This window comes from Molossus molossus, unplaced genomic scaffold, assembly GCF_014108415.1.
Source record: "Molossus molossus isolate mMolMol1 unplaced genomic scaffold, mMolMol1.p scaffold_m16_p_4, whole genome shotgun sequence".
NCBI lineage: Eukaryota > Metazoa > Chordata > Mammalia > Chiroptera > Molossidae > Molossus > Molossus molossus.
The window spans coordinates 101,383,344-101,447,772 of record NW_023425377.1 but is presented as its reverse complement, the minus strand read 5'-3'; the positions used below and the strand labels follow the sequence as shown (position 1 = coordinate 101,447,772).

At 41.4% G+C, this 64,429-nt stretch overlaps 6 protein-coding genes and 1 non-coding gene across 7 annotated transcripts; 3 read left to right on the top strand and 4 right to left on the bottom strand.

Moving 5' to 3' along the window:
* The first annotated feature begins 1,410 nt into the window (after positions 1-1,410).
* On the top strand, positions 1,411-1,570 carry LOC118616731. Its single transcript, XR_004956698.1, has one exon. It is a non-coding gene; the product is annotated as a U1 spliceosomal RNA (small nuclear RNA).
* Positions 1,571-4,071: 2,501 nt separating this feature from the next.
* On the bottom strand, positions 4,072-5,825 carry LOC118615947 (putative tripartite motif-containing protein 75). The gene has a single exon (XM_036241259.1). The coding sequence runs from the start codon at positions 5,572-5,574 to the stop codon at positions 4,162-4,164; it is 1,413 nt and encodes a 470-aa protein (XP_036097152.1). The 5' UTR covers positions 5,575-5,825; the 3' UTR covers positions 4,072-4,161.
* A 1,423-nt stretch (positions 5,826-7,248) lies between these two features.
* LOC118615896 (60S ribosomal protein L6-like) lies at positions 7,249-8,171 on the bottom strand. The gene has a single exon (XM_036241173.1). It carries the CDS (start codon positions 8,169-8,171, stop codon positions 7,287-7,289), a length of 885 nt encoding a protein of 294 aa, XP_036097066.1. The 3' UTR covers positions 7,249-7,286.
* An 8,753-nt stretch (positions 8,172-16,924) lies between these two features.
* LOC118643488 (tripartite motif-containing protein 60-like) lies at positions 16,925-18,295 on the top strand. The gene has a single exon (XM_036281601.1). It carries the CDS (start codon positions 16,925-16,927, stop codon positions 18,293-18,295), a length of 1,371 nt encoding a protein of 456 aa, XP_036137494.1.
* Positions 18,296-27,897: 9,602 nt separating this feature from the next.
* LOC118643970 (putative tripartite motif-containing protein 75) lies at positions 27,898-29,310 on the top strand. The gene has a single exon (XM_036282275.1). It carries the CDS (start codon positions 27,898-27,900, stop codon positions 29,308-29,310), a length of 1,413 nt encoding a protein of 470 aa, XP_036138168.1.
* A 4,059-nt stretch (positions 29,311-33,369) lies between these two features.
* Positions 33,370-34,791, bottom strand: LOC118616527 (tripartite motif-containing protein 60-like). The gene has a single exon (XM_036242113.1). It carries the CDS (start codon positions 34,789-34,791, stop codon positions 33,370-33,372), a length of 1,422 nt encoding a protein of 473 aa, XP_036098006.1.
* A 27,733-nt stretch (positions 34,792-62,524) lies between these two features.
* Positions 62,525-64,041, bottom strand: APELA (apelin receptor early endogenous ligand). Its single transcript, XM_036281711.1, has 2 exons — positions 63,966-64,041; positions 62,525-62,613 (listed from the first exon to the last, which is right to left on the bottom strand). The coding sequence occupies exons 1-2, from the start codon at positions 64,039-64,041 to the stop codon at positions 62,525-62,527; spliced, it is 165 nt and encodes a 54-aa protein (XP_036137604.1).
* Positions 64,042-64,429: the final 388 nt, after the last annotated feature.

The window sequence follows — 64,429 nt, the reverse complement described above, 5'->3', positions numbered from 1 at the left end:
GTTCTTTTCCCTCAAAAGATGAGCAGTGGTTTTGGTTTTTGCCTTGAACGTCCTTCACTGCTGGGTAGACTTGGTGTGGGAGGTGCAGGGCCTTGTGGTGTGAGCTGGGCTCTGGCGGACACTGGTTCTGTTCCTCCCTCTCAGGCAGCACAGCACTCCTCCTCATCCTGTGCACCCAGCATTCCTTCCCGGAGCCCAGCAGGCTGTACCCCGACCTCATCCTGGCCCTGCTGGCCCTGGAACGGCTCTGCTCCCTGACGTGTCTGCTCATCTACACAGGTGAGGAATACAAGCAGGCTGCTCTCACCAAGACCCGCTTGCAGCCAGCCCCTTATCTTGGCAACAGGGAAGTTCTCCAAGATTTTACATGTAGCCCGGAACCCGCTGAGCACCGAGATCTCTCGTTGACATGCAGACTTCTCTCATTTCAAACCAGTAGGAAGATAGCAGAGAGTCTCCTTTCTAAATTTGTGTCATCCACGAGTATTTTGTCAACTAAAGTGAGGCCTTTCCATTAGAAAACAAAACAAAACAAGACAAAACTAAAGTCCACAAATGGCCCTGGCTGGTTTGGCTTAGCGGTAGAGTGTTGACTTGCCGGTTCGATTCCAGGCAAGGACTTTAGCACAAAGCCTGCCTGCTGGGTTATTTATGAAAAAAAAAACAAATTTTTTTTATCCTCACCCAAGGACATTTTTGCATTAATCATCAGATAGAGCGGGAAGGAGGAATAGAGAGAAACATCGATGTGAGAGAGACACATCGACTTGTTGCCACAGGACCCCATCGAGGTCCGGAGACAAATGCACAACCAAGGTATGTGCTCTTAGCGGGAACCGAACCAGGGACTCTGTGGTCCGCGAGCCAACGCTCTAACCGCTTGGCCAAACCAGCCAGGGCTTTATGAAAGATCCTGACAGAAAGTTAACACTGAGGGTATGCTTTTATAAGGATATTCTTGAGACATAAATTATATTCTTTTTTCTGATACATAGAAATCTAAAGTGATTAAGTTGTTATATTAAGACTGACTCTGGGAGGTTTATTTTTCTATTGTATGTACTTTGTATAAACTTTAAATTTATATAAGATTAAAAAAAGAGTTAACAGTGTGAGGACAAATGGTGTTGTAGCTGAAAACATTTTTGTGTTCATGTGAATCCAGTATAATGTATAGTTGAATCCTGTAGTAAATAATAATGTGGATAGGTAGTATTCTTCAGCTAACCTGCTTAAAGATACATCACTAAAATGAAAGATATTGTTATTGGTAAATACTGGTAGATTACAGGCCAAATAATTGAAAAACAAAACAAAAAGGTTATTACAAAATAAAGCATGAATACCATTCATATGAACTGTAAAAGAAAATACCAATATTCCTAAGTATGTACCAGTAACTAAAAAGTAAAGCCCATCATAAAATGAGATACCATGATCATGAGGTGTGTTCCCGGGGCGAGGCTTATCCATCGCACTCCGATGTGCTCACCCCTGAGATTCCCCAAACATAGAAAACCCAGTTGCATAATTTGTGGTAGTGGGAAAGGGGTTCATGCTCTCCCCCGGGGGGGAGTATGAAGGGGAAAAGTTTTTGAAAAATAAGAGTGTAGCCCTGGCCAGATAGCTCATTGGTTGGAGTGGCATCCTGATGCTAAGTTTACTGGTTCTATCACCAGTCAGAGCACATACTAGAAAATCAGTCAATGAATGCATTTTCATATGAATGCAAACAAGTGGAACAAGAAATCCATGTTTCTCTTTCTCTTCCTTCTTCTTTCTCTCTCTAAAATCAATAAATAGCCCTGGCTGGTTTGGCTCAGCGGTTGGAGCGTTGGCCTGTGGACCAGAGTGTCCTGGGTTCGGTTGCCGCTAGGGGCACGTACCAAAAAATAAAATAAAATAAATAAGCACTGGCCCATGAGGGTCAGTTGTTGAGCATTGTCCTATGCACTGAAAGGTTTCCGGTTGAATTCCCTGTCAGGGCACATGCCCAGGTTTCAGGGTTGATCCCCAGTAGGAGGTAGGCAGGAGGCAGCCAATCAATGTTCCACTCTCACGTTGATGTTTCTCTTTCTTTCTCCCTCAAAAAATCAATAACAAAATCCTAAAAAACAAAATTAAATCACCCTGGCTAGTTTGGAATAGTGGTTAGAGCGTTGGCCCAAGGACCAAAGAGTCTCGGGTTCAATTTTGGTCAAGGGAATATACCTCAGTCACAGTTTGGACCCTGATCCTGGTCAGGGTTGTGTAGGAGGCAACCAATCAATGTGTGTCTCTCTCATAATGACTGCCCCCCCGATCTGAAAATCAATGCAAAATTATCCTCCAGTGAGGATTTTTTTATTATTATTAATTAAAAAAGGAAACCTTCACCGTGGGATTGCAAGTTGGTGCAAATACTATGGAAAACAGTATAGGGGTTACTGCCCCCCCCAATTAAATCAGTCAATAAATTTTTGTTAATACTCACCTGAGGATATTTTTTCCATGGATTTTGTTTTTTAGAGAGGAATAAAGGGAGTGAGGGAGATAGAGAAACATTGATATGAAAGAGACACTTTGATTGGTTGTCTCCTGAAAGAGTCCGGACAAGGCCTGGGAAAGCTGAAACCCAGGTCATGCCCTTGAACCCGAGATTCTTTAGTGCCCAGGCCAACACTGTAATCACTGAGTCAGGCCAGTCAGAGCAATAAATAAAAATTTTTTTAAAGAATATACACTTTATTGGTTGTAAAGATATGTATGTGGCCAACCTATCAAGAAAATCAAGGGAATTAATAGTTAAGAAACTGGATGTTCCTTAAGGGTGCAGAAAAAGAGGGTGAAATAGAATGAAGGTGTCCACTGGGGCCTCTGAACCACTGTGCAATTTTGTATTTTTTTTTCTATTGATATATTTTTGCTATGTTTCTCTCTCCCCCAATTTTGTATTTCTTAACCTAAGTGTTTTGAATATAGTTATTCATTTTACTAATCTCCTTTAAATTGTATGTATATGTTTAATCTACTATTATTTTTCCTTGCAGTTCTAAAGGTCTCACATTTATTACTGAATCAACCTACTACTGTGGAAAAGAAATCATTCTTCCAATAATTTCCCAACTAAAATGCCCCACTGTCCCGACAGCAGTGATCTTTTCAGTGGTTCGAGGATGCAGGAAACTGCATGCAGCATAAATATGCAAACCTTCTCATGTGTGATTCCAAACCCAGGTTGGCTCTACCCCAAACCCCACCCCACCCCCACCCCCCGTGGAGTTGTACCTGATTGTGTTACCAGGTTTCACTCAAGTCCCTTGGAAAAAAGGGCCGATTCTGCCTTTGTTCCTTGGCCAGGAACCTCTTAGTCCTGAAAGTCTTGTGATTATGGCAAACAAGAATCAACCTTACACACCATGATGACGGAGAAAGAGAGCTTTAATCCATTTTTATATGCACTGCTTTTCGTAACATGATAATATATACACCATACTCAAAAACAAAATAAGCATATATGTAAATCAGAAATGGGATAGAAATACATTTAAATGTTAGAACCAGTGGCAGCCAGTTAACCCAGGGAAGACCTGGAGTCAGAAATCTCCCCAGTAGTGGCAAGGAAATGGGAATCTGCTGACTGAACTGTTCAAATTTATTGCAGTTGTGAAAGTACAATTTATATACATCATTGTTAGATGTCTGGTAACAATTTACAGATAACGTCCACATCTGTTAGGTCCCACAACATCTCTGCTGATCTTGACACAAAATTTTTAAAAATAGGAAAATAAGAAAAAAATGTCCTCACGTATGTTAAGTCAAATAAACATTAAATATTTTTTCCTTGGTGCTAGATTCACCGATTTTTTTTTTTTTTTATATCCTCACCCGAGGACATTTTTCCATTTTTTGTTCAGATAGAGTGGGAGGGAGAGAGAGAGAGAAACATCGATGTGAAGGGACACATCGAGTGGCTGCCACCCACACAACCAACCAGGGCCCAGGACAAACTGCAACCGAGGTACGTGCCCTTAGTGGGAACCGAACCTGGGTCTCTCTGGACCCCAGGCCGACGCTCCAACCGCTGAGCCAAACCGGCCAGGGCAGATTCACTGATTTTTGTACAAAATTTTACCTAATGTCCATAAATCACAGGAAGAAAATGAAGCAAGTCACAATTCATCCTTTGTAATCTCTTACAGCACAGATTGTAAGAGGTTTAGGATCATAGCTGATATAGAAGTAAGGCTTTAGCACTTCAGAAAACGCATCCATGAATGAATGGATGTGAGACCTGTCATTCAAACTGTAAAACGAAACCTGACCCAACTCACAGTCCAGATAGATACCAATCCCTCTGGGCTTTTCCTTGAGCTCAAGGACGACAGGAACAGACCCTTCTGCGACATAATCACCATCCCGCAGCTGAATCGTCCAGCATCTGTTCTGTCTTGGTGGGGGCTGCTTTCTCTCCTTGGGGAGGGAGGCTTCACAAACCCCCACGGCCCACTCAGGCTTGTCATCCACCTGGACCTCCCAGTAATGTCGGCCACAGTCAAACCCTTCAGAGCCCAGGACAACTGGGTCAACTGCAAAGCCCTTTGGATTTCGAGGAACTCTTTGCTTTTTCATCACAAATGTCACAGACTTTTTATCCTCAGACACAAGCAGATAAGGATGTGCTGTCTCGGGATCCAGAGTAACTTCTTCTCTAAACTTCTGTATAATTTTCTGCAGAGCCGAATACTGTGGAGGAAGGCTGCACCCTTCTCTCTTTAAGCGGACCCAGTAGACAGCCGGGGGTCTCAGGCTTTCACAACTGTGGAGGACACTCTTGACATCCATCAGCAATTTCACATCTGACATCACACTCTTCTCCGCCACCTCCTGGAGGAGACCTTTGAGGGTGGAAATGTGGTCTGAAAATGCAGTGGTGCTCACAGTGAGTTTCTGTTGAATGTCCTTCTCTTCCTCAAATAGCCTTGAGAGAACTTCCTCTCGCTCACGATCGATCGATTGTGTCAGGTGCTGAAATTCAGAGGCTAACTTCGATCTCCGGTTTTCCACCTTCTCTCTCAGTTCTAACAGATTCCTGTCCTGGGTGGCTACTAGTTTCTGAACATCTGCCATCCGCCTCTTGAGGGGCTCGAGGTAACTGCGGAGCCTTTCCCTGTGATGAGCGGCAGCCTCCTCCATGGGCCTCACCTGGTGGCCCTGGTGGGCAGGGGGCTCAGTGCACAGGGGACACAACACCTCTAGGTCCTCCTCACAGAAGAGGGTCAGGACCTGGTTGTGCTTCTCACACAAGCGCCTCACTTGCTGATGCTTCTTTTTGCTCCTGGTGATCTGGGAGAGCTTGGCAATGTCGACCATCCTTCCCAGCTGGGTGTTGCTCCTTAAGTGCCTGTCCTGGCACGGGTGACGGCACACAGGGCAAGGGATCCTGATGTGTAGATGTGCCCAGGACTGCTGGATGCAGGGGCGGCAGAAGTTGTGCCCGCATTGGATGGTGACAGGGTCTCTCAGGTCATCCAGACAGATGGGACAGTTGACCTCTGCCCAGAGTCCTTCCAGAGCTGCAGCTGCCGCCATTGGTCCCTGAATGAAGGACTGCACTGAGGTGGGCTTTCTTCAGGGAGCTGGGCTCTGTGAGATGTCCCCACTGAGAAGCAGGGGCACCCTCAGATCTCACTGACCTTCCTGTCCTGAGTGATGCATTCCTGTGAGACCGTGGCCGCAGGTGTCAGAACCGCTCCAGTCACCGCCTTCAGCCGATCAGAGTAGTTGAATCCAAGCTCAGAAATAGTCTTGGTCAGAAAGCAGACATGGTTCTGAAACACATACTCATTTCTGAGGATGAGAAAATATTGTTGCATGTAAAAAAGACTACCATGTGTTGCGAGGTCCCGCCCACTGCCACACCTGAAGCTGCCACTTGATTCCTCTCCACCATCAGAACCCACTAAACCCACGTCATCTACAAGGATGCTGTATGAGACTGTGGCAAGTGTATGGATTTGGGACTAGATCACCTGTACCTGAGTCAGCTTCCAGGCTTAGTGACCTACCATCTGGGAAACCTGGGGAAAGTCACATATTTTTATCTTTAAGAGAATCTGGCAAACAAGAATAAAAATCACAACTCTAATCATTTCAATCTTGTGAAAAACCTGAGGAAAAAATGTGGTACTATTTGGTTTATACAGGTTATTTCTGATATCACTGAATTCATAATGCATCAAAGTTTACTTGTTTCTTTAAGCTTCTCAACTGTAGGTTACATCCAACTATATCCAGACAAGTAGATGGGATTTGGATGAGATTGGATTACCTGTGTAATGACTAAACCCTGCCCCAGTCTGGGTATTACATTAAAACTGGGCTGTGTTGGGTAACCTACTTAAACACTCAAGAGTGCCTGTAAGCAAGCCGATGGCTGGATTTAGGAAGAGCAAATCCATACAGGATTTAAGGACTAGCACAGGAGGGCTCCCAGGCTCTGATCTCTCCACACCCGGCCTGTCAACAACCCGCCCTGAGACATCCCTCAGACCAGAACCTCTCATTCCCGTACGTCAGGTTGGGATCATGGTTTCTGTATTTAGCAGGCGTTTGGATGACTTCAGACAAGACTCACTAAGGGACCTGTACCATAATAAAAGCCTGTGTCATAATAACCTGACCCAGGTTAGGATTCCTATGGGAAGGGAGGTCAAGGCCCTGCAAGCACATGGGCTCAGGAAGCCAAGGCTCCTGCCTCCTGCACCCACACCACCCCTCTCAGCTCACCTGAAACCAAGTGCTGTGGGTGCATCTATGAGGGGTCTCTGAGGACACCTGCCATCACTTTCTCACACACAGATACTTACATTTCCAACCTCTCAAGGGTCAGATCTGAGTGCAGTATTTATACTTTTATTGAGCATTTTGGTGACTTAGGACAACGCTTGAGGAGGGTCCATGAAACCATAATAAACCTCATACTTTTTTTTTTTTTTTTTTTATCCTCACCGGAGGACATTTTTCCACTTTTTTGTTAAGATAGAGTAGAAGGGAGAAAGAGGAAGAGAGAGAGAAACATCGATGTGAAAGGGACACATCAACTGGCTGCCACCCGCACGACCAACCAGGGCCGGGGACAAACTGCAACCGAAGTACGTGCCCTTGGTGGGAACCGAACCCGGGTCTCTCTGGACCGCAGGCCGGCGCTCTAACCGCTGAGCCAAACCGGTCAGGGCTAAACCTCATACTTTTTTTTTTTTTAACAATAGATCAGTTATTTAATTAGGTTCTTTGTAAGAAATTTAGAACACCATTTTGTGAGGATAAAGCCCATTTGTGAGAGCAAACACAGAGCGTAGGTAGCCCTGCAGCTGAGGAACAGCTTTGATTTTTGGCAGAATTTGCGAGTCCACGGCTTTCTGGTCAACCTTGCGCTGCTCTGTAATCTCGTATTTCTCTTTCTCTGTGTCGAAGATCTCACCCTCCTGGTGCCTGGGCTTGCGTAGCTTCTTCTTCTTAAAGTAAGCATCAGTGAGATATTTGGGGATTTTCACACCACTGATATCAATTTTGGTGGAGGTGGCAATGACAAATTTCTGGTGTGTTCTACGCAGAGGAACTCGATTAAGGGACAGAGGTCCAGTCACAAGTAGCAAGCCACTGCTCAGCTGCTTCAGGAAAATCACCCTCTTGCCTCTGGGGCTCCCAGTGAGGACGATCAGAATGGTCCCAGGAGTGATGCTGGTCCGCAATTTTCTCACGTGCTGACTGAAGGGTTTCTCGCCCTGGCTCAGCAGCTTCCGAGGCACATCTTCAGTAGGATAATATCTAGGCATTTTGCGAAGTTTAACCACTCGGGTACCACCATTCTTGTCTCCACCAACTGGTTTTGTGACAGTAGCAAGAACTTTCTCCTTTTTCTTTTCAATCCTGGATTTAGCTGCGGAATACTTCCTCTTGTACATGGCCTTTCGGGAATACATAGCCGACCGGGAATACCTGCCAATTCCTCTGACTAGGACAGGGTTTCGGCTGCAGTGGGGCTTCCCCTTCTTAGGCGTCTTGGCCTTGAGGTTACCCTTCTTAACCTTGCCACCAGCATCAGCCTTCTGAGCTCCAGGTTTCTTCTCCTTAGAATCAGGTTTCTTCTCCTTAGTATCCAGCTTCTCAGGTTTTTCCCCAGCCATCTTGCAAGATGGGAAAAACTAAACCTCATACTTTTTAAAGTAAGTTAAACCCGGCCCTGGCAGGGCACAGTGAGGGAAGTGTGGCAAAGCTGACTTGTCTAGAGAGAGTCTAACTGAAAATTGGACTTATGGAAGCAGGGTGCGCACTTTTCAAACATTCTGAGGTATTGCAGCATCCTGGGTAATCCCAAACCCAAAGTGCTCTTTACAGCTGCTCTAAGTGCAAAAGCCGATAAAACTCCAATGTCATCCCTGTGATTTGTCTGGAGCTTCTTATAGATCAAGTCATCTCCTTATCAGCTCATGCACTGAGCCTCCACTCAACAGGCTTCATTTTTATTTATTATGTACATTCATTTATTTTTTTTTTTACGGATGTTTCTCCTTTTTTCCCCTCGACTCCCCTCCCCCACCCAAGCATTGTTGTCTATGTCCATTGGTTAGGTATACATGCACATAAGTTCTTTGTTTTATCTCATCCATCCCTCCCACCCCCCTCCTCTGAGATCTGTCAGTCTGGACCATATCAGCAAACTTTAAGTGCTCACTTAATAACTTAATCATTAGAATCCTGGAGCACAGAGACAACAGCCAGCATCCAACTCAGCACCCGACCATCCAGGGAGAAGAGACATTCCAGAGCAATGCAGATTTTGCCCTGTTAGTGTGGATGACGGACCATTTTATTCAGGAGAGAGGATAAGGCTTTTCTTCAGGAACACCAATTCCTGTTTTCCAGACCTGTGCACTGAAGAGTGTGTGGCACCATCTGCTGGAAAATGTTTGAACAATCAAAGTGACATATATGGTTATAAAACCTCACATAGGTCAAAAATTATACAGGGCTATTGGTCCTCTAGTAGCCACTGCAGCCCACGTCCAAGGTCACGCAGCTGTAATGTTTCTGGCTCTTGGCCAACCCTGGAAGTGGTCTGCGTACATAGATTCATATGTCCACCCCCTCCCTTTAACTACAAATGAGGGGACATATGTTCTACAACTTCCCTCACCACTTTTGCTCAATTAACATATGCTCTTAGAAATTTTCCTATACCAGTACAAATATTTCACTCTTTTGGGTTTGATTTGAGCAAAAACATGAATGGAAAACATTATATTTAAGGTGGAAAAGAATGTCTTTAAATAACCAGTAGGCTCTCCCTGTCCCGTGTGGCTCAGTTGGTGGGGCATCATCCTGTGCATTTGCAGGTTTGATTCCTGGTCAGGGTACATGCCTGAGTTGCTGCTCAATTCCCAGTAGGGGGCCTGCAGGAATCAACCCAGCTATGTTTTTATCTCTTTCTAAGATCAATAAAAACATTTTTTTAAAAAGAACCAATAGGCTGTATTTTCTGCTGGATAAATGTTTCCTCTGGTATTTTTCCCCCTCTGGCCAGTTTGGCTCAGCTGTTAGAACATTGGCACGCTGACCAGAGAGACTTGGGTTCATTTCCTGCTAAGGGCACATACCTTGCTTGCAGTTTTTCCCCGGCCCCAGTTGGGATTGTGTGGGTGGCAGCCAGTGCATATGTCTATCTCACATCGATGTTTCTCTCTCTCTCTTCCTCTCTCTCTCCCTCCCGCTTTATCTGAAGATAAATCCACTTCATTTTCAAATAAAAGCTACCATTTACTGAATACTTGACTCTATCTGAGACAGTGTGCTCTATGGTTTTTTTTTTTAATCCTCACCCAAGGACATTTTTTCATTTTTTTTTTTTTAATCCTCACCCGAGGACATTTTTCCATTTTTTGTACAGATAGAGTGGGAGGGAGAGAGAGGAAGAGAGAGAGAGGGAAACATCGATGTGAAGGGGACACATCGAGTGGCTGCCACCCGCACGACCAACCAGGGCCGGGGACAAACTGCAACCGAGGTACGTGCCCTTAGCGGGAACCGAACCCGGGTCTCTCCGGACCGCAGGCCGACGCTCTAACCGCTGAGCCAAACCGGCCAAGGCTCATTTTTTGTTCAGATAGAGCGGGAGGGAGAGAAAGGAAGAGAGAGAGAGAGAGACATCGACGTGAAAGGTACACATTGAGTAGCTCCCACCCGCACGACACAACCAGGGCCGGGGACTCACATGATCTGGCTCACATTTTAAAAGGCTCACTCTTTGCCCAGCCGGTGTGGCTCAGTGGTTGAGCATCCACCTGTGAACTAGGAGGTCGCTGGTTCAATTCCTGGTCAGGGCACATGCCCAGTTGTGGGCCAGATTCCCAGTGGGGGGCATGCAGGAGGTGGCCAATCAATGTTCTCTCTCTATTTCCCTCTCCTTTTCTCTCTCTCTAAAATCAATAAACAAACAAACAAACTGCCCTGTCTGTGGCTGGGTTGATTGGACATTATCCCAGGCACTGAGATGTTGCAGGTTTGAATCCTGGTTAGGACACATGCCAGGTTTTCTATCTCAATCCCTGGTAGGGGGTGTGCAGGAGGCAGCAGATCTGTGTGTTGCTCTCCCATTAATGATTCTACGTCTCCCTCTCCTTTCCTCTCTCTCTAAAAATCAACAAAAATATTATAAAAACAACAAAAAGAACAAACAAATAAATTACATCTCATGCCTGTTAAAGGAAAAATTCTGATACATTCCACCCAGATAAGCCTGCTTTCATACCTGTTTGGCACTGCCCAGTCAGAACCCTGTAACAGAATGAAATGCTTCCTCTCTCTAATGGCCGGCGGGGTAATAGCTCCTGCTATAGATATGGTAACTAACCAGAGGAATTAGCAACCCCCTTGTATGCAGAACTGCCGACTGTTTTTCAAAAATTTACAGGTGTCTCCATAACTGGACTCGGATCAGCAGCGGGGGCAGTAGGGTCAACAGCCCAAAGGGAAACGAGGGACCGAGAAATGTCCGACTCTTCCTTGGATCCCTTTCCACTCCTCCCTGCCCAGGGCCTGCACCCACACCTCTCCCCGCTTCCCTTCCCTGACGATAAAGGGGCCTGGATTCCAGACCCTCCTAAAACGGATTTGAGAATTCGTTCTCCCATCTCCTCGATCAAGACATCTGTCCTTGCTCCAAACTCTTATCTATGGAATATTTGGCCTATTTATTCATTTTTAACATGAAACCCTTCAGAATTTGGTGTCACCCTTGCGCAGGGGCCAGGGCGATGTTCTCTGTATTGTTCCGTTCAGGAGATGTGCTGCCCAAGCCAGACTGGCCTCTATGGGCACCACCTTGGGCCTGTAACAGCCCCCTCACGTCCCTCCTGCACCCCGACAGTGCCCCCCATCTGCAGCCCTGGCCGGTTGGCTCGGCGGTTAGAGCGTCCGCCCAGGGACCGGAGAGACCCGGGTTCAGTGCCGCTGAAGGACGGACCTCGGACCTTGGTTGCAGTTTGTCCCCAGCCGTGTGGGTGCGACCACTCATGTCTCTCTCTCTCTTCCCCCCTCTCTGCCTCCTGCGCCACCTGAAGACAGATGCCCAGGGGCGAGGATAAATAAACAGAAACAAGTCCCGGCTCCTGCCTGGGCAGGGAAAGCAGCGAGGCTGCGGGGAGCTTGTCCGCGGCCTGGGACCCACAGAAGGTTTGTGACCAGAACAGGACACAGGGCGGTTCTGGAAGCACCGCCTCGGAGGGGGAAGGTATGAAGACAACCCCGAAAACAGGCTGAGGCTCTTAGGCGATTTCATTTGAGAAAAACAAAATGAAGAATTTTCTAAATAGTCAACGGATTCAGAACCCAGATCCCCGAAGGACTAGAGGGGAGACTCAGCGCAGGTGAAAGGAGGAGACTCAGAAGATGCCACCGGAGAGACAGGGGGTGTCATCAGGCCAGTGACCTCCGCACGGGCCACAGGGTGATAACGCCACGCCGGCCACACCCTGACTTTAATGGGGACCGGAAACGGGGGCTGTGCTGTGTCCTTTGACCTGGAAGGGGAAGCCCCCCCCCCCTTTGAGAGGCAGGAAGGAGCCGGCAGCGCCCCCCAGGCCCTGAGGACCCAGCCCCCTCGGGCCTCAGCTCAGAGCCAAGGCCGAGGCCAGAGCCAGGTGAGCGCCGCCGGCCGGGAGCGGGACTCGGGAAGGACCAGGCCCGGGGCTGGGGCTGGACGGAGCGGGGACACGACGCGGGGCTGCGGCCGCGCGGGGCCTCCTCAGGTGGGGGAGGCGGTGGCGGGAAGGCCGGGCAGAGCGGCCTGGGCAGCGGGAGGGCCGGCGTGCTCCCGGGCTTCGGAACAGCTTTTCCGGGGGCAGAGGGGGTGCTGGGTGGGGACGGAGGGGACGGTCCTACCAGGTGCCCAGGGGACCTGACACTGTCGTGCCCGGACCACAGCGGGAGGAGCGGCGGGCAGGTCCCGGGGCGCCTGGGGGACCTGCTGTGTGCCAGGCCCTCTGCTCCTGGCTGTTCCTTTGCTTTCTCCTCGTCCCCCCTGTTTGAGGTGTTATGTGTGTGATGACTTCATTGAAGATTACACATCTACCGCTATTTTAGCAGGTACAGATGTTCCCTTTCTACTGCCACAAACTGGGGGGTTTGTTTTGGGTTGCAAGGACTTCAGAGTGAATTTATACATTAAATGTTTTTTGAGCCCTGGCCGGTTTGGCTCAGCGGTTAGAGCATTGGCCTGTGGTCCTGAGAGACCCGGGTTCGGTTCCCGCTAAGGGCACGTACCTCGGTTGCAGTTTGTCCCCGGCCCTGGTTGGTTGTGCGGGTGGCGACCACTCGATGTGTCCCTTTCACATCGATGTTTCTCTCTCTCTCTCTCTTCCTCTCTCTCCCTCCCACTCTACCTAAACAAAAAATGAAAAAAAAAAATGTCCTCGGGTGAGGATGATTAAATGTTTTTTGACAGTGTTGAGAAAAATCAGCAGGCCAGCAATTAAACCACCTGAATAAGGACGATGCACCAACTAGCAAACCTCCAGCGAGCAGCAGACACTGACAGGGTGAATTTGAAATCATCTACCTAGAGACAGAGTCACACCCACAGCACCTGTTCCCACAAGACTGGCCCCACTGCAGAAGCCAATCCAAAGTCCAGGTTGTTACCTGTACTTCTGATCCACTCGCTATAAATCACAGGTCCCCACGACGCCCTCCTTGGGTTCCATTAATTTGCTAGTGGGGCTCAGGGAACTCAAGAATTGACTTAGGTTGACCACCTTATTATAAAGGATACAGATGACAAGCCAGATGAGGTACAAAGAGAGGGAGGGATCTGGAGATGTGTTGAGGCCAGGAGCTTCTGTCCCTGGGGAACTGGAGTGTGCCACCCTCCTGGCATTCGGACATGTTCCCCAACACAGAAACTCTTCAAATCTCCTGTTTTCACAGAACTTAATCTCTAGCCCCCACCTGCCTTCTCAGAATTCGGTGGGTGAGGATGACAGTTCTCACCTTCTCATCAATCGGTCTTTCTGGTGACCAGGCTACTGTGTGTCCATCTTACCCCATGCTGTCGCATCACTGGTGTAAACCCAGATGTACTCAAAGGTACTCTTAATAACTACTAAAATATACTCCTATCACTCAGGAAATTTTAAGGGTTTTGGAAGCTCTGTGCCAGGAATTAGGGAAAAGACCAAGTATATTTCTTGTTATACCACAGAGGAGAAATGGAACTACTATGCAGAAATTCTTAAGTTCTTTGCCACACATATTCTTATTGTTTAAAACCAGAGGTTCCAAGAAGTTTATTTAAATTTATGTTTATGCTGACACCATACTGAACCAGAAGGTGAGTGTGATTTTTTTTCCCCCACAGATCCCTGTATGAATAGGGGATCAAGGAACCCATCCCCCTGCCCTGGCCGGTTTGGCTCAGTGGTTAGAGCGTCGGCCTGTGGTCCTGAGAGACCCGGGTTCGGTTCCCGCTAAGGGCGCGTACCTCGGTTGCAGTTTGTCCCCGGCCCTGGTCGGTTGTGCGGGTGGCAGCCACTCGATGTGTTCCTTTCACGTCGATGTTTCTCTCTCTCTCTCTCTCTCTGTTCCTCTCTCTCCCTCCCACTCTACCTGAACAAAAAAATGGAAAAATGTCCTCTAGTGAGGAAAAAAATAAAAAAGGAACCCATCCCCAATGACACAGGTAGTCTGAGATCAGATTTGGAATCCAAACCACATTACATAGAAACAGATGAAAGTTTAATGCCTTCGTTGTCTTTTTCTCAGTCTCAATTTATTGCAGTGTGGAAGATTTGGTGTTTGTGGATGGGAAGTGGGAACACAGAAGAAGATGATGGATTTACAGTGGAAGAGAAAAGGGGCCAGTTTGAAACAACTGTGAGGAAGAAACGGGATAGAATGGATCTGAGAGCTTTGAGATGAAGGGAAAGAGGTTTAAAGAAGGGAGTAGGAGAAACTGTCTAGAATAGAACTGAGAATCACAGAAATATAATTAAGCAAAATTTTTTTTTTTTTTTTTTTAATCCTCACCCGAGGACATTTTTCCATTTTTTGTTCAGGTAGAGTGGGAGGGAGAGAGAGGAACAGAGAGAGAGAGAGAGAAATATCGATGTGAAAGGAACACATCGAGTGGCTGCCACTCACACAACCGACCAGGGCCGGGGACAAACTGCAACCAAGGTCTGTCAGGACCGCAGGCCGACGCTCTAACCGCTTAGCCAAACCGGCCAGGGCTAATTAAGCAAAATTTTTAAAATCAAAGACTATTTTAGGTATCCATAAAAGGAGGGAATATATTATAATGAACCCATATATGAAGAATCTAGGTCCTATAATTATACATTTTTGCCACTCCTCACTATAGTCCCACCAACTTTTTGCCATTTTTGTGAAACAAATCCAAAGACATCATAGGATTTTTTTTTTTATTCTCACCCGAGGATATTTTTTTTTTCCATTTTTTTGTTTGTTTGTTTGTTTCGTTAAGGTAGAGTGGGAGGGAGAGAGAGGGAGAGGGAGAGAGAGAGAGAGAGCGAGAGAGAGAGAGAAACATCGATGTGAAAGGGACACATCGAGTGGCTGCCACCCGCACAACCAACCAGGGCTGGGGACAAACCACAACCAAGGTACATGCCCTTAGCGGGAACCGAACCCAGGTCTCCCAGGACCGCAGGCTGATGCTCTAACTGCTGAACCAAACCAGCCAGGGCAGACATCATAGGATTTTACTTGTAAACTTTTCACTATATATTTCTAAAAGAGACTTAATTACAAACTTCATTATCTCAACCTAGCGTAATTGTCATTTATTTTGTTTACCCTCAGATATCCAACTTCCAAATTAAATTTTGATCAAGTATTTCAAGATGAATTGAAATTAGGTTTATATATTGTAATTGGTTAATAAAATATGTTCTTTACATGTACTTTAATTTCTGCATGCTTCCTTCATGGGTTGTTTATTTCCTTTTTGCATTTGTGTCAAAAAACATGGTTTAATTTTCAGTAGAGTTTATCACCGTCTAGATTATACTGATTGCTTAGTCAGTGTATTACTAATGGTTTATCAGAGAAACAGAGCCAATAGTAAGTATCTAGAAAGACATTTATTAAAAGGTATTGGCTCACAAGGTTATGGAGCCTGAGATGTCCCATGATCTGCAGTCTGCAAGCAGGAGACCCAGGAAAGATGGTGGTGTAGTTGGAAGGCCTGAGAGTCTGAGAACAGATGGTACAGATTCCAGTCTGGGTCTGAAGGGCAGAGTGTCCAGGATAGGAGGTGGATGTGTTAGATTATTCCATGCGTAAGAGAATGAATTCAACATTCCCCTAGTTTTTGTTCTCTTCAGACCCTCAGTGGTTTGCATGATGCCCACTGATGTTGGGGAGGGCCATCTGCTTTGCTCATCTACTGATTTAAATACTAATCCCTCCCAGAAATCTCCCCACAATCACACCCAGACTAGTGTTTCACCAGTGATCTGGGCATCCAGTGGCCCAATGAAGTTGACAGGTAAAATTAACCAGGTTGTCCTACACATATCTCTCTATGCCTTATAGTTCCTGTAAGTAGGTGGTTGGAACTCTGTTTGATGACATTTCACTTCATTTTTCTGACAAAACTTCTTCACAGATGGTATTATGTAATCCCTTCAACAGTTCATGATATCTGTCACTATTTTGTGATAGTTGAGGCCACTGACAAATTTACCAAGAACAATTAATTCATTTGGCGTTGCAAAATAGATTGTTGTCTTCATTGCTAACTCCTCATTAATATTGTCATGGTAAATAATTTGGTTTACCTGAGGTACTTTTTTTTTTTTTTTTTTAATCCTCATCCGAGGACATTTTTTCATTTCTTGTTCAGATAGAGTGGGAGAGAGAGAGAGAAACATCTACGTGAAAGGGATACACTGAGTGGTTGTCACCCACACGACCCAACCAGGGCAGGGGACATTCTGCAACCGAAGTATGTGCCCTAAGTGGGAACCAAATCAAGGTCTCCTTGGACCGCAGGCGGACACTCTAACCGATGAACCAAACCAGCCAGGGCTGGAGGTTCTTTTCATACAAGGATGGAAGGATTAATTGCTGATTGAACTGTTCTTTAAATGACAATATTGTTCTGTCCACAGAAACCACATAGGACTTGGATTGTGCTGGTTATTTTTTACCAAAAGGAGTCCACAACCAATATAAAATTTGGAAAAAGGCATTAAATACAGGAGCAGGAGACAGGAAGACTGGGCAACAGCTGGCAGCTGGGACTCTTCTTGGAAGCTACAGCCTTCCACCGAGAGCGAGCAGACCTCAGCTTCTCACTTTTCCTGGCTCCTGGGGAAACACTGACTGAAGAGTCTCTGCAGACAGACAGCTTCACTGCACAATGGACGTTGTGGCCTCCCTGGCTGAGCTCCAAGCAGAGGCCAGCTGCCCCGTCTGCCTGGATTACCTCACAGACCCAGTGACCATTGAGTGTGGGCACAACTTCTGTGGCTCCTGCATCCACCAGTGCTGGGAAGATCTACAGGACATCTTCCCCTGTCCTGTCTGCCTCCACCACTGCCCTGACAGGGACTTCAAGAGGAACACCCAGCTATGTCACATGACTGATATGGTTAAGCAGATTCCCACCACAGGGAGCCAGAGGAAATTGCAGGAAGAAAAACTGCTGTGTGAAAAGCACAATGAGGTTTTCACCCTTTTTTGTGACAGTGCCCTGGAGCTGTGGTGTCCCCAGTGCAAGATCTCAGACCACCAGGATCTGCCCCTGACACCCATTGACGAAGCTGCAGCTAGTCACAGGAGGAAGCTCAAAAGCTACATTGAGCCCCTGATAGTGGAGTTTGAAGATGCTGAAACGGAGTATGAAAACCACATTGCAAAAGCTTTTGAAGTTCAGAGAAAAATGGAAAATTGGAGGAGAGAATTGTACTATGAATGTAAAGAACTTAAGCATTCTTTGGAAGTAGAACACGATGAAATCAATGCCAGCCTACTTATAGAAGAGAAGGATGTTGAAGAAAAAATAACTGAAAATGGAAGGCAAATTTCAAACCATATGTTCACACTAAACAATCTGTTATGTGAAATAGCAGAGAAGTATTTGCAGACAGACCTGGATTTACTCACAGGTATTGAAAGTACCCACAACAGGTATGAGAACCTAGAGACCCCAGCAGTTGTTTTGTATGAATTAAAGAAGGAGAGTTTCACTCTCCCCCCACACTATTTTGGCCTGCATAAAATGATGAGCACATTTCAGGTAGATTTGACTCTGGATCCGGAAACTGCCCATCCAAGTCTCATTATCTCGAGAGACAGAAAAAGTGTGACATATAGGATACCAGATGGTCTTCATAATCCCCAGGCACTTTCGTCTTACCCAGCTGTCCTGAGCTCTGAGGGCTTTGCTGCTGGCAGGCATTTTTGGCAGGTAGAAGTAAAAGGCACAGGTGAATGGTCCTTAGGTGTGTGTAAAGAATCTGCCCTCCAAAATGCTCTTATGTCACCATCCCCAAGCAGTGGCAGCAGGCACATTGAGCTTTGCGCCAGTATATGCGGAACTTGCCCTAGAGGACATGTCATGCGGGTTGGCATTTTTCTGGACTATGAGTTGGGAGAGGTTTCATTTTATAATTTAAATAACAGGTCATACTTGTATGGATTCACTGATACATTTACAGAAAAACTTATGCCTTATTTCTCTAGTGCACCTTCTTCAAAATCTCTTACAATCAGCGTCAGAGATGAATGATGAACAACTTGGAGAAATTTTATATGTGGTTATTTTCTTGTTATTGGAAGGAATACTTATTTGTTTGTTAATCTTTTCTCGAGGATATTTTTCCATTGATTTTAGATACAGTGGAAGGGAGGGAGGATGGGAGGGGGAGGAGAGTGAGAGTGAGAGAGAAACATCAATGTGAGAGAGACTCATTGTTTGGTTGCCTCACGCATGACCCAGACCATGACCAATGATGGAACCTGCAACCAAGGTACAAGCCCTTGACTGGGAATTGAACCCGACACCCTGCTGTCTGAGGACCGATGCTGAGCCAAACTGGCCAGGGCCAGTCTTAACATTTGAAAGGAATTTGGGATGGGTTCACCTGGTCACCACTTTGGCATTGTGAGCAGGATTATTCAGATGTGAGGCACACCACCAGGGGCTACTCCTCTGGCTGCTTTGTGTTATGCCACGTTCTGGTTCCCTAGGCAGCCGTGCCCTTTCAACTCTGTGCGGCATTTGCTAAGTTCTACCAGGGCTGTGTTATAGATTTAACTGACCTAAGTCAGAAGTTTAATAAGGAACATATTCTGTTTACTTATTATTTTTCTTTTCTTTCTTTTTTTTTTTATCCTCACCCGAGTACATTTTTCCATTTTTTGTTCAGATAAAGTGGGAGGGAGAGAGAGGAAGAGAGAGAGAGAGAGAGAGAGAGAGAGAGAGAGAGAGCAACATCGACATGAAAGGGACACATCAAGTGGCTGTCACCTGCACGACCAACCACGGCCGGGGACAAACTGCAACTGAGATACGTGCCCTTAGCGGGAACCGAACCTGGGTCTCTGTGGACCGCAGGCTGACTCTCCAACCGCTGAGCCAATCCAGCCAGGGCTACTTATTATTTTTCATATAAATTTTTGAGAATTGTGATTATTTTGCTTTTGTCTCATGTTTTATAAAATCACTGTCATACACAGGAGTGAGCAAAAGTAGGTTTACAGTAATGATGCAGATAATACAATAATTAATAAAAAATAAGAATAAACTATGTTATGTACTAACCACTGTAAACCTACTTAAACAAAATTCTCACCTGATGATATGTTTATTGATATATAGAGAGAGGAAGGGAGAGAGAGAGAGAGAGAGAGAGGGAAACATCAATGTGAGAGAGAAACATCAAGTGGTTGCCTCCAGTACTTGCCCTGACAGGGGATTGAACCTGAAACCTAGGTATGTGCCTTGACCAGGAATCGAATTGCAACCTTTTTGATATGTGAGACAATGCTTTAACAAACTGAGCCACCCAACCCCTGTATAACCTCCTAACTTCACAAATTTGTTTTTAACATTATGTGAAATTGACAACATTTTAGAGCATGTTTCTCTTTGGAAGCCTGTATGTGTATTGTTTACAATGTTTGGAAATAAAGTTTTACTTTGCATATCTCTGTATTATTTGTCTATTTCCATAATTTGCAAAGATGCTCAGCAGGGCATTCCTTTAGGTAGGAGGGACCCCTGCATTGATCAGAGTAGCCATGCTAGGCTGTGGTAATCTCAGTTCCTTACTTAGCAAGACAATGTAGTACTTATTCTCATAAAGTGCAGTGTAGGTCAGCAGGGGACTGCTCTAGTACCCACCCAGGAATCTAACTCCCTCAGGCGTGGGTTGTCACAGCACCGGGTCAGTAGAACTAGAGAAAGAGGGAGCATTAAAGGGTCACACTGAGCCTTGAAGCCAACACCAGGAAGAGACACACATTTTCCCCTTACTTCATCTTCTAAAAGTAATTGCAAGGCCCACCATGTCTGCAAGGGGCGAAGAAGAATGCATGCACTGTGAGAGGAAATCCACTGTTTGCCATAATCCCTGAATCCTATTAGACATTAGTGAAATGCACTTTAATGATGACTGCTAGAATTAAAAGTCCTTAATTATAATGTGTAAAGAGATTAACATAGACATTTATAATAGTTTGACAACTCTATAGCAGTTGATCAATAACTTCCCCCAATAAAGAAGATATTTAAGTAAAATAAGAGAATGGGATGAATAGGAAAAAACTCAGTTGGGAAAGACTTCTGTAGATAAGTAGACTAGGAGCTACTTTTTTTTTTTTAATTTTTTTTTTTTTTATCCTCACCCGAGGATATTTTTCCATTTTTTGTACAGATAGAGTGGGAGGGAGAGAGAGGAAGGGAGAGAGAGAGAGAGACATCGACGTGAAGGGACACATCGAGTGGCTGCCACCCGCACGACCAGCCAGGGCCGGGGACAAACTGCAACCGAAGTACGTGCCCTTAGCGGGAACCGAACCCGGGTCTCTCCGGACCACAGGCCGACGCTCTAACCGCTGAGCCAAACTGGCCAGGGCTAGGAGCTACTTTTTAATTAATTAATTTGAAAATATTTTTATTGACTTTTTAGAGAGAGGAAGAGAGAGAGAATATAGAAACATGGGTATGAGGCCTGGCTGTTGTGGCTCAGTGGATTGAGCGTCGTCCCAGGGACTGAGAGGTCCTGGTTTAATTCCCATTCAGGGCACCTGCTGAGGTTGTGGGCTCGATCCCCATAGGAGGCATGCAGGAGGCAGCCAATGGATGTTTCTCTCTCACATTAATGTTTCTATCTTTCCCTTCCTCTCTCTCTGTAAAAAAAAAAATAAATAAAATCAACAAAAACATTTAAAAAATGCAATACAAAAGAGACATGAATGTGAGAGAGATTTATCAATAAAATTAATGCCAGCCTACTTAGAAAAGAGAATGTTGAAGAAAAAATAATTGAAAATGGAACTCAAATTCAAACCATATGTTCATGCTGAAGAATTTGTTAAGTGAAATAGCAGAGAAGTACTTACAGACAGACCTGGATTTACTCACAGGTGTTGAAAGTACCCACAACAGGTATGAGAACCTAGAGACCCCAGCAGTCTTCTCCTATGAATTAAAGAGGGCGAGTCTCACTCTCCCCCCACACTATTTTGGCCTGCATAACATGATGAGCACATTTCAGATAGATTTGACACTGGATCCTGAAGCTGTCCATCCAAGTTTCATTATGTCAAGAAATAGAAAATGTATGACATATACCACAGCAGATGGTGTTCATAATCCCCAGGCATTTACTTCTTACCCAGCCACACTGAGTTCTGAGGGATTTGATGCTGGCAGGCTCTTTTGGCAGGTAGAAATAGTGTTTCCAAGGTGTGTGTGAAGAAACTTTTCCCCCAAATATGCTCATAACACCATCCCCAAAGAATGGATGCTGGCATCATCAGCTTTGCACTAGTACATGTGGTCTGTGCCATACAGGGCTATTGCAGATCAGCGTTTTTCCGGACTATGAGTTGGGAGAGGTTTCATTTTATAATTTAAATAACAGATCATATTTGTGTAGAGCCACTGATTAGTTAACAGAAAAAATTATGCGTTACTTTTATTGTGCACATTCCTCAGAATCTCTTAGACTCAGTATCATGAGAAAGAAATGATAAACAACTTGGAGGAAATTTTGTATGTGGTTCATTTTGGGGATGAAAAGGGGCCACATTCTAACCTGACAAGGTCTGGGAAGGTCTGTCTGGACACCTGGAAAACTCAAAGACCAAAGTAACCACAAAGGATGGTGTGAAATGAAAACTTTTTACTAAAAACAGTTTATGGTAGGTAGTCATGTCCTAGGCAGGCATCTTCCCTGACAAAGGTCAATTTTCACCTTAACTGAGTCTGTCTGTTGTCATTTTACATCTAAGACAACATATCTTTGTAATGTCTATGTAATTTTCCTTTTTCTGGACCCCTCAAAGCACAGGCACCACTCTGTGGAGAACACAAATCCCCTTATTGTTACTGAGTTCATTGTTGACTGTCATCTATCTTGTACCCACCTATGTAAAAGATGTATGTGTGTATCTATCATTTTACTTTTCATCGAATCCCAGCAGTTTCCCAGCTTTGCTTTCTCCCACCTCCCTAATCTATCACCAGTGAATCTCATGTAACCCACTTGCATCTTCTCTTTGGATTGTAATGTATAAAATAAGGTACAAAACTGTCATTCTGTGGAGTATTATCTCAATTCATTGAGATTTTGCTTCCTGGCAATTGTCAGTTTGGCTCAAATACACTCACAAACATTCTTCACAGGTTTGAATGTTTCTTATGTTGACATTTTCTGTCCCTGTTATTGGAAGGAATACTTAAAATAAAGATTTTTATTCCATTTTTGATATTTTACTGTTGAAACCTTCTTGGACTCACCTTTCTCGCCTCCTCGTACCTCACACCTGGGACAGTTTTAAAATAAGCCTTAACACATTCTGCATTGGTTAGAAATGTAAAACTATTATTCTGAAGTTTCACTGATTCATACAAAATGGATTTAGACAACTGTTCTACATTGATTGAATCTTCTCAAATAAGAGATTTGAAGAAATTATATCTTGGTATTCTTGTCACATATTTTTTTTAAAAATATGCATTTATTGATTTTTTTAGAGAGAAAGGAGGGGAGATTGAAATATTTGATCAGCTGCCTCCTGCATGCCCCCTACTGGGGATACTGGGAATCGAGCTTTCAAAGTGGGCATGTGACCTGACAGAGAATCCAACCAGGACCTCCCAGTCCACGGGATGATGCTTAATCCACTGGCCAGGCCTCTCTTCACACTTTAACCAAAACTAACCTTACAGCTGAGTTTAAACTCTATTGAAACAATCTTCAGTAAATTCATTAGTCAACTGGTAGCAAAATCACTTGAATACTATAGAGTCTTCATTCATGTCTCTTTGCTTAATGACTGCTCTTGGCAATGAGACTGGCCAGAATAATCTATGATTCTGTACCAGTATTTTGCTTCATAGGACTCACTGTTTTATAGATTGGTAGCATATAATAAATGTTTGAATTTTTTTTTTTTTGTTAATCTTCACTGGAGGATAGATATTTTTTCACTGATTTTTAGATAAAGTGGATGGTGTGGGCTGGGGTGGTGGGGGTTGGAAGAAACAGCGATGTGATGAGAGAGACATATTTATTGACTGCCTTTCACACGACCTCAACCAGGGCTGAGAATTGAACCTGCAATCCAGATGCATACCCTTGACTGAGAATCCAGCCCGAGACTCTTCGGACACTCTAACCGCTGAGCCAAACCAGCCAGGGCCAATGTTGAATTTTTTAAAATGTGGGTGATGTCAACTATAATTGAAAAATAAATTTAAAAAAGAATGTGAGTCATTTTTTAGCAATCTATATAAATACCAATTTGCCTAATAAGTAATCTGCCCAAAATAAATTGTGATGCAGAATTTTAGAGCTCAAAAAATATTTCTCAAAGAAAATAACAATTAGGCTGGGATCTAAAGAAAAATGTTAGCAAACAGGGAGTAAACAATGTGTATGGGGCAGGAACTGCCATGGACAAAACCTGTCTGTGGTAGGGAATGCCATGCCCTGAGTATGAGAGAGGGCAGGACTGCGGTGTGCTGAGATGCAAACTGTAGAGAGAGGGTGAAACTGGTGGGCTCCAGAGTTGACCATTTCTGGGTGAGAAAAAGAACAGGCCTCATTTTTATTTTTTATTTTTTTGTGATAGAGCGGGAGTGAAAGAGGAGGTGAGAGAGAGAGAGAGAGAGAGAGAGAGACATGGACTGGTTGCCACCCCCACGACCCCAGCTGGCGCCGGGGACAAACTACAACCGAGGTAGGTGCACTTATCGGAACTGAACCGGGGACTCTCTGGTCCGCAGGCCGAAGCTCTAACTGCTGAGCCAAACCAGCCAGGGCTCTTTTTTTTTCTTTGTTGATTTTAGAGTGAAAGGAAGGGAGAGGGAGAGAGAGATAGAAACATCCATGAGAGAGAACACCAGTTGGCCATCTCCTGCATGTCCCCTAGTGGGGACTTGGCCCGCAACCTGGGCATGTGCCCCGACTGGGAATCCAACAGGTCGACCTCCTGGTGCATGCATGGATCAATGCTCAGCCACTGAGTCACACTGGCTGGGGAGAACAGGCCTCATTTAGTTTTCCAGATTTATTTCTTTATTAACAAAGATGGGATTAATGGGTTTTGAGAGGATCAAGAGAGAATTGCCTGGGAGCAAATTAAATCATGCTTATTAATAGCGTCAGTCTTCCTAGCTTGATTGAATCACAGGATATCGGTTCCCTACTAACCAGCAATTCTCAACATCCTCTTATCCTGGCCTACCCCTCCCTCCGTGGGGGAGGAGCCACGGGGCTTAGTGGGCGTGGTTTTAATAGCCCCACCCTCTTAATGGTGCCTCTGTGCCAGGGTCACGTCGGGGGTTACGCAGCCCTGTTCCAGACTGTCTTCGAGGATCCTTGCGGGAGGCCCCCTTTCCGCGGCGTTGCAGACTCGCGCAGAGCCGTCTGAGAAGCCGGGCGATGGGACCATGTGGGTGCCGGAGGTAAGACCTGTGGGTTCCTGAGCGCCTGCCCTGTGCCCGGCTGAGAGACGTATGCTCGTAAGGGAATCCAAACTTGGCTTTGTCTTACTTTTAAAACACGTGCGGTTTCTGTTTTCCGGGCCCATCTCGGAGCCTTAAGTCACCTAAGTGCTCTATAAAATTTTAGGTACCCAGATCTAACCCTTGAGGGGTCAGAGTCGAGAACATTTGTATGTGATAAAGCCAAGGCTAATGTCCTCAAACACGTGCTTCACAGACTTGCTCGTGGCGCGGGTCCCGGGTGAGCTGGGGTTGGGACCATCCCAGTGCGGCCGCGGGAGCGCGGTAGGAGGAGCCTTGGTTCCTGTGCAGCTGCTCTTGCAGGACCAGGATGGCACTTTGCAAGGGAACCCTAATTCGGATTCAGGTTATTTTACGACACATACTTTTATTATGGTACAGGTCTCTCAGCGAGTCTTGTACTAAGTCATCCAAATGCTTGCTAGAAATACAGAAACCTCGATGCCAGCCAGACCTAAGGGGGTGACTCAGATCTGTGTGACAAAGCACCCAGGAGTGCTGGTCAGGAACTGCACGTGGAATCCCTTCCAGGATGTCTCGGTGAGGGTGGGTTTGTGTCTAGGTGGGGATAGGTGGGAGCGTTTGTGTATAGGAGAGGAGTGGAGGAGTGGAGAGATTAGAGCTATGGGCCTGCATCCCACGTACCCAGAACCTATATTGACTTGATCTTCCTTAATCAGCCTGCTGACACATGTCGCTCAGAGTGTAAACAGTCACTCAGTCCCTAAAGGAGACCCAGAGATGTGGCCAGTATTTTAGACATTCAACAGCTTTAGCCAGGGACTGAGATCATTGGAGATAAAATCATGGTGAAGATCACTCAGAAGGTTACAGTAGTGGGGAATTGAGATCTCTAAAATGTGTGTTAATTTGCAACATGAGTTGAAAGAGAATTCGTGATACCACCTTTACTGTTTGTGACACTGTGGTGAGCAACACCCATCATGGAGGTCATCTCAGCCTCTTGGCCTCTGCTAGGATCAGTGACTGATAGTAAGGGAAAGCTCAACTGTCTTCTCAAAAATTGTGACTAGTTGTTGCTTACCAGCTTCAAAGGCTAGTGTGTTTGTGTGTGTGTGTGTGTGTGTGTGTGTGTGCTTCCCATCTTTTTTTTTTTTTATCCTCACCCAAAGACTTTTTTTTTTTTTTTATCCTCACCCGAGGACATTTTTCCATTTTTTGTACAGATAGAGTGGGAGGGAGAGAGAGAAAGAGAGAGAGAGGGAAACATCGATGTGAAAGGGACACATCGAGTGGCTGCCACCCGCACAACCGACCAGGGCCGGGGGCAAACTGCAACCGAGGTACATGTCCTTGGCGGGAACTGAACCCGGGTCTCTCCGGACCGCAGGTGGACGCTCTAACCGCTGAGCCAAACCGGCCAGGGCCCGAAGACATTTTTTCCATTTTTTTTTGTTTTTTGTTCAGATAGGGTGGGAGTGGGGGAGAGAGAAAGAGAGAGAGGGAGAGAAACATCCACGTGAAAGGGACACATCGAGTGACTGCCACCCATACAACCCAGCCAGGGTCGGGGACAAACTGCAACCAAGGTACATGCCCTTAGCGGGAACTGAACCCAGGTCTCTCTGGACTGCAGTCCGACGCTCTCACCACTGAGCCAAACCAGCCAGGGCCCCATCTTTTTCTTACATTGCATTCCTGGTCTTGAATTGCATTCTGTGCATGTGATAATCAGTTTTCCTGCTTGGCCAGGTGTTCAGAGTAAATCTAATCAGGTCCAAATCCCACCTACTTGGGTACACAGTTGGATATATCTTGCATTTGAAAAGTGTAAATAAAAAACAAGCACTGGCCGTTTTGGCTCAGCGGTTGGAGCATCGGCCTGTGGACCAGAGAGTCCCGGGTTTGGTTCCCACTAGGGGCATGACCAAAAAAAACAAGTAATTTTGATATGTAACAAATTTAGTGTTATTAGAAATAACTAGTGTTTTTTTGTTTGTTTGTTTTTGTTAATTCTCACCCGAGGATATTTTCTATTGATTTTTTTTTAGAGAGAGTGGAAAGGAGGGAGGGAGGGGGTGAGAGAGAGAGAGAAAGAAACATTGATATGAGAGAGACACATCCATTGGTTGCCTCCCACAGGTACCCCAACTGGGGCCAGGGATCAAACCTGCAACCCAGGTACATGCCTTTGGCCCAGGAATCAAACCAGCTACCCTTTAGTGTTTGGGCCAGTGCTTAACCACTGAGCAGCCCTGGCAGGGCAGAAATAATTGTTTTAAGCCAAAAAGTACCAAATCTTTTTCTGAGGTTTTTCAAAAATTTGAAATGATTGAAGTCGGGATTTTTACACTTGTTAACCTGATTCTCTCTCTCTCTCTCTTTTTTTTTTTTTTTTTCAGATAGAGTGGGAGGGTGGGGGAAAAGAGAGAAATATCGACGTGAGAGAGACACACCGAGTGGTTGCCGCCCACTCGACCCCAACCAAGGCCAGGGACAAACTGCAACCGAGGTATATGCCCTTAGCGGGAACGGAACCCGGGACTCTCCCGTCTGCAGGCCGACGCTCTAACCGCTGAGCCAAACTGGCCAGGGCTAACCTGATTCTTTTAATATTAAGTATGTGAAGTACTTTCCCCAAGTCCCCAAGATAATAGGTGACTACAGCTGAAACCTAATCCAGGGACAAAGATCTAGTACCAAAAGTACTGACACTTTGCATGGAACTGTGGTTAATGTGGGTGTAGGTGGACTGTGGGGTTAGAGAAAAGAAATAAGGGTTCCCTCAAAGGTGGCAGTGAGCAAGGCCACAAGATAAATAGTGAATACCCCATTTTTTTTACATGAAACTCTATTTTCTCATCCCCAGGAACCAATAAATACTTAGAGTTGTGACTGCTTTCTAACCAAGAGAATTGCTGAATTTCGATTCATATTTTCTGAGTTGCCAAGGACAGCTAGTTCTCCCACTACTGTGACTGTAGATGGACACCTACCTCTGTAACTAAGGATATTATAGGACACCAAGGGCTGCCCTTCATTGACAAAGGTAATTTAGACAGGAAGGGCAGTGAGATCTGAGGGTGCATCTGCTTCTCAGTGGAGACATCTCTCAGAGACCAACCTCCTGAAGAAAATCCACCTCAGTCCAGTCCTTCATTGAGGGCCTAATGGCGGTTGAAGCAGCTCTGGCAGGACTTCGAGCAGAAGTCAACTGTCCCATCTGTCTGGATGACCTGAGAGACCCTGTCACCATTGAATGTGGGCACAACTTCTGCCGCTCCTGCATCCAGCAGTCCTGGGCTGACCTACAGGACAGGTTCCCTTGCCCTGTGTGCCGTCACCCGTGCCAAGAGAGGCACTTGAGGAGCAACACCCAGCTGGGAAGGATGATCGACATTGCCAAGCTCCTCCAGATCACCAGGAGCAAGAAGAAGCATCAGCAAGAGAGGCGCTTGTGTGAGAAGCACAGCCAGGTCCTGACCCTCTTCTGTGAGGAGGACCTAGAGGTGTTGTGTCCCCTGTGCACTGAGCCCCCTGACCACCAGGGCCACCAGGTGAGACCCATGGAGGAGGCTGCTGCTCATCACAGGGAAAGGCTCCGCAGTTACATCGAGCCCCTGAAGAAGCAGATGGCAGATGTTCAGAAACTAGTAGCCACCCAGGACAGGAATCTGTTAGAACTGAGAGAGAAGGTGGAAAATCGGAGATCAAAGTTAGCCTCTGAATTTGAGCATCTGACGCAATCTGTAGATCGTGAGCGAGAGGAAGTTCTCTCAAGGCTAATTGAAGAAGAGAAGGACATTCAACAGAAACTCATTGCAAACACAACTGCATTTTCAGACCACATTTTCACCCTCAAAGGCCTGCTAACGGAGGTGGCGGAGAAGAGTGTGATGTCAGATGTGAAATTGCTGATGGATATCAAGAGTGTCCTCCACAGTTGTGAAAGCCTGAGAACCCCAGCTGTCTACTGGATCCAGTTAAGGCGAGAAGGATGCAGTCTTCCTCCACAGTATTCGGCTCTGCAGAAAATTATACAGAAATTTAGAGAAGAAGTTACTCTGGATCCCAAGACAACACATCCTAATCTGCTTGTGTCTGAGGATAAAAAGTCTGTGACATTTGTGAGGAAAAAACATAGAGGTCCTCGAAATCCAAAGGGATTTGCAGTTGACCCAGTTGTCCTGGGTTCTGAAGGGTTTGACTGTGGCCGACATTACTGGGAGGTCCAGGTGGATGACAAGCCTGAGTGGGCCGTGGGGGTTTGTAAAGCTTCCCTCATCAAGGAGAGAAAGCAGCCCCCACCAAGACAGAACAGATGCTGGATGATTCAGCTGCGGAATGGTGATTATGTCGCAGAAGGGTCTGTTTCTGTCGCCCTTGTGCTCAAGGAAAAGCCCAGAGGGATTGGTATCTATTTGGACTATGAGTTGGGTCAGGTTTCGTTTTATAGTTTGAACGACAGGTCTCACATCCATTCTTTCATGGATAAATTTTCTGAAGTGCTAAAGCCTTACTTCTATATCGGCTGTGATCCTAAACCTCTTAAAATCTGTGCTGTAAGAGATTATGAAGGATGAACTGTGACTTTGCTTCATTTTCTTCCTGTGATTTATAGACATTAGGTGGAATTTTGTACAATTATTAGTGAATCTAGCACCATTTTTTTTTAAATTAATTTTGAGAGAGGGAGGGAGTAACATCAATGTAAGAGAAACATCTATTGGTTGCCTCACTCATGTGTCCCGACTCTGGTTATGTGTCCTGACCAGGAATCAAACCCACCCCTCTCTTTGGTGCATGGGACAATCCTCCAACCAAATGAGCCATACTGGTCAAGGTTAGCACCAAAATTAAAAAAAAAAAAAAAGAAATACTTATATCACTTGAACCTTTGGGATGTTTCTCTTTCTCTTTTTTTCCCCATTTTGCTTCACGTACAAGAGATATTGTGGTAACAAGTGAATAACTGGAATGTTCTTGAAATTTTAGGATTAGAATGTATTCATTGTAAGTTACTGTTTCAATAAACTTTGTTTATATTTACATGTATTAAAATTTTTTGTGCACGTTTCTGGATGTGGTCCTATGCTTAAATACCTTATATTTTCCAGGTGAGAGAGAAGATAGAATGGTGGAGAGACAATTCTCAGTGGGTTTCATTTATTTCTGCATGTGTTGGGAGCAAGGCACTGATTGCTTCCAACTGTTTTTAGAGATGGTGTCTTTCAAACTTTTAGGTCTTACCCTTCTTTTGTCCCTTTCTCCTCACACTGGGAAAAGCTGATGAGAAAACCCATGTACTCCATCCTTTGGTGCAAGTAGAAAGTTCATACCAAGCAAGCACCTAGTCGGGCCAGAGTCCCACCACCACCACCACCACTCAGTAACCAGCATAAATATCCCAAAGCTTCTCTCCTTTCCCTGAACCCTCAAGTCATTTTGGACCTATTTGGATAACCACCCTGCTCTCCCCATAAGCCTCTTTACACGAGTGTAAAACCTTTTTGTATCCTTCCGGTGCATGTGGCATTATCAGTCCTGACACTGAATCACATTTTTGGTTGACGATCTACCTTGGCTGTATAAGCTGGTCTTAACATTTAGCATTCTGAGCCAGCTTATGGAGATCTTAACTATAGTCAGGGGATTTCTCCTTTTGTCTATTTTCTCCAACTTGATTTATAGCCTTAATGTAATTTCAAATAAAAATCCCCATGGTTATGCTTAATTGGGCAAGCTGGTTCTAAAATATACATGGAAGAGGCCAAGAGTTGTCAAGGTAACCCTGAAGAAATGAAAATTGTCAACAGATATCAAGAATAAGAAAACTGTAATATTTGAGTATGGTAGTGGACCAAAGAGACCAGTAGACCAGGTTAAATATCAGATACAGGTGGCATTGCAATCAGTTGAAGAAATGATGGACTGCTCAATAAATTGTGACCATTGGTTATTTATTCATTATTTATAATAAAACACATAGGCAGGCTCCATCTTATACCCCAAAACAGCATCAACTCCAAGTCGATGTTTAATGGAATTGGTATAGGATAGGATTTCTTAAAAAAGAATCCAAACCTTGAGAGATTGATAAACTGGTGTGGCTCAGCTCGTTGGAGCACCATCCAGTATACTGAAAGGTCTCATTCCCAGGTTGTGGATTCCATTCCCTGGTCGGGGCACATATGGGAGGCAACTGATCGTTTCTCTCTCTCAAAAATTAAAATAAAATAAATAGAAAAACTAACTACATCTACACAAGACACCATAAGAAATAAAGTTGGAGAAGATACCAGAAAAGTTATCAATGAGACAGACTAATAGAAAAACAAAGGAAAAAATAAAAACAGGTATTTTATAGAAGAGAAACAGGAATGATTATTAAACTTATGGAAATATACTCTATTAGAAATCATAGAAATAAAAAATTAAAACCAGAAATAACATTAAAACCTTGCACATTAGTAAAGACTTCTTAAAAATCAAGTTCTGTTAATGCAGAGCAATGAGAACATTTTCCACTGTGGTTAGGAGTGTAAATTGGCACAACACTTTGGGGAAAAAATGTATCCAATAAAGATGAAGGTCCAGCAAATTCACTGCAAAAAAACCACATGTATAATTTTCATAGTAGTCCTTTTTGAAAGTTTCAAACTGAATATCCATCAGAAGTAGAAAGAAAACAAAGTAAAACCTTAAGCAAAATCATAATGCACCTCATGACTATGTTCAATGGAATGTCTAATAGTAGAGGAAACTGGATAGAACAGAGTCCAGAACACAACTCTTTATGCTGATGTCAGTGGGAAACAATTTCCTGTCACCCGGGGCCAGGACGTGGGGCGTTATCAGGTCTCCTGGAGCCTAGACCACAAGAGTGCCCACACAGGCACCTATGAGGTCAGATTCTTTGATGAGTCCTACAGCTTCCTGAGGAAGGCTCAGAGAAATAACGAGGACATTTCTATCATCCCACCCCTGTTCACAGTCAGCATAGACCATCAGGAAATGTGGAACAGGCCCTGGGTTTCCACCAAGGTGTTGGCCACAGTTACTGGCCTAGTGATCTACTACCTGGCCTTCAACGCCAAGAGCCACATCCAGGCCGGAGGGCAGTGCCCCCAGCCCCCATTTCTTCTTTCAATAAACAGATGGCAAAAAAAAAGTATAGATAGCCCTGGCCGGTTTGGCTCAGCGGTTAGAGCGTTGGCCTGCGGTCCCGAGAGACCCGGGTTCGGTTCCCGCTAAGGGCACGTACCTCGGTTGCAGTTTGTCCCCGGCTCTGGTCAGTCGTGCGGGTGGCAGCCACTCGATGTGTCCCTTCACGTCGATGTTTCTCTCTCTCTCTGTTCCTCTCTCCCCCTCCTACTCTACCTGAACAAAAAATGGAAAAATGTCCTCGGGTAAGGATAAAAAAAAAAAAAAAAAAGTATAGATATATATTCAATGTATATTATTTACAAAAGTTAGACATGACTAATGGTTAGGTAATAGACTTGACAGTATTAAACAGAAATTATGTGAAGACTGGGAGTTATCAAAATTAGATAATAAAAAAAGTGTAGAAATTGTGTAAATGTGAGCAGTAAAATTAGGGGCAAAGCCATTCAGAATAAGAATCAACACTGTGCTGGAGGTCGTAGTCAGTATAAATCGGCAAGAAAAGAAAAAGAACCTAGATTGTTAATGAAAAATGTCTTTATTTACAAATAGCATGAGCATCTCTACAGAAAATCCAATGAATTCTACTTAGGGATAAATTTGCCAAGAAACATTAAAGGCATGAACACTAAAAACTATAGAATATTGCAGAGAGAAGTTAAATACCCAAATAAATGAATTCATGAACTAGAAGCCTCAATATTGTCAAGATGTCAATTCTGCAAAATGATTTAAAGATTCAACATAATCCCAATCAAAAGCTCAGCAGTCACTTTTGTTGATACAAGTTCTTTTAAATTTTACACATCTATGATCTACTAAAAGATGTGATTCCCTGAATAGAGTAAGCCTAAGGAGGGAAATGACTAAATCAGGGATTCTGAGAAAAGAGGTCAGTTCCCAAATGAGGTGAGGGATGGCAGCTGAACAGAGAGTACAATGTTCAAAAAGGAATACGGAAGATTATCTATTAATTGTCTGTACATACATAAGTATATGATGTATGTATATGGTGGGATCACTACCTCACTTTTCATTGTACTAAATCAAAACTGACAAAGATATAATAACAGACAATTACTGAGGTAAAGAGATGAAAGTTGAGTGGCTACCTTTACAGAGGTGGTCCTGGGGTGGCCATCATGTATGCCCTTAATAAAGTTTTCCTTTTTTTAAGGGAAAACATGTAGGCACTTAATACAGAAAAAAGCTACTGGATTTTATCAGCAATATCAGACTGCTAAAGTAATATATTTCATGAATATTTTACCTTAGAATTTCTAAACCACTTTCCAATTCGACCACATAAGTTATCTGTAAACTGGGCATTTTAAACACAATCTTTAGAAGTCGATGAAACTAAAAACCATTCTGGTTGTCTAACGAAAAAATAAATACAGAATTACTGAGATTTAGATTTACTAGCTTAGTTCTGTCTGCAAACTTAAAAGAAACAAGAGTCTTACAACAGTTCATTATTCAGAATCTGTTACTGTACAGATTTTAAGAGGCTTTGAGTCAGTTCCAGTATGGAAATAAGGCCAAAGCGCACCTGTAAAATAATCATTAAAAATATAAAGAAGAGATCTATCATTCAAATTGTAAAAGGAAACCTCACCCAATTCATAGTCTAAAAAAATGCCAATCTTAGTAGGTATTACTTTTGGCAGAAGATTAATTTTTTTAGGACCAAATGCAGCATAAGTACACTGACCACCTCGCCTGATACACCACAGTCCATCCTGTATTAAAATAGATGGATTCTGATTCTTTCTTCTTCTGGGAATAGAGTCTTTACAGACACCCAAGACCCATTCAGATTTGTCTTTCACTTCTACCTCCCAATAATGTCTGCCAGAATTATATCCCTCAGAACCCAGAACAACTGGACAGAGATAAAATCTCCTTGGGTTATGAGGCAAATTTTGCATTCTATTTCCATACCGCACAGTTTTTCTATCACTTGAAACAATAAGTTTACGATGTGCTGTTTCAGGATCTAGAACTACATCAACTTGAAATCGCTTGATAATTTTGTTTAGGCCAGAATATTGTGGAGGAAGATGGTAACCATATTCCTTTAACTGGAATGACAAAGGTTCAGGGATCTTTAAGGTTTTATATTTATGGTAGATACTTTTAACATCTGTCAGGAATTCCAGTTCTGACTTCACATGTTTGCTCTCAATCTCCTTTAATAGGTATTTTAATGTGGAAACATGATCTGAAAATTTAGTTAGGTTTTCATTTAGTTTTGTTAAAATATCCACCTCTTCATCTTGTAATTGCCGAAGAACAGTCTCTTGCTCATTTTGAAGAAACAGTATTAGTTGTTCAAATTCAGACCTTATTTCTTCTCTCCTATATTCTACCTTCTTCTTCAGTTCTAGTGATTTTCTGGTTTGCATAATTATCACTTTTTCAACTTGTTCCACTCTCTCCTTCCATGGTTCGATGCAATACTCCAATCTTTCCCGATGATAAGGGGCAGCTTTCTCTATGGGCCAAATGTAATGATTCCGGTGATCACTGGAGAAACCGCACTGTGGACATAAAACCTCTAAGTCCTTCTGACAGAAAAAAGTCAAAACCTGATTGTGCTTTTCACATAAAAGCTTCTCTTCTTGTCTCTTCCTCTTGCTTCTTCTTATCTGGAGTTGTTTAGCAATTTCAGTCAAATTGCCCAGCTGGGGGTTGCTTGCAAATTTCCTTTCTAGACAGCAAAATCGGCAAAAAGGGCAGGGGAAAGTATCAGTTAGGTCCTTCCAGGACATAGTGATGCAGGAAAGACAGAAGTTATGCCCACAGTTAATGGTCACTGGATCTTTCAAGTAGTCCAAACAGATGGGACAGCTAGCCCCTGCTTGAAAGTCTGCCACGGCTGTCACAAACTCCATTGAGCTATGAACAAAGGTGGTGGTGGATAAGGTAATGAGTCCTTTAGTAAGGCCTGGCGCTAGCTCAAGACCAAGTAAGCAGCGAGTATCCTTCCCCAGACCTCACAAACTAACCAGCTTTGTTTCACCGGCTCAGGTATGTTGAGGGCAGCTTCTACTAACTTGTTTATCCTCTGCCCCTTAGCTATTGCCAAGCATACATCACAGGCTGCAGTTTACTGTGTATTAGAACATATTAGCTGGGCTGCTGCTCTTCCCACTCAATGATGTGCAAGTCAAGCTTAATGGCTTCTCTTGCTCAAGAAAATGGCTTTGGGTCCAACATAAGGAATCCTTCCTGTGGATAAGAAACATTAAATCAGAAATATGATCCCATAATCACCAATGTTTTAAAACATTCATGCAAGAATCATCAATGAATGCTAAAATCATAGTGTGGAAGTCCTTGGAAAAACAGGAATTCATAGTTGTAGAGATTCACCTCGCACATTTCTTATCAAAACAACAAAAATATGGAACAGCCCTGGCCGGTTTGGCTCAGTGGTTAGAGCATCTGCCTGCGGTCCAGACAGACCCGGGTTCAGTTTCTGCTAAGGGCAAGTACCTCAGTTGCAGTTTGTCCCCAGCCCCTATTGGGGTCGTGTGGGTGGCAACCAATCGATGTGTCTGTCTCACATCGATGTTTCTCTCTCTCTCTCCTCCTGCTCTATCTGAGGATAAATGCAAAAATGTCTTCAGGTGAGGATTAAAAAAAAAAAAAAAAATGGAACAGACTGACCTAATTTCCTGATATGATATAATAAGCACATAAGTTGCCTATAAAATATTTTTGCCAAAAATATTCCATGTCAAGCTAATAAAAAAAAAACACTCTAGATTTAAGGCTATAGATATATGGCAAATGAAATGTGTAATCCTTGATCAAATCTGGGATCTTAAAAGTTAAAAAACTAAATGAACATTTTGGGGACAGCTGTGAGAATTTTTGTACAGGTATCATATTGTATCATTGTTTTCTTTTAAATTTTTATTTATTGATTGATTTTAGAGGAAGGAAGAGAGAAACATTGATTTGTTGTTCCACTTATATATGTATTCACTGGTTGATTCTTGCATGCACCCTGATTAGGGATTGAACCTGCAACCTGGGAGTATCAAAACAATGATTTAACATGCTGAGCCACCTAGTGAGGGCCATATTGTATCAGTATTACATTGTGTTTAATTTATTACATTACCTTATCATAAATAAAAAGTAAAATGTCCTTGTACTTAAGAAATATATATTGAGCCAGTTTGAATCAGCAGTTAGAATGTTGGCCCCAAGGACCAAAGGGTCACAGGTTCGACCCCCAGCCCCAGGAGGGGTTGTATGGGAGCCAACACTTCGATGTCTGTCTCTCCCTCCCTCCCTTCCACTCTGTGTGTGTGTGTGTGGGTGGGGGGGGGGGAATCAATGGAAAATATCCTCAGGTGAAGATTAACAAAAAGAAATATATACTGAAGCACAAGAGGGGAACCATCTTGGTGGCTGCAGTTTAATTTCAGAAGATTCAATAATTTAAAAGTGTATAAACAGCAGATCCTTGAATAACACTGTTTTTTTCAATGTTGTGTTGTTATAATGTTGATGAAATGTCACAGGAACTTAACTCTTGTTTATATCAATTATCCTATGGTAAAACTAGTTTTGTTATACATCATTTTGATTCAAGTCTCAGAACCTATCAATAATATTAAGTGAGGACTTATTGTATAAACAGAGAAAAAGCAACTATATAGCAAAAGGTTAACAACTGGTAAATCTAGGCAAAGATGTATACAGGTATATCTATGTTTATTGTAATCCATTCAACTTTTCTGTAGGGTTAGATTTTTAAATATTAAAAGTTAGGGTGGTCTGGAGGGTGTGGCTCAGTGGATTGAGTGCTGTCCCAGGAATGAGAGGTCCTAGTTCCATTCCCAGTCAGGGCACATGCCTGGGTGGTGGCTCAATCCCCAGTAGGGGGCGTGCAGGAGGCAGACTATCAATGTGCTTTTCTCTCATCGATGTTTGTATCTCTCTCTCTAAAATCAATAAAGTAAAAAAAAAAAAGAAGTTGGGGAGAAAACTTCCTGGCTTGTTTTTGAGATACCCACTTACACCCAGTTTTAAGCCAATCAAATTCTCCCAAGTTTGTGAGCCACCTAACCATCAACACAGCATTCTTTCTCTTCTCTCTACACTAACACTTTCTCAAATCTTGCTTTTCCTTTTTCCTCATAACCCAAAGATGGTGAGAATAATATGGCTTTGACATTTGAAATTGGCTTTGTCTTGGTGATCTAGCAAGTTCTTTTACTATAGACTTTCTCTTCCTACCTGCAGAATAGGAAAAATGCAGTAGTTCTATAAAGTCTTCATTGATAAATTATTCCCAAATTTAAGGCTTGACTCAGTGTTGGGCCTGCACAAGTAAAAGCTATTATAACAACAAGCTACGGGAGGCAGTATTTCACAACATAATAAAAGAATACTAGGTTTGACTTCTGGTTATTTACTGTATGTGTTTAGGAAAATGCATGTATGTTTTTTTTTGGTTTTTTTTTAATCCTCACCCGAGGACATTTTTCCATTTTTTGTTCAGATAGAGTGGGAGGGAGAGAGAGAAACATCAACATGAAAGAGACACATCGAGTGGCTGCCACCCGCACAACCAACCAGGGCCGGGGACTAACTGCAACCGAGGTACTTACGCGCCTTTAGCGGGAACCAAACCCAGGTCTCTCTGGACCACAGGCCGACGCTCTAACCGCTGAGCCAAATGGACCAGGGCCATGTATGTTTTTTGAATGCTATTTCTTTGATCTATAAAATGGAGGTTATAACCTTTTAAAAAAGTTATCATACAAATGCCAGCTAATATATGCCTACTGTTCCTGGCCAATGAGGAGCTTTCTATTTTAGATATATTTTAATATGAATTCAAATATAGCCCACATATTGCACTTAATTAGTTCTCGTAAATACTGTTCAATGTAGAATAGTGTCCCTTGCTTCAACCTTTGTTCTAGAAAATCTTAAGTTTTTTTATACAGTATGTATTTTTATAAACTATCTCAATTTTTAAATTTGCCTATTGCTTCCTGATATAATTTAACGTATCCTTCAGTCCTTCACCTTTTAAACTGATTAAATCTTTTCCTCTTATTTAAACCTGTCAATTACCAAGAGTCACGGCAAAACGCTCCATCCTCAGTTTACCATTCAGAGTCCTTCATACCTTAATCTGGCTATGGTCCCCTAAAGCACTTGGCCTTTATTCATTTATTTATTTTAATGGTTTAAAGAAACTTCATTTCCATCAACCGTTCTGTGACATGATGTTCTTCCTCTTCACAAACCACACTGCTTATCCTTTCCTCACTTCTTTCCTGGGACTAAGTTTGGTGAGACTCAGACCAAGAGAAATGCTCTCTAGGATGGTTTATTATGTGTGAGGCACTAAGAGTGGATCTTTCATACAGGCACTAATTCAATTAAGGTCTTAGAACAACCTTAGAGTTAGGAGCTACCATCCTCAATTAGAGCTATAAAAGTTGAGCCTACAATAATTTGAATACACTTATACAACATTACATTAATTGGCATAATCACTGGCTTGATACTCAGTCACTAAGCTGTATTGCCCCTTCTTCAATCCCACAGAGTTCTATGCATCTCTCTACATCTATTTCAAAGCACCATATAATTTTTTCATTACTCTGTTCATATTTATTCACATTTGATAAACATATTCCAAAAAATTTTAAGGGGAATAATAGGGGCTTATTGATTCCAGGACTACAAGAGTGAAACAGATATAACACAAATTGAGAAGTAGCAATACCTGACAGAACTTAGTTTTCATCCAACACTGTCACTTATCTTAGTCAAATTAACTTTTCTGAACTTCAGTTTTATACAAAGTGAGAAATAATATCGATCATTGTGATCAGTAAATGCGAAAATAATGTATGGTACATGTCACAGGGCTGGCACTTAACACATGTACAATAAAAAGTATTAAAAACTATCTCCTAAAATACCAAAAGCTCTAAGAAATCTAGCCAAATCCACACACTTATATTTATATATTACATATATGTTTATTTACTTACATAGAAAAAGCACTGATATTTAACCTAAAACTGCTATGCCTGGTATAGTTGCTAAATCCTCAGTGACTAGTAAAGGCATTAATTTCCACCAGGCTTACTGCAATAGCACAATGAGGAAATTTTCCTACACTAATTTTGGAGGTGCAGAAGACAAATTTCAGGATTTTCAAATACACATTTAATTTTATGTTAAAATACACTCAGTGTTATTTTTTTAATTGATTTTAGAGAGAGAGGAAGGGAGAGATAGGAACATTGATGAGAGAGAAACATCAGCATGGATAGGCTACTTCCTGTAAGCCCCCAGGTGGGGATCGAACCCAAAACCCAGGCATGCTCAACCACTGAACCACACTGGCCTGGCACACTTAGCTTTTAATAAACACCAACACAAAACTACATCAAATAAAGCATAAGTCTCTTCCAAGCCAGTCTCCCTACCTGCCCACACTGTGTGTAATGATAGCTACTAAGGCTTCGATGACTCAATCCTTGCATAATACAGTCATGCCCCTCATAACAATGTTTTGATCAATGAGGGACCGTATATACAGGGTTTAGCAAAAGTAGGTTTATAGTTGTGAGACTGTGAAAGTTTATTTTTGTATTATTATTTATTAATTATTTTCCATAAGAACAACTATAAGCCTACTTTTGCCTCACCCTGTATTATGGTGGTCCCATAAGTTTATAATGGAGCTTAAAATTTCCTATCACCATAGGGCAAGGCATTACACATAGATCATGGTGTCACCACTGCCTACAGTATTCAGTATAGTAACATGATATACAAGTTTATACCTTAGGAGCTGGAGAGGCATAGACTTTGTTACCCAAAAATATGCCTGTTTGGCATAAGAATTATTGTGGGCTAGTTAATCTTAAGAAAGAACGCACTTGGGAGAAGCTCAGGAAACCAATAAAAGTTACCCTTTGTAAAAAAGATGTTATTTACATTTGTAAGGGAAACCTCTGCCTCCATTTGTAAGTGTCCTGGGCTGAACTAGGAAGAGGGAGAAGACTTTATCTCTAGGAACTCTTATCAATGTAGAAGACAACAGCTTAAATCTGCATAACAATCTTACCCTCATTTACTGTGCTTTTCCCAGTAATTCTTTTACTGTACCCTCCCACAACTGACTACGCCCACAGTTTTTGGTTTCTGTTATTTTGGTGAGTTACTCAGTTTTCTCAGGTCTCTCCCAGGTATACGGGAGGTATACACATTAAGAAAGATGGGGAATCAAACAAGTGCTGGCAAGGTGTGGAGAAAAGGGGACTCTAGTACACTGCTGGTGGGAATGCAGACTGGTGCAGCCACTATGGAAAACACTATAGTGTTACCTCAAAAAATAAAAAATTGAACTGCCATTTGACCCCAGTGATCCCCCTTCTAGGAATATATCCTAAGAAGCCTGAAACACCAATCAGAAAGAATATATGTACCCCTATGTTCATAGCAGCACTATTTACAATAGCTAAGATCTGGAAACAGCCCAAGTGTCCATCAGTAGATGAGTGGATAAAAAAGCCGTGGTACATTTACACAATGGAATACTATGCAGCTATATGAAAGAGAGATCTCTTATCCTTTGAGATGACATGGAGGGACCTGGAAAGTATTATCGTAAGCAAAACAAGCCAAGCAGAGAAAGAGAAATATCACATGATCTCACTTATTTCTGGAATATAATGAACTAAACAAACAAAATAGACCCAGAGTCATAGAAATAGGGTACAGACTGACAATCCTCAGAAGAGGGGGAGGGGTAAGAAGGAAGGGATAAACTACAGAACTTTTATGCATGTATGCATAATCGATGGACATAGACAACAAAGCTGGGGAGGGGGTGGGTGGGATGGGGAGGAGGGTGTCAATGAGAAAAAGAAGAAACATCTGTAACAAAAATAAATTAATACAAAAAATAGAAAAAAAAGATAGGGAATACATGGGATTGGAGGTGAGGTTGCAGAGCAGTCAAATTAGAAAACTGAGGCTGAAAGATGTTTTATGAAGCTTGCCCAGTATCATGCAGCTAGAGCACAATGGGAAAAATGAAATCAAAAGAAAAAATATGTAACTGTTAAGAAAGTATGTACAGCCCTGGCCGGTGTGGCTCAGCGGTTAGTGTCGGCCTGTGGTCCAGAGAGACCTGGGTTCGGTTCCCGCTAAGGGCATGTACCTCGGTTACAGTTTGTCCCCAGCCCTGGTTGGGTCATGTGGGAGGCAGCCACTCGATGTGTCCCTTTCACGTCGATGTTTCTCCCCCCCCCCCCTCTCTCTCTGTCTCTGTCTCCCTCCCACTGTATCTGAATGAAAAATGGAAAAATGTCCTCAAATGAGGATTAAAAAAAAAAGTATGTACAAAAATAAAAGGATCCTGGTACTGTACAAAGAACATAGGTACTCACTCCAGGTATCATTGTGCCCTCGATTTCCCAAGCACATTTACAAACCAGTCTTCCCTACTTTTCAGAACCAGGCTATTAAGAAAACAGACACAGCTAACTTCATTGGCACTGCTACCATTCTAGTTTAAGCTACCCATGTCTCTTCGCTGGATTACGGTAGGAGTCCCGTTTCTACTCTAAAACACAAAGGTGCCTCCAATCAATTGCCTAACTCTGTGGCTAAACTGATCTTTTTAAGTACAAATATAATCTTTTTATCTTCCACCTTAAAACATTCCACTGGTCTTTTAATAGAGTTCTCAGACCTTAGCTTGAGTATTACCTCTAAGTCTTGTAAAAGTCTGCTGGGCCACACCCCCAGTTTGATTCAGTTGGTGTGTGGTATTTCTCTTCTTTTCATCCTCACCCCACGGTATTTTCCCCATTGATTTTTTTTTTTAGATAGAATGAGAGGTGGGGGGAGGAGAGAGAAAAAAAAAGGAAGAGATTAGTTGCCTGCCTCACCACCCAGACCAAACCATGTATGTACCACCGAACCAAACCCACCAGGGCGGTGTGTAGCATTTCTAAGAAGTTACCCAGTGGTGCTGCTAGTCTGTGACCTGCTGCTTATAGCATGCCAGCTCATCTGTAATTCTGTAATGATAATTTTTAACTGTAAGACATTTGTGAGGATTAAGGAAAGTTTAAGTTGGCCAGGAGGTGTAGGCAATGTAGCGCAATTGGTGGTAACACTCCACACCCTTGATCTCCCACTTCGCTCTCTCCCCCTTCCCCCACCAAACACAGTCACTCTTTGGCTATAACCAATTCGCAAATTATTGTTAAGATCAAAATGTTCTTGCCATGGCCGGTTGCTAAGTGGTTCGAGCTTTGGCCCGAGGGACCAATGAGTCGCGGGTTCCCTTCAGGTCAAGGGCGCTGTATGCAGGTTGTAGTCTGTCCCTGGCCCTGGTCAAGGTCGTGCCCACTGCTGGCAGTTTGGGAGGCAACCAGTCCATGTGTCTCTCTCACATCTCTGTTTCTCTCTCTCCGTCACTCCCACTCTATCCGAAGATAAAATAGAAAAATATCCTTGGGTAAGGATTTTTAAAAAAGAAAATGTTCTTGAAACCCTAACAAGGCCCACCACTCCCATTCTGCTCTCACAGGCCGGGGACGGAGAAGTTGTAGGTTTCTTTGCCAGACTGAGGAGACCCACTGGTGGACAAGCGCCACGCCGAGGGTCTGGCGCAGAGTGGACGCTCAAGGAGCCTCCCCACAGCCCCACTTGGCCCGGTTCTGCAGCCTCCCAGCTTACCTGGAACTGATGGCTCAGGACCTCGATTGTGCAGGACTCTCTGGGCCTAGTTCATCGTCGAGCAGGGACTCAACAAGCCTGGGAGGCGGGTTTCTCCTGAGCGCACCCTTGGCCTGTGCGGTAATTGGCGGTTCCTCCGGAAGTGGGCAGGTACTGGGCGTGCGCATGCTCAGTGACAGGGTGGCGGGGCAGCGCTGAAAGAGAGCGTGAGCACAGCCGGGGGTGTTCCGTCAGGGATCTAGCCTCTGTTGGCTTCAACTGATCTGGTGACCAGTGGCAGCCTTTCCAGATTGCTACTATTGAGAGACTTGAGGAGAAAAGTAAGGTTTTCAGGTTGGTTTTAAAAGCTTCACCTCCTTGCGGCGGGAGGAGCTGGTTTAGTCTGTGTGGTCGTAGGTGAGGATGTAGTAAACCTTGAAATAAAATAGGAGCAGCCACTTCTGAGGATCAGTTTGCATCTCAGTGGGTGAGTGGGTGGGTCTGCCCCACCCTAGAGAATTGTGCCACACCTCACCTCGGCTCCCCGAGACTTCCTGAGGAAGTGACATTTAAGGTGAAATGTGAGTTTTTGTGTTGGTTAAATGATAATATTTTAAATATATTGGGTTAAATAGAATGCGAATGTGTTTTAAAAGGTTAAATTTGAGGAATGAATTTGTGTTGGACAAATTCGAAGGTAAAGTCTTCAAGGATGAAGGAAGAGCCAATGAGAAGGCTCTTAACTGGAAAGAACAGTACCTGAGTGACTGAAAGAAGTTGGTTTGGTTGACACCTCAAGAGGAGGTAGGGAGATGCAGGAAGTAGAAAAGATAAAAAATGCCCCAGTGTGGCTCAGTGGATTGAGCATCTTCTCATGGACTGATGCAACCTGGGCATGTGCCCTGACCCGGAATGAACTGGCAGACTTTGGGTCAGGGCACATGCCCGGATTGCAGGCTCCATCCCCAGTAGGGGAGGTGTGGGAGGCAGCCGATTGATGTTTCTCTCTCACATCCATGTTTCTATCTCGCTCTCTGTAAAAAAAAAAAAATCAATAAAAACATTAAAAAGAAAAGATAAAAAATAGCTTTTGTGAGGCTGGTGAGATAGGTAAAAATTGCTGCTTCAAGACCATTCAGGCAAAGTTGAGGATTTTGGTCTTTAAAGGAAACAAGTGAAGCATTTTATTTTATTTTATTTTTTTGGAACGTACCCCTGGTGGGAACCAAACCCGGGACTCTCTGGTCCGCAGGCCAACGCTCCAACCTCTGAGCTAGGGCCAAGTGAAGCATTTTAAATAGTTAACATGATATACAAGCATGCCTTTGAGATATTATGGATTTGGTTCAGACCTATGTAATAAAGCAAATACTGTAATAAAACGATATTTTTTGCTGGTGGAAGGTATTACCTTCAGTTTGCAAAAAATGCAACACTTATGAAACACAATAAAGCAAAGTGTGCCTATAATAAAAATTGAAATTTGAATGGATTACTGGCTACAATTCAGGAAACAGATCTTTTGGTGCCTTTCGAATATCCAAGAAATAGGGGGTTGCGGGGGGGTAGATAAACCAAGGAACTTAGGTATATAAACATAACCAATGAACATAGACACCAATGCTTGGTTGGGGGACAGGAGGAGGCTGTCAATGGGGGAAAAAGGAGAAACATCGTAACAAAAATACATTAATTAAATTTAAAAAAAGAAAGAAAGAAATACAAGAAGTAGAGCCTGGTGAGCAGTTAAATACAGACTGTTAAAGTTGAGATGTCTAAACCTTTTGAATTGCTTGTGACAGCAACTTCTCTTCTCATTTGTTCTTTTACTGTGGGGTGAGTATATGGTTTTAATTTACATACTATAAGATACAATATATGAATCATTCCCTATCGTAGTTCATGACGTAAAAAATTGCTTAAGACCGGAGTCCCTTCATTATGACACTGAATTCTGAAAGGCTGGTGGTGCTCTGTAAGGTATAGCAGAATTCAACTGGATGGAGCCAGCGTACCTGCTGGATGCTAATTACCCTAATGAGTTGATTGTTCTACATTAGATTCTTCTGGATCCATTGTGTTTTATGAATTATTTTCTTCCCTACAAGACTAGTTCAGAAGCAGTCTTATTTTCCACCTTGACTCCTTACATAGGAACTGGAACTGTTCTAAGTTTATCATTGATCTAGTTTCTAGCCAAGGGATATTTTTCAGGCCTGTTACTCTGAGATGCCTTATAGTCTTTGTCTCTGACTACTCCCTCTTGTTTTAGCTGTTGCTCTTCCTTTCCTGCCCACCATGCTTATATGTAAAGGTCTGCAAGGGCATCTGACAAACTTTTATTTATTTATTTTAAAATTTATTTATTTTGAGAGAGAGAGAGACATTGATTTGTTGTTCCACTTATTTATGCATTCATTGGTTGATTCTTGTATGTGCCCTGACCCAGAATTGAACCTGCAATCTTGGAATATCTGGATGACGCTCTAACCAACTGAGCTACCTGGCCCCAGCTCTGGCAAACTTAAAATATAGCATGAAACATGTATATGGATGTGTATCTGTATGCGGACACACACCCAGTCTGCGTCCTGCTGCATGTATAGAGGAAGCTAAAGAGCAGTGGTTAAAACTTCCTGGCTTTGGAATCAGGCTGCCAGGAGTTCAAATCCAAGGTCTGCCCTCTTCTTTGTTTGACCTTTGGCAGGTTATCTTTTTGTGCCTGTTTTCTCATCTAGTAAAAAAGGTGTGGAGGCAATAATAATATAACTTGCCTCTTAGAATTATACTAAATAACTTTTTAAAGTTAAAAACTTGGAACAGTGTCTGGCATAGTAAATGTAGTGTAAAAATAGGTAATAGATAATGTGTATATTTGTGTATGTATATATGAACATACACATTATCTATTAATTCATCTAAAATGTCTATTTCTGTTTCTCAGAGCAGAAGAGAGATTTAGAGGGAGCAGCTGTGGCACATTTTATTTTATATCATTTGTAAGTTTCTTTTTTTTTCCCCTAGGCTCATTGGTGCTATATTGTGTATTGGTTTATGATTTTAAAGCCACTTGTTTATGACTTACATGAAGTTTAATCCATTGGTTTATGACAAAGAAAAAAAAAGTTGCTTTGATATAAGAATGAAGTAAGTTGTGCCAGAATGTCATCATTTTACATCAGTGTTGTCTAGAAGCAGTCTGCAGCCCAGCTTCTGAGGGGGCCCCCTGGAGAATTATCATAAGAACACATGGAAAAGCCACTATGGCAAGGGGACATTTAGACTATAAATACTGAGTGTTTGTGAGGACAGTTTGAGGTTTGGTTTGGGTGAGGCGACTTTTCAACAACCTGAAACCCTTGGGGCATTTGCTCCTGTCCTGGGGAGATACTTCTCCTGAAGACATTGTTGATAAATCCACATTGGCTTGGTGAAAGAGATTAGCCCACCTACCAACACTGGAGTCTAGCAATGGAGATCTTTTACTTCCTGCTGGCAGTTGGAAATCAGCCCTTTTGTTGGCGGTTGCTGACTCTCGAGTGCCTCCTCCTTGTACAAAAATACATCTCATATTGAATTTAGATAGACTTCATTCCTTCACCTTCCTTTGCCTGGAAAATAGTGTGATTAATTTGTCATTTGTTTGGAGTATATTATTTCTTTGTTTGGCTTTATAAAGAGATATTAACTTGTATGCTGTTGATTTGTGAAATTATGATTCCCAGATTAAACCTGTGCTAAATTAATTGTTGGCAAAGAAAAAAAAAAAAGTTTCTGGAGCAATATTTTGCTACCTTCCCAAAACAAACACTCACACAGACATACCATTATTAGAATAGTTTGAAATATTCTGCTTAAATATGATAAATAAAAAGAAATTTTACTTTATATAAGTACTATTTTTTCTCTTTAAAAAAATAATTAAAGCACACAATAATTTATAAGTTTCCTTGAAAGGAGAGAAACTTTGGTTGGGAGGGGATGAATCTAAACTTTGTTCAATTGAATCATACACATTTTTCAGGTGCAGGTCAGGAAATAATTTTTTTATTCCATAACAAAAATGTAGTTTTAATAAAAAATTTTAAACTTCTCTTGTATCTTAGTGGTTAAAAGCACATTTTGGAAGGTACATGGAGTTGTGTCCCAAATATATCAGTTTTACTAGCTGTGTGATTTTAGGTTACTCCTCCTTTCTAAATCCCTATTTCCTCATCTAAAGATGGGCAAAATAATACTTAATCCTACAGGATTGCTGGAAACAACTTTTCGAAGGCTGAGGCCTCTCTTTTTTCTCTCGCTCCCTCCCTCCTTCCTTTCTTTCCCTTTCTAACAAGTGCAATTTTTACATTAAACAAGAAAACCCTGAATCATTTAAAAAGAGAGGCTCAGATATTAAAAACAGAACTCCAAAAATTATAATATAGACATTGCCATCCACAATCTCATCAGAGGAAAGAGTATCTTAATAGAAAACATCATGTTTTTCGTTTTTGTTGTTTTAGTCAGATTCCAATTTTAGAACTTTTTCTTTCCATTTTTCAAAGCTGATATTGTTAAAAGTGTACCAAATGCTGAAGAACTGGAAATATGTTTGTTTTAATTGTAGTATTTGAACATTTTATGACACATATGGCTCAGTTTATACAAGTTGTATTTAGTTAAACATTAACACTATTTGAGTTATGAAACACATTGTCTACAACTCACTGGAGGAGAAAAAAAATAGTGTGAAAATGGACATACTAACACATTCTACTAGGTAATATTACATTAAAAATAGAAAAACTGAGATATGGTTATATACTGAAATATTTTTTTTCTATTAATACCCATTAGTGTTAAAAACTTAGAACAAGGCTCACTTCCCCTCCTGGGAGCACGCCCACGCTCTTCCATTCCCTCTTTTCTTTCCCGATAGGCCTGTGCATCTCCTAAATTCTAAGGGACCCTATGAGAGTTGCAACTGGGGGAACAGTGGGCCTTGGCAGCTCATCTTTGGCTACCCCTGAACTTGTCTCCAAGGCGCCCTTTTCTCTGACTTTCCAGTGAGCCAAAGCACTCCACCTATGCTCTCTTCTGTTGCTTCTTATATCCTAAGCCCTTCCCTGTTTCGCTGTCCCCAGCTTTAATAAACATTCTCTCAAAAAACTTAGAAGAATATTATATAGTCCTTTACATAGCAAGTGCCACAAAACAGTTGATATAAGGTATGAGAACTTGCAAAAATATATTGTAAAAATCCTAATAACATAGGGTCAGGAGATAGTTGTAGGTAGTTCTTAAGTGTACAATCAGATGATAAACTTCCAGTTGAAACTGATAGAACTTTTCTGTAGAGCAATAGACAAGGCCAGGAGCCTCTATCAACCTCAGTAGCTCTCTTACAAATAGTCCTTGAAATTCAGTTATATGATTTTATAGTAAGATGTGAACTCAGCTATAAAGCCAGGGCTAGGATCCAGTGTTCTTTCCATGAACACTCTGGCCAGGTGGAAGCCAAGAATGAAAAATGGGATACAGATCTAGGGTTTAGGAAGTGAGGTCATTTAGGGAGTGAGAAGGGAAGAATCAAAGGGCTGGAACTCAGGCTCTAATATGCCTAAAATAAGTCTCTTGTTACTGACAGGATTAGTATTACTAATTTTTTCCCTTTGCCTCAGGCTCTAACATGGTTCAGCTAATCCCATTTTTTCCTAAATTTGGTATTTTGTTCTCGTGCTTCTTTTTGATGTCCCCCCCCCCCTCCCCCAAATGGTGTAAAAGTATTGCTAATCTTGGTTACTAAGGCTTTTGGCACACTGTTATATTTTGTACCCACTCGTTCTAGTCCTGGCTCTTCAAGGAAGAGTGAAAATGATGCAAGAATAGGACCAGAGACTAATTTCAGTATTTGGAAGGAACTGAGCCAGGAAAGAAGAGATCAACATTCTTTGGTCTACCACTCCATCTGCTCTACTTTACTGACTCACTCCACAGCCCCAAGTTGGGACGGCACCATTACTTCTGATGGTAGTAACCATCTTAGTTAAACTATGTAAAATCTCTTTATTTTATTTTTTTTGTATTCTGAAAACTAGACATTACTAAGAACTTTTAATAAAAAAATAAGACAAACACCAAATCATAGTGATGGTTAAATTTTTGTTGTTGTTAAGCTTCACCTGAGGATTTTTTTTTTTCCCATTGATTTTTAGAGTGTAAGGGAGGGAAGGAGAGAGAAACATCAATGTGATAGAGACACATCATTTGGTTGCCTCTCATATGCCCCTCTGACGAGGGCCAAGGATTAAACCTACAACCCGGGTACATGCCCTTGACTGGGAATCAAATCCGAAACCCTTTGGTGCACAGGCCAATGCTCTAACCACTGAACCACACCCACCAGGGTGAGATGGTTATGTTTTAACATATTTGACACTCCTCTGGTCTACTGCTTCACTTTGCCAGTGAATAAAATATGGTTCCACTGTCAAGGACTTGTTCTGACCCTTGTATGCCCCTTTCAGCAAATGTGCCAATGGTTGTTGACTTTCTAAAGATTTTAGGAATCTTTACCCTTACTCTGATAATCTAGCACTAAGTAAAAAATCTGCTGTGGCAGGGTGTATAATGTTATTCAGTCTGAAATGTTTCAATTAACAGGAATAAACATTGGAATAGAGACAAGTGTCAGGAACATTTCTATCATGCTGCACTCAATGGTCTGAACATTTCTTATAAAAACTAAAGACAACTAGACATTCAAATGACTGAGTGCTTTATTGAACAATTGTTGAAGTGGTATGAACAGAAATTTATAACATTTTATTATTTTACAATGATATAGATTTTAACTTTCGTTGGATGTGAAAATCTGTACTTGAAAAAGTATAGGCTTGTATTCATTGATTATCTGAACTATATATTGTTTTTCTTTTTTTTTGTACAAAATATATAAACATATCAATAAGTACATGTTTTAAACATAAATATAATTGATAATAGCTTATGTTTCCACTAAAATGCATTTGTGTAAAAGAATTCTGATTTATACAGAAAATCTTTTAGAATTTTGTCAAATATCCAGTTTAAATGAGGTAACACATTTTATAAAACTTTTTGCTTGTATGTAAATTTAATTACAGTACTTTTTTAAAAGCACCTTCCATTCTAAAATACACCAATAAGCTATGAAAGGGAGACAAACTCCATGTCAGAATTTCTGTATCAATTTCTTTATATATCAATTTCAACCTTTTATTTTTGCAAAATAAGAGTTAATGGTTTATGGATTCTCCTGTTTTAAAAAATAAAATTTTCAGTCAAGATATGAATTTATAAATTTTATACCTGGAATTTACTTACAGTAAAATAATAGAAATTTTATGACGCTGAGCTAACAGTCTTTCAATAAATACAAATTAAGAGCATATTTAACAACTAATTATCAATTCAATTCAAATTTAGACAAGATAGTTTCTTTCTGGAGTAATCATTCATATCTCTAAATTCCTCTGATTTTTTTATTTTTATTTTTTACAAGTCTCACCACCACAAGTTGAACAGCACCAAAACAGAGCCTAGCAGAATGATGAGCACGCATATGGTAGAAAGAGATATTGCCCAGCTCAGGACTTCATTGGCATAACTATATTTTAAATGTCAACTTTAAGTGAGTCTTTCTAAGAAACTACACAAATGAATCAAGGATATAAAACAGAACTTCAACATTAGCTTCTTGTAATTACATGATGACAAAAGAGTCAGAAATGAACATTTCAGGTTTTAAAATAAAATGAGCTACAATTAGTATTTCAGACTTCCTTTTATAACTTTAAATGAATATTATTCAAAATAAAAAATACTTTCATAAACATTAAAGCCTATAATATTAAATTGGTAGCAATTAATAGCTTCTTTCTTAGTCTTTCTGTGTAAGTAATTGCTGCAAGGCCAAATAGTCATTGAAATTGATTCCAGATTTAGCATTTAAACAAATATTCACTCAAACATATACAGAGGTATTTTAATATTTTTGAAGAATTATAGGAATATGGAAGATAAATTTTTAATTCCTGCACTTTTTACTATTAGAAAGTCCAGAGACACTGCAAAATAGTTTTCTTTCTAACCCACATAAGAATTATGTGCAGAAAAGATGAGAGGGTTTTGTTATGCGGGTAAATAACTGTGCTATACACTGTAATTGCTTTTGAATTTATGTTATTTTCTCTCTAAAAAGAAAACTGGAAGAAGATAATCCTGTGAAACTAATAAGACATCCCAGGTGCTTTCAAAGGATTCCTTTTCATACAGGAACTTCTAAGCAAGCACATTATTGTGTGGGTGGATATTTTTCCTTCACTCTTCTTCATCTGGCAGACCGGGTGAAGTTGGCAAGAGAAGATCTATATTTGAAAGGCAAAGGAGAAAGAACATATCATGATAAGAAGTGCTATCCAGCAGACCAATTTACCCATACTTAATTTTTTTTTTTTTTTTATCCTCACCCGAGGGCATTTTTGCACTTTATCTTGAGATATAGAGTGGGAGGGAGAGAAGGAGGAAGAGAGAGAGACACATCGAGTGGTTGCCACCCACATGACCCCAACCGGGGCGGGAACAAATTGCAACCGATGTACGTGCCCTTAGCAGGAACCAAACCCAGGCCTCTGGTTCACGGGCCAACGCTCTAACCACTGAACAAAACTGGCCAGGGCTCATACTTAATTTTTTTAAATAGAGTTATGAAAATTTCAATAGAATAAAGGACATGATTATATCAACAGACAAAGAAAAAAACAGTTAATAAAAACCTAACACTCTTCTTTCATGATAAAAACATTCAACATACTAGAAATAGAAGGGAACTCCTTCAACTTGACAAGACATCTACAAAGACCCATAGCTAGCATCATATTTAATGGTGAAAGACAATGCTTTCCATTTAAGATAAGGAATGAAACAAGGATGTCTGCTCTCACCACTTCTATTGAACATTATGCTGGAGGTTCTCGTTAGGACAGTTAGGCAAGGAAAAGAAATAAAATACATCCAGATTAGAAAAGTATTTCTTTATGAGGTGATGAACATGTTTTAATATTGATTATGGTGATGGTTGCACAACTACTTGCATGTATTAATATCCATTTAACTGTACAACTTAAATGAGTATATAGTATGTAAATTATATCTCAAAAAGTTAAAAAATATACATGCCCTAGTGATTCTAATTCTCAATGTTTTATAAGAAAGTGTACAAGTGTTCAAAGGTGTATGCACACATGTTCACTGCAGCATTGTTCAAAATAACATAAATAAAACATAAGCATCCACCAGCAGAGTCAAGCTAAATAAAGGCTGTCCATACAGTGAAATACTAGTCACTCAAAACAACTGCCTGCATATCTACAGATAAATACATCTAAGTTTAGTGACCTGTAAAGAGTCAAGGTAATACATTCCACATTCCATATGATATATACATGTATGATATATACATATATTCCATATGATATATACATACACACACACACACACACATACATATAATTTTTGTATATATAAAAATGTTGCTGTTGCTATTGCCTGGCTATTGTGGCTCAGTTGGTTGGAGTGTTGTCCTGTGCACCGAAGAGTTTTGGGTTTGATTCCTGGTCAGGGCACATACCCAGGTTATTGATTCAATCCCTGGTCGGGTGCATACAGGAGGAAACCAACTGATGGTTCTTTCTCACATCAATATTTCTTTCTCTTTCTTCCTTTCCCTTCTTTCTCTAAAATCAATAAAAACATATCCTGGGGTGAGGATTAAAATGTTACTGTTAGAGAAAAATGAGGAGTAAATATAAAGTTAAAAGCTCTAACACAATTTTAATATAAATGAAATGTAAAACTCAAAAAACTGCAAAGTCCCCTCCCAAAGTTACTTGGGCTAGTGTAATGAGAGAAGTTATATGTGGTGTGGCCGCATACACACACACCAAATGAAGTGACATTTGAGCAAAGTCTTGATTGAGTAGTAGTAAGCTAGGTAAAGATAAGAAAATATCCTAGATTCTAGGCAGAGAAGATAACATGTGAAGGCCCTGAAAATGAAGAGGACACCCTTGATAAGCTCTCATAGCCACAGTGAGTCAAGTAGGGTTGGAGAGGAAGAGAAGTGCTTGATTGTGCAGTTTTATAGGTTACATTAAACATTCTATTTTAATCCTAAGAGTAATGAGAAATCACTTAAGGGTCTTAAACAGTTTGAAGCTATAATATTAAAAATGGATAAAAGAGAAGTAAGAGTAGGTGTGAGGGGGTTACGCCTGGGTGATATGAACTAGAGATGAAATAAGTTTGGAGCTGGGAGTCTGAATATACAAATGGACAATGGCTAGACCCTAGATTAAAAAAACTCTGATCCACAAACTGTAACAACCAGCCTAGGAAGCCAAACCATAACCTCTGCAGCAATTGGCCCCAAGTGGTCAGGATTTGGTCAGTAATGGCCAGCTTTCCTAATGCTTGCCCCTCCTTTCTCCTGAAGCAGGGAATGAGTTCCTAGAAGAGTGGTCATGCCTCCCATGGCATCAAGAGAGAAGAAAGGTCCTGGCTGGTGTAGCTCAGTTGGTTGGGCATCATACTGTGAACCAAAAGGTTGCTGGTTCGATTCCTTCTACGGGGTGTGCAAGAAGCAGCCAATTGATGTCCCTATCTCAAATTGATGTTTTTCTCTCCCTTCCTCTCTCTCTAAAAATCAATAAAAAATATTTTTTAAAAAGAAAGAGAAACCCTGGCTGGTTTTGCTCAGTGGTTAGAGCGTCGGCCTGCGGTCCAGAGAGACCCGGGTTCGGTTCCTGCTAAGGGCACGTACCTCGGTTGCAGTTTGTCCCTGGCCCTGGTTGCTCGTGCAGGTGGCAGCCAATCGATGTGTCCCTTTCACGTCAATGTTTCTCTTCCTCTCTCTCCCTCCCACTCTATCTGAACAAAAAATGGAAAAATGTCCTTGAGTGAGGATCAAAAAAAAAAAGAGAGAGAAAGAGAAATCCGGCTGATGTGGCTCAGTGGTTGAGTGTCAACCTATGCACTAAGAGTTCGTTGGTTCGATTCCTGGTCAGGACACATGCCCAGATTGTGGGCCTGATCCCCAGTGGGGGACATGCAGGAGGCGGCCAATCGATGTTACCTCTCATCGATGTTTCTATCTCTCTCTCCCTCTCGCTTTCTCTCTCTCTAAAATCAATAAAAGAAAAAAAAAGAAAGAAAGAAGAAAAGAATGGGAGTGGGCAGGATGAAAGGTGGATTACGTGGGGTTCTGGTTTAGTACTGGGAAGTTGAGGTACATACTACCAGATTACTTTTTTTTTTTTCTCTTTGATAAGAGACAAGGCCATCTGCTGAAAATGAAGAAAGAAGCCTGGCTGGAGTGGCTTAGTGGATTGAGCATTGTCCCATGGACTGAGAAGTCCCAGTTCAATTCTTGGTCAGGGCACATGCCCAGCTCGCAGGCTCGATCCCCAGTAGGGGGCGTGCAGGAGGAGGCCAATCGATGTATCTCTCTTACATTGACTTTTCTCTCTCTCTAAAACAATCAATGAAAACATATTTTAAAAAAAGAAAATGAAAGGAAAAAAAAGTCCAGAATTTGAAGTGAATCAAAAAAGTTAGAAACAGTTACAGTCTTCCCTCGCCACTTCATGCTTCAACGTTCGCAGCTTCACTCTATTGTGGTTTTTTCAAGCATAGTAGCGTATTTGAAAAAAACATGATAGAGAGAAGCCGCAGAAGTCGAAGCGTGAAGTGGCGAGGGATGACTGTGTATAAATAAAGAATCCTACTTCATGGAAATTAATTTGCTGTGGTAGTCTGGAACTGATTAACCATGATGAACGAGAGAGCTGACTGTATTGTGAAGTATGAGACAGCAAGTTGACCACAGGAATGTAGTAGGTGTTTGGGACACTGTGCAGACCTGAGAGTGTAGATAACAAGTTTAAAAGTGGTTACAAAGAGACTTCTTATGTATTTTCCAATAGCAATAACATGCTTGGATGAAGACTTTAGGATTCTTCTAGAATAATGAGATGAAGACAGCAGCAAGGAAACTTGTAATATTGGCAGTAGTTAGGAAAAGAATAAATTATAGTATCTTAGCTAGAGCCTGGCTGGAGTGGCTCAGTTGGTTGAGCATCGTGCTGAAAGGTTGCAGGTTTGATTCCTGGTCAGGGCACATACTTGGGTTGTGGGTTCAATCCCATGTACAAAAGGCAACTGATCAATGTTTTCCTCTCACATTGATGTTTTTCTCTCACATTGAAGTTTCCCTCTGTCTCTCTCTTCCTCTAAGCATGTCCTTGGATGAAGATTAGAAAATAATAATAAAGTAAAAAAAAAGAATCTTAACTGGAGAAAGGGAAGACTAGAGAAGACCAATCAGTGGATATGGAAAAAGGAGGTCAATATTCTGGAAGGCCTAATTAGGCTGCAGTAGTGGCGGTGGCTGACCAAACTCCTGTCATGACTGTATATGCATGGCTGAGACCTAGTAGAGAAGATCTGGGGAAAGCTAGTGTATTCTATCTGTTTTTCCACTCTAATAAAATTTTTGCAAAGCAGAAGACATGGTTTGCATTATTATGTTATTTATAAATATTCTGAGTGGTAAATGGTCAACTATCAAGGATTTTAACTATAAATTAGTATTCTGAGGAATTATGGATACACTGACAATAATTTGGATGTTTCTGGTGATAATTGCTTATCATTTTATTACTGTCAGAAAGTTTAGAATTCATCTATGTGTTTTTTTTTAATATATATATATTTTTTAATCCTCACCCGAGGACATTTTTTTTTTGTATTTTATTCAGATAGAGCAGGAGGGAGGGAGAGAGAGACACATCGAGTGGTCGCCATCCACATGACCCAAGCAGGGCCAGGGAAACTGCAACCGAGGTACGTGCCCTTAGCGGGAACCGAACCTGGGTCTTTCTGGACCACAGGCCAACGCTCTAACCACTGAGCCAAACCGGCCAGGGCTCTATATGTTTTGATATTGATAGTATTGAAAGAATTGTGGCATTCAATACTATATACTACTATTAAAAAATATACTCGAGTGAAATATGTTGAAGTACTTAATTATCAATGATTTTGTTTTTTTCAAGTCACCTATAAAACAATATTCTCTTGCTATTATGTAAGAATATCTTTCAAATATGTAACTGCTATGTAATAATGAAGTTAACCTGATATCTGATGTCACTAATTGAATACATAATTGGGAACAAACTATAGACAAAAGATTTATGCTGTAAAGAAATTTTAGACTCCTGAACAACATAACAGAGAGTTGCTACTTTAAGTAAATATTTGCAGAAAGAATTATTATAGACTTTGCAATCAGAATCAGTTTCCAGTGTGAAGAAAACTGCCTGGCTGGTATGGCTCAGTGGATTGAGCATTGTCCCATGGACTGAAAGGTTCCAGTTTGATCCTGAGTTAGGACTCATACCCTGGTTGTGGGCTCCATCCCCAGTAGGGGGCGTGCAAGAAGCAGACAATCAATGTTTATCTCTCACATCAATGTTTCTATCTCTCCCTTCCTCTCTATTAAAAAAAAAAATCAATTAAAAAAGAAAAACTGCCCAGACCGTGTGGCTCAGTGGTTGAGTGTCAACCCATATACCAAAAGGTCTCGGGTTCAATTCCCAGTCAGGGCACATGCCCAGGTTGTGGGCCAAATCCCCAGTGGGGGGCATGTAGAAGGTGGCCAATTAATGTTCTCTCTCATCGATGTTTCTGTCTCTCTCCCTTTCCCTTCCTTCCTCTCTAAAACCAATAAAGAAAAAGAAAATTTTTTATTTTGGTACATGCCCCTAGCGGGAACCGAACCCAGGACTCTCTGGTCCGCAGGCCGATGGTCCAACTGCTGAGCCAAACTGGCCAGGGCAAGAAAAAAAAAATTTTAAAGAAAAACATACAAAGTGAAGAAAACTCTGAAACTAAGCTTTAGTTAATCATATACATATTTAGTTCATTATATACATCAGTACATATGAGGGGATATTTATTATATATAATATATAACAATTATATTTTATATATTTATATATTCAGTAAATAATATGTATATTATCAATAAGGCATCATGATATTTATTTATTTATTTATTTATTTATTTTTATCCTCACCTGAGGACATTATTTAATTTTTTGTTCAGATAGAGTGGGAGGGAGAGAGAGGAAGGGAGAGAGCGAAACATCGATGTGAAAGGGACACATCGAGTGGTTGCCACCCACACAACCCAACAGAGGCCAGGGACAAACTGCAACCAAGGTACGTGCCCCCAGTGGGAACTGAACCCAGGTCTCTGAACCGCAGGCCGATGCTCTAACCACTGAGCAAAACTGGCCAGTGCTATTTACTTATTTATCTTTTTAAATTATAATCCAAGTGTGGATTAAAAAAATTTTTTTTTTCCTTTACTGATGTTAGAGAGAAAGGAAGGGAAAGGGAGAGAGATATAGAAACATCAATAAGAGAGAACATCGATTGCCTGCCTCCTCCATGCCCCCCATTGGGGATGTGGCCCACAACCTGGGCATGTGCCCTGACCGGGAATCAAACTGGCGAACTCTTGGTGCATGGGTTGACCCTCAACCACTGATCCACACCGGCCAGGCAAGGCATCATGATCTTTATAGAAAAGTTTTATTTTATCAGCAAATTAAAAACACTAGGGATTTTCTCTGAGCATGGTCTTTGGACACTGAACTGTGATTAATTGAGAAAACAGTAATTTTCTATATTTACTTTTAAGGAAGACATCTCAGATATTATAGTCCATGAAGGACTCCCCTATACTTAGAACTTTCAGGTCATTCACACATTGTAAAGGTTTATACTCTAAACTTTAGAGCCCCTATCTTGTTTGCAAGGTGCTCACATTCCAATATGAATGAAATCTGACGACATAAAGAATATGACTTAAAAAAATCTACTGGTAAAAATTAAATTAAATTAAATTAAAATCTACTGATTAAAATGCTGCGATTGTTAAGATAGTGAGAGACTGTTTTATGTTAATTGGATCAGGGTGGGCCTCATATAGAAAATGGAATTTGGAGAGAACTCTAGGGAAGGGAAAAGGTTGGAACTTGATGAGATGAGGGAAGCACAATTCCTGGAAGAAGAAACACTCCCAGCACAGAGATTGCAAATGAAATTCAGTTTGGCAGTTAATATTAGAAAATAAAGTTGAAAACGTGTGGTGGGATCTAATGATGGCAAGTCTTAAATGCTAAGATACTGAAAGTTTCATTTCACTTCTTTTTTTTTAATCCTCACCCGAGGATATTTTTTCCATTTTTTATACAGATAGAGTGGGAGGGAGAGAGAGGAATGGAGAGAGAGTGAGAAACATCGACGTGAAGGGACACATCGAGTGGCTGCCACCCGCACGACCAACCAGGGCCGGGGACAAACTGCAACCGAAGTATGTGCCCTTAGCGGGAACCAAACCCGGGTCTCTCCGGACCGCAGGCTGACGCTCTAACCGCTGAGCCAAACTGTCCAGGGCTCATTTCACTTCTTTTAGCAACATTTCTGGAATGCGTGCTGTGTTTCGGGCACTTTTTTTGACTGACGATACAAAGACAAATACAATCCAGTGCTGAGAGTTTAGGTAAGTTACTTCATGTTATTGCTGTGTCAGCATTCATTTTGTTTGACTAAGTGGCATGCAAGGACCTTAAACTGATATTAGCTCCTTTATGCAAAGACGTGTCCTGGACAGCAGTCACAGAGTCACAAGCAAATGTATGTTCCTGATATGACTTCTCCAACAGGTCTTGTGATCAACAATCTCTTCTGCCTCCCAGGGCCTGTATACTTTATATACCCCTTAGATAAGAAACCTGTGGAGCTTACCAAAGCCCACCTCTTTGGTTTGAATTTACCAGTCCAGCTCTAGTACAGGAATGCCCAAGTACTCCACCCACAAACTCTAAAACAGGCATGTGACCCAGGTCCCAAATCTTTCTTTCCTCTCTTTCTCTCTCCCACTCTGTCATTGTGATTTGTTCCAGAGATAGTCAAAAGGGAGGATGGTGTCACTGAAACCAAGGAAAATCCGTTCCATGATATGACCTACAGCAAGATAACTATAATCAGGACCAAAATGCCTTCATTGGATTTGAGAAGAAAAAAGTCACTAGGGACCCTTCCCAGAATGTAATGGGGAACAGTGTGTTGACAATAGATGGGAGGACAGGGAATCATCTTTTCAAGAAATTTGGCTGTGTATAGAACATGAGAGTACAATAGGGTCAATGGTGCACTTTTTTTTTTTTAGATAAAATAGGTCAGTTTTGACTGAGGAACATTCTGGAGAACAAAGGGAGTAATTGTTGGATCAAAGTTCCTGAGCTGTAGAGAGATGAACTGTTCTCAAGAGAGGAGTCTGTTAGCGAAACGCTAGGAGGAGAAAATGGAAGTGTTGCAGATGTAGATGTTTGTAGTTTGTAGGCAGGGTCTCAGTTTGCAGGTTGAGTGTCTCCATTTTCTCTGGGAAGAGGAATAATCTTTTACTGTGAGTTGGAAAAGGAGGTTAAGAAGTTTAAGGAAACTAGAGGTCATTAAAGGTTTGAAATATAGATGAATGGGAATCAGAGGCACCTAAGTGTAAGCAGAAGAGGACTTTCTAAAAGAGTCCTGCTATAGTTAGAGATGCAATGCTCCACTAAAGTGGAGATTCTGTGCTGAAGGCCAAGTTGTCTTTCAGTTCAGTCAAAAAGGCAGAATGGAGTGAGAAGGGCCAAGACAATAAGCCACTTGTGGAAAGAGTTGGGAGGCAGGGCAGAGATTTGGTCAAGAGAGTAAGAAGTCCATGACTTTGAGGGGGGTAACAAGAAGGTAGAAAATAGAGAACTAGAAAAACTTACATTTGGAGTGGTGGTAATTATAGAATTATATACCTGAAACTTATATAATTTTGTTAACCAATGTCACCCCAATAAATGCAATAAAAAATTTTTTTAAAGGAGAAACATCTGTAACAAAAAATAAATTAATTAGCCCTGGCCAGTTTGGCTCAGCGGTTGAAGCGGCAGCCTGTGGGCCAGAGAGTCCCAGGTTTGGTTCCCGCTAGGTGCACGTACCAGAAATAAATAAATAAATTAATTAATTAATTAGATTTTTTTAAAGGGTGGCAAGAGAATATTAGCTGGTCTCAATTTATAAAAAGTAACTTTGCCAAATTTCTTTTCATAGCTATTACTTCTGGTAAGTGAAAATGGGCAAGAGTGTGGGAAGGTTTTTACTTTTGACTTTACATACTTCCATACTGTTAGAAAAAATTTTATACCATGAAAATGTATCACAATTATTATTAAGAAGTTTGATAAAACATGTACTAATAGGGTATGTAGTTATCTAGAGTACACATTTATAAATAAAAACATTGCTGTAGTAAGATTTTACTGTTGGAAAGGGGAAATCATTAGAGTCTAAAATCCCTACCCCATTTTCCACTCTACAGCTTAAAACCTGTAAGCTCGGAATTCCTGACACCCTTTCTCTTGCTTTCCTCCACTCTAATGCACTTAAGGCTGAATGTGATGCCAAAATATTTCTGTGTGGAAAAAAAAATCAAGAAAATGAATTGTATGCAGCATAGGTTTTCTATTTGATTAAGTCTATTTGTGTTTACTTTTTAGGAAATCTTACTGAGGATCCCTGAAGAGGACTCTAGAAGCTGAAAAAATGGACATTTAAGTTAATAGAACATTCCTATAAAGTGAGTTAAAAGTCAAAACCACTCTACAGGGTTAGTCTGGAAAACTTTCAAAGTTAACTGTTTACCTTACCTATCCTTTTACAGTTTTACTCGACCTTAACTGATTCAAGTAAGCACATGTGATTTTATCTAAAGCATGCAGGAAAACAGAGGGGAACAAATGGGAGGTTCTGCCTTAGAGTTCCACTACCTAGGTCTATCGTGCCTTTACCAGTTATCAAGTTGTCAAGATGTTTTGTTGCAAGACATATAAAAAGTGTGCAAATATTTAGGACAGTGAGATTTATGCTGTCAAATATGAAGTTAGCACTTGTCGTTATAGCACTGATTCAGCAAGATCTCAGAAAATCATCTAATGCTTATCTTGCATTGGTTCTTGTACTGTCTCTGTATTCCAGAATAAGGCTTTTACACACTCTTTAAAGAACTATAGCTGGAATGTAGGACTAGTCTAAACACCGACAAAATGAATGCTGTAAGCTGAGCAGTTCCTAAGGATATCAGCCTAATTTTGTAAAGGATGCTAGTATTAAATGGCTAATATGGCTTTCCCTTAAATTTCCCTTTGGTTTACAAATTTGGTTTGTAGGTCAAAAATTTTTCTTAACTTTGACAATTTATATTTCCCAGCTCTATCTTGTTTACTTGCAACACTAGTTTTTATGGCAGGTAGTTTGTAGACAAAGCCAATACAACCAGTGGCTAACTAAGGGCTTTTATTCGCAGTTATGTAAGGTATCTTGCTCTGTGTATGCAGGAATTCCCCTGCTCTTGTGAAATGCCTTCTCTACTCTTTGTTACTTGTGGGGGAGTTCTGGGAAAATCTTGAACTTCTCCAATCCTCCTCAGCAGATTTTACCATTAATTGTGTAGATGTGAGAGTGAAATGCATTATTAACATACAGCAATGGATTTTTAAAACATATAAAATCCTTTTAAAGCATTTTTGAGCCTCTACTAATTGTTTTCTCAAGAACTTTTTATTGTATCTTTCTGGATTCTTCCACCAAATTTATTTTCATATGTTGACAGCAAAGGGTAATTTGTTACAGATTACAGTTACAGAGAATTTGGCTTTTGTCTTAGTCTTCATGATAAATGCTTATTACTGAATTGTTCTTCCTTCCTTTAATGTTCTACTCAGGACTTTCACTGGGTTTGAAAAGCATGTATTAAACAATAGATATAACAACTGTTCTTTTTTCCATGAATAGTGCCATAAACACTATAGTCTATAGGCCAACTGAATAAGCTAGTCCAGCAATTGCCTGTGTATGTTAACTAGCCAAGGAATATTTCTATGGCATTTTTTAAAAGAAGATATATTTTATGACTTAATGAGCTTAAAATAATTTAAATAAAATGCCAAGTTATTTATTTTTAGTATAAAATAACTTAAAGTTGGGCAGTCTTTGAAGTTAATTGATTCAGGTGGTATTGCTAGTGCTGGTGAGGGTGTAAAATCATTGGTCTTTTAATCATCTTTTTTTTTTTCCTACTAAAAAGAAGAGGGAGGAGCACAATTCTATTCTGAATGTATCCTTAAAGATGCAACCGTCAAGACCAACTCTATAAGTGAGGCTGTAAAACTGCCATGCCATTAATATTAAATTGAGTTTGTATATTTAAAAGAAATAGTTTTAGGAAAAATAACTGCATGTTGCAGCTAGCACATTATTCATGTAGAGTTGTTGGGCAAACAGGCAAACACATCCAAATGCTTTCTTGCACACAGTGGCCGTAATGGGAAATATGTTTGTTGTGGATAAAATAGGGAGCTATTCAGTGTTTTTCAAAACACACGTTTAAAGATGATTTCATAATTATATTCTCCTGCTGCCTGATTTTTAAATTATAATTGTCAAACACACACAATAGTATTAATCACCATATAACTACTATTCAGATTAAACAATTATCAAGATTTTTTTACATTTTCCTCATCTATCCCATTAAACTATTTTCAGTCATCAAGTCATTTCACTGTTTCATCTGTTAGCATGCATCCCTTAAACTGACATTACCATAAAAGCCATTATCATATGTTACAAAATATGAATAGACATTCTTTGGTATGTATATTCAATCTGGAACATTGCCTAAATGTAGGAAAGCTATTTTCTATCAGAAATACCTCAGGGGAAGGGCACTCGTGAATGGAGAGGGATACATCTCCTCTGATGGCAGCTGAGTCTGTGTAGCTTTCTTCTCGTTGCCAAATTAGCTGAGGGAGAAAAAGAGAAATACTAGGAGCATTTTTCAGAAAATTAACTGTTTTTTAGTCTGGGGGATGCAAGGGAATATTTAGGATTCAAACTATAATATTATTTGCTATTTGTTTAGATGTGATTATGATATAAAAAAATTAATGTGATGCAAACACACAAGATATATTCCCAAGAGTTCATGTAAATAGCAGGAACTACTAGTAATATCCTCCTTCTTCTACATGTCTTCTTCCTAAATGCTCCTGGACCTTTTATTTTATGTAGTGAATTAATCACAAATATTTAACAAGAACAGTGTCCAACGTGTTCCATATTTCAGAAAAGTAGAATTGGTTTGAATAGCAATTGCTGTAAACAGTAAGAAGGAATGCTTTCTGAGTTGCTAATTTGGAGCTTTTTTCTTATTTATGTAAAAGGGCACAGAGGAGACTCCATCTGAAATAACCTCAGTGATCAAACTGCTGATTAACTAAAAGGCAGAGACTGACTTTTAACCAGTTCCTTACCATTTTCTGTTCTAAATGGAGAATTATATTATCAAGTGAATAATATAACATACTTGGATATAAATATAACTATTTATTCTATTTAAATTTGGGTTTGCTTTTTCCTGAGTCAGAAAACTTTCTTTTTTTTTACTTACCAGTGCTTCAAAATTTTAGATATTTGGTTTTGAAGTAAAAGCACATTAGAATAACTCTTTACTAAATTCCTATTGGATAAGAACAATACAACTTTGAAAACTATTTCAAATAAATTAATATTTATTTATTTCGATCACACATATTTTTGACACATTTGTCTTTATAAGCACAATAAGACTAAACTCGTACTTTTTGGTGTTAAGTGACACATCTAATTATATAACTGGAAATAATAGTGATTGACCTATTGTAAGAATTCACCTATAATTTGTCACATTATGATTTTTATATATTGTTAATTCAGTTAATGTTGTCCCACTCCAGCCAGCAAATAAACTGCTTTGGAGTTTGCATTTTACCTAAAAATCTATAACTTTTGTTTACCTCTGTAATTAATAGACCAAACATTTCCATTCCTTTTTACTTGTAAGGACAACATATCTACAATAGCTAAAAGATCAATATTCTTTAAAATTAGGAAAATAGTGGTAAAATATTTATCATCATTTCAATATCCAGCTATTTAAAAAATATCTAAATAATAGACCTAACAGGATAGATAGCATACTTGTGGAACCTCACACACTGCCAGTACACTCAAGCACACCAAAGTGATTTTCAACATAAACACAATCACACTCAGGCCCACAGATACCAACAGGCATAAAAACAAATTACTTGGTACAGATATATCAAAGCCTTACCTGGTTTCTGTCCGTTGATAAGAAGAAGACCCATCACAAAAATTAAAAATACAAAAAAGAATTGTTGAAATCTCATTTTTCTGCCACACTAAAATGGAACAGTAGCTCTCAAAGTAAATCAAACTTCTTTGAACAGTCTGTGCAGTATCTGTGTGGCTCTTCTCACATTCTAATGACAAACCTCGGAGAACTGCCAGCTGCCTTTTCAAGAAAGGTTAATGATCACATCAGACAAGGTTACTGGTGTGTTGTGCTGTGGTCAGAGCCTCCCTCGGCCCCAAACCCCTCCTCCACTGCCCTCCTCCTTCCCCTCTGTCACTCCCCTTTATTTCCATAAGCAAATATTGGTGAAATAAACCATTCAAGTGTGCTGAAACTTCAGTGGAAGTCAACTCTGGAAGCTTTTAGGAGAGACTGACTTAATTCAATCTGGATTTGGAGAAATACGTAAAACTAGGCATGGC

What these genes read in the sequence shown, in the direction of transcription:
- LOC118615947 (XM_036241259.1), bottom strand. Translation starts at nt 5,574, where the DNA reads ATGGCGGCAGCTGCAGCTCTGGAAGGACTCTGGGCAGAGGTCAACTGT.
- LOC118615896 (XM_036241173.1), bottom strand. Translation starts at nt 8,171, where the DNA reads ATGGCTGGGGAAAAACCTGAGAAGCTGGATACTAAGGAGAAGAAACCT.
- LOC118643488 (XM_036281601.1), top strand. Translation starts at nt 16,925, where the DNA reads ATGGACGTTGTGGCCTCCCTGGCTGAGCTCCAAGCAGAGGCCAGCTGC.
- LOC118643970 (XM_036282275.1), top strand. Translation starts at nt 27,898, where the DNA reads ATGGCGGTTGAAGCAGCTCTGGCAGGACTTCGAGCAGAAGTCAACTGT.
- LOC118616527 (XM_036242113.1), bottom strand. Translation starts at nt 34,791, where the DNA reads ATGGAGTTTGTGACAGCCGTGGCAGACTTTCAAGCAGGGGCTAGCTGT.
- APELA (XM_036281711.1), bottom strand. Translation starts at nt 64,041, where the DNA reads ATGAGATTTCAACAATTCTTTTTTGTATTTTTAATTTTTGTGATGGGT. An exon ending in TATCAACGGACAGAAACCAG is followed by an intron (nt 62,614 to 63,965) that starts GTAAGGCTTTGA and finishes TTTCTCCCTCAG; the next exon opens with CTAATTTGGCAACGAGAAGA.